Source organism: Leptosomus discolor, chromosome 1 (assembly GCF_034619465.1).
Source record: "Leptosomus discolor isolate bLepDis1 chromosome 1, bLepDis1.hap2, whole genome shotgun sequence".
Classification (NCBI taxonomy): Eukaryota; Metazoa; Chordata; class Aves; order Leptosomiformes; family Leptosomidae; genus Leptosomus; species Leptosomus discolor.
The window spans coordinates 23,962,550-24,033,937 of record NC_141391.1 but is presented as its reverse complement, the minus strand read 5'-3'; the positions used below and the strand labels follow the sequence as shown (position 1 = coordinate 24,033,937).

General features: G+C 45.3%; 1 protein-coding gene across 1 annotated transcript; it reads left to right on the top strand.

The window, feature by feature from the left end:
• The first annotated feature begins 15,078 nt into the window (after positions 1 to 15,078).
• Positions 15,079 to 44,955, top strand: KATNAL1 (katanin catalytic subunit A1 like 1). The gene is made up of 10 exons (XM_086481854.1): positions 15,079 to 15,240; positions 23,786 to 23,946; positions 25,881 to 26,049; positions 32,987 to 33,111; positions 33,613 to 33,718; positions 38,501 to 38,659; positions 39,555 to 39,681; positions 40,632 to 40,766; positions 43,097 to 43,223; positions 44,757 to 44,955. The coding sequence occupies exons 1-10, from the start codon at positions 15,079 to 15,081 to the stop codon at positions 44,953 to 44,955; spliced, it is 1,470 nt and encodes a 489-aa protein (XP_086337980.1).
• Positions 44,956 to 71,388: the final 26,433 nt, after the last annotated feature.

Sequence of the window (71,388 nt, the reverse complement as noted above, 5' to 3'; positions counted from 1 at the left end):
CAACTGATATAACTGTTTGGTTCAAACTATCAAAGCCTAGTATCCTACGGGTTTGTATCCATTTCCATTTAGCCCTCATCACTTCAATAAAACAGCTGCCTACGGGTCACACATGGTGTTGCAACTGTGCACAGAAGTAGGTGCTGCAAGTAGCACTAAGTGCGGAGCTGTCGGTCGTTTTATGCATGCAGGCTGGGCAGCTTGTCGCCAGATGAAATCTTTAACAGCTAAGTTCTGGCTACCTTGTGCTCAGCCGGGGCACCAGCCAAGCCCATCGTGTCTGGCATGCCTCTCACTATGAAAGCTGGAGTTAATGGTTTCTGAACTCAGTTAGCATTAAGACCTCCACCCTTTTGCAAATGTAGATGAAATTGGCCAGTAAGGTTCAAAATTACTGCAGTGGGACAGGGTGCAACTCCAGAAGTGTCACATCTTTAGCCAACCTAAAGATAAGAAAGACTTACACTGCCACACGTTTTTTTGCTTAATTGTGCATCACGGGAGATTTACTCTCAGTTGTCCACCCCAGCAGACAGATTAAGGGAACTTTGCCACTTGATACTGCCTAGTGGTCTGCCACAGGACTAAGATGATGTGAATAAACTTTTCTTTCCCTGTCCCAGTTTTCACTTAACAGTTGCTGACACACAGCTCCCTGGGCCTGACGTTACTTTCTCTGAGGTTTCTGTCCATGTCTTCCTCTCTCTTTTTGACTACTGTGAGCTACTTTCTTATTCCTTCTCCAAAAAATACTGCTCCAACATATGCAAAATGCTTCTGCATGTTAAGTACACACAGAAAAGAAATACAATATTCTAGCTCCTGTTAATCCTTCTCATTTCTGTTCACAGACTCAAAGCAGAACTGTTCTTTTCAACCTACTGCGGGCTTCCTTCAATCCATCTCAAAGATCTGTCTTCTCTTCTACTTGCATTTTCCATTAATCTGGCATTGGCTTCCTCATCATTTTAATCACCGTAGTCATAACTGCCATGACAGCTTTCTTTCTCTATGGCTCTAACAATGCAACAAACACATTAGGTGGGACTCCTCTCACCGACCCTTAGGCATCTACAGTGCAAATCCTTGTATTAATGCTGATCAGCTAAGTCTGCTATAAGCACTGGACAAAATTAAATGTATTTCAGGGCACAGTGCACCTTGGTCAAAGTGGGATTTGTATCCCTGAAGTACCTACCTCTCTCTACCATGAAAAGCCTTAGAGGAAAGCTAACTCAAAGGCAAAGACCTACAAGACAGATGTCTACATTTGACCAGATAAATACAAACATCCATGTCCATTCCCACTCCCACTTTCTGGCCTAACTGAAATCTCATTTGAAAATCAACTGCTTTTCCTTGAACTGTTCCATGTCAACAAATTGCAGAATTTTGAGATGTACCTTCTGTGAAAGATGTTGACTAAATCCTTCTGTATTGCCACTCCATCACAATTTCTCAAGGTTCAGACTCAGGTTCTTTCCTAGGAGAGAAACTGGTGGATGTGTCATGCTGATAAATATCATATCATAAAAATATCCACACAGAAGAACAACTACTATGTGTGTATGAAAATTAACAGTGTGTGTCTACAGGTGCCTTTACTGAGTTGTGCATAACTTCCCTTGGAAGGTTAATGCCCATGAATACGTAACATGCACCTTCTTTTCCCTATTGCTTTTCACCTTCTGTTATTATAGCATTTTTGAATGTAGCCTGTAAGACCTTTGGTAAGGAGTTACGTTTGCATGTAAGCATTAAAGATTATTATGAAGGCACAATGATTCCTGTAGTCTAGTTAAATATAATTGCAAGCGGAAGGGAAGACAAAAGCAAAGGGCAGTTCATAATTCATAGACATCTTGTGTATTTTCAGCCTTCTCCTGCAGAACTTTGTGCGTGGGAGAAGGTTACAAATGAAGTTCTCTGCTACTTTGTGCTAAAAGCCTGTGCCAGCCATCTGAGTTAGACAGTCTATGGAATTTATGTAATGATAACCAAATCAATTCAGAAACCAGTTTTGTTAATCTGACACAGACCCTAAGAGCAGATAGCTTTAAACTTATCTGACAGTGTCTGCAATTACTCTAGCTGAAGAGACACTTTAGAACCAAATCAAATGTTCATGGCAAAAGAGTTACATTAATTTATATCAGCTTCTGATTGAACTGACTAGAATAAATCAGAGAGAGAGGGCACACAATCAGCTCTGCTGGCAGATTTGCAGATCGCTGGAAAGGGGCATAAGTCTCTGGGGTTTGGCTGTGAGTAATGCTTTCCTCCACCAACACAGCTGGAGCCCGCCTAACCACAGCCGCCGACACCCACCAACATCATGTCTTATCCAGAACTGCTAGGTTTATAGCCTCTATCAAAAAATAAAAATATGTAAGCTGTGAGAATATACTCATAGCAGAACAAGTTTCAATGGCTTAGTGTCACACCCCCTCCCAGCAATTTCTTACCTTCTCTTTGATTGAGATTACTGCCTCACAGCAGAGTCAGTGGAATGAAACACATGCACTAGTCCCAGCTGCTTCAACACAAGGTTCAGCAAATTAGCTTGAACTGCTGATAAAGATGACTTTAATGCCGTATTTTGTATTAAAATGGATTAGAAACATTAGTGTTTTCCAATCCAGGGACTGTTGTGGGGGCAGGAACCTTCAGGAAAGAGGCAGAATAGATGGTCAGGGAAGCAGTATTTTTTGCATCACTCCAGCCAGATTTGCTGAAGTTTGTCTGACTGCAGCAATAGGAAAGGCTATGAAATTTCACACTCTCAGCTACCGTTCTTTTGCCTCACTAACAAGTTTATGAGCTTCTGATTGTCTGGTTGGACTAGATGACCTCCTGAGGTCCCTTCCAACCTGAATGATCCCATGATTCTTACATATACCTAGTGTGCAGGGCAAGGAACCTGGAGATGTGGATCTCTTTCCTGCCGTCTCAGTTACTTAGCAGATCTTGGCAAACTGTGTAGACCAATGCTTACCAAACTTTCCCTCTGAGGGGTACAACTCGGTCACACTGGTATGGCTCTGGTATTGAGCAACTGCTTTTCAAAGGGAGGTCGGCAGTCATATGGGTACCCTATGTCACTAGGAAGCAGCCCCACTCAACTCAAGTATTATTAAATAAAGGGATGATGGAAAAAAAAATCACAAACCAAACAAATAGAGATAATGACTAAATAACCAACCTTCTTTGTGTCACAATTTCCTAGCTGGGGGATACAATCCTCACACAAAGCAAGTTAATGTGTTGCCTAATGTGATAAGAAGTATATAGTCTTGTGGGAAGGCTATACTGGGAGCAGGCTGCTTACGATCTGCTCTCCCCAAGAAGCATTGAGCTCTGTAAGGTCTGCACAGCATCTATGCTCTTGGGTATGTGAAAAACCAGCAGGAATTGATGTCATGGGCAGGCAAGTTCGAAGAAATCTGGAAAAAGGGGAAGCCAGAGTTGCAGCTGGTATGAATTCATCACGATTTTGGCTTCAGTTCTAAAATACTCACAAAGGCCTAAGAATCTCCACATGATTCTGAGGGAAGCAAGATCTGTAGATATACGAGTGACACATTCACACATGCTGTATTGTTTGAGAGGCATACTGAGCTTTTAGTTTCAATCCCTGCTCTTTCACTTGTGTCAGTTAACATTTCTGAGAACCTTATTGTGAGATACAACCTCACGCTGCTACCTCAAGGTAACTACAACTGACATTTTCCAGAGAAATCACGTGTCGTTATCAGGAATGATCACAAGATCATCATCAGTGGGGCACTCTCAGAGCTGTCACAAGGCAGCTCCAGCAGTAAGGAGTCACTGTAGTGGTGCAGCTGCACGCAGAAACACAGCTTGGAGCTGCCGGGATCTCAATGGGCTGCTCCTGCCTCCGTGTCTCCTCTGCCTGCTTCTGCCTGCAGCAGCTCTGCGAGGTCAGCTAGTTCAGGAACTTGATCCAGCTGAATACTGGTAATTTTTTGTAGGGGCATAAGTGGCTTTCCCTCAGATCAGATCAGATCCCAGGCTTGCCTTGCCAGATGGCAACATAAGCACTATTGCCATGTAAATAACAAACAGGAAAGCATAGCGGTGATCAGAGAGGAAAGCAGGACTGTCCCTTTTGGTGGCAATGCAGGCATAGGCTGGCTCGCATTAACTGTGAAACGACATCCTTTGAGAGCTTTATAACCACATTGCTCCCCTCACAGGGACCAGGCTGTTCCTATTAACTGCGAGACGCCCGCTTCAGAAATGCTAGGGACCGTTCGCCCTCAGCAGATGACACAAACCGGGTGGCGCCGTCCTGCGAGGCTGCCTGCGATCACCAGGTATCACCGTGTGGCCAAGGAACAGGCAAATCCCCAGATCTGTTCCTTTCCCGTTATATAAAAGCAACGAAACCCGCTAGCAAAGATGGTGTCAAGTCCCCTTCTGCGCGCCCATGCAGGACAACGTTTTGCCTTCCCTAGCCCCTCCCTTGGCTGCAGTTGAGGCAGATGAGGTTTGCATTCCGAGTGTGTTCACCCACTAAAACCTAAATACAGAGGGACCACAGAGGACACAGCCGGCACTCAGCAGCTAGCCGGGGCGTTTTGCTCCTGCCCTTACACCCTCCTCCCTCGCCAGGGACTGCGCCACTTCAGCTCCCGCTCCTACCGCAGCGGGCTGAGAGGGGGAAGCTCTCTGCCTGCCTCCGGCCGGGATGTTTAACACGCAGATCCTCCACGGAGAGCCAAAGCGCAGGCTTGGCGGGGGCGAGCAGCCCCCGCAGCCACCCCCGGCGGTGCAGCGGCATCTTCCTTTGTTTCATGTTCGCGGGGAGAACCCCACCCTTTCCCCCGGCCAGGCCAAGGCCGAGGACGCTGCAGCGAGGCCGCGGAGCGGGCCCGGCACCGCCCGCGGGCCCGGCGGCCTCCCGGCGGGGGCGGGATAGCGGGACGCCGCACCGCCCCCTCCCCGCGCCCCGCCGCCGCCATGGCAACCGCCCGTCGCCGCCGCGCGCACGCACCCCCTCCCCCGCCCGTCGTGTCCCCGTCGTCGATCCCCCCCCGCCCCCCCCCCCCCCCCCCGCCTCTCCTCCCCTCCCCGGTCTGACAGAGCAGAAGGGCTGCGCCCCCCTCCCCGCGCCGCTCCCGTCCGCGGACACGCACCCCGGCTCTCCCAGGTAACGGCAGGGCCCGGCTACAGGGAGGCCCCTCACGGTGCTGCCCGGGGCGGGCGGCGGCTCGGCCCAACGGCCGCCCTCCCGCCGCGGCGCCGCTGCCCGTCCCGCCGCGCTGAGGGAGAGACGGCAGCGGGAAGGGGCGGGGGGGGGGGGGGGGGTAGCAGCGGGAGAGGCTGGCGGAGGGCAGCCCCCCCTCCCCGCGGAGCCTGCTGGGAAGTGTAGTTCGCGCCCCTCTGGCGGGCGCTGGGCGCTGAGGGGAGAGGCGGCGGGCGGGAACTACAGACCCCGGCGCGCTCGGCCGGGCGGAGGTGGGGGGTGTGTGTGGGAGATGGGTGCTACGGCTTTGTCCCTGCAGAGGAGACCGTTGTGAGGATGGGGAACGAGGGCGTTGAGGCGAGTCGTCTCTCCGGAGCCGCCTCTGAGGGGATGGTGGGGCTGGAGCGTTGTGGAGGGGGGTCAAGAGTGTCCCTTTAGCGGGGGGCTGGAAGGAGGGGCGGTATGGAAGAGGAGCACGGTGTCTGAGGCTGCAGTGGGCGCAGGGGCGGGTGCTGGGCATACTGGAGGGTGGGTGGGTGCAGGAGGAGGAGAGAGCTGGAGGAGGGGCGGGATGCGACGCGATGCGAGGGGAGGAGGGCTGTGCCGTCAAGGGAGGGGTATGCGGCAGGCCGGGCCCGGGGAGGCGGGCGGGAGGGGTGTGCTGGCGGGGGGCGGGGGGGCGGCTGCGGAGGGAGAGGCGTGTTGCTGGATGGGTGAATGCAGGGGTGGGGGTGTGTGGGAGAAGCCCGGGCGGGTGGATGGGGTTAGGACGTGCGTTGGGGCGGAGGATGGATTGAATGGCGTGTGGATGCGAGCGGAGGGCTCTGCTGGAGGTTGAGGAAAGAAAGAATACAAGGAGAGGGGCACATGGGAACGTAGGTGGATGGATGAAAGGGGAGAGATCTTCTGGAGAAGGGGTGGCTGAGCGGATGCCAGGGGAGGGCGATGCAGAAGGCAGGGTGGATTGGAGGCTGGGTAAATGGATACGGAGGAGGCAACGGTCAAACACAGGCAGGAGCTAGTTAGTGGCCCTGGAAAGCTTCCCCAGCCAGTTTACTTTATGGTTTGCAGTTTCGTGCATCCTAGCACACTTAGGCTCTGTTGAGCTTGTTGCACGAGGTGATCTTCACGTGGGCAGAGGGAGTGTTACTTTTTAAAATAATTTTTCTTCATTTCTATTGTGCCCACATTTCTGTCATGATGTCGGTATTGGCATTTGTCTCTTTTTCCCTCTCCATTTCCTCTGAGATGACAGTTCTAGTGTTATCCTTCATCTTGTATTTTCCAACAGGCATGGGGGGGGGGAAATACAATTACAGTTTCTGTTCCATATCATATTTAAATAATACAGATTTTCAGGAAGAAAAAAACAAGTCCCTCTACTATACCAATCATAAATATGTATCTTAGAAAGCATCAGTGCATTAGTACTCCATTGTATATGAATATTGAACGTCTAGTCCTAATACAGTTTCAAATGTCACAGAGATGGGTTTCTTTCCAATGGATGCTTGATTTTCATTGCAGTTGAAGGTTTTTGGGCGGTTTCTTTTTTTTTCTTTCCCCCACCCCCGTGTCGGATACATCCTAGGCAGGCTTAGACTTCTTGCAGCTCCTGGTACTTATCAGACTGCAGAAGTGAACGTCATTGCTGCAGCGTGCTTCCAGGGTGCTTTGCTCTTGGAGACTTGGGCCTTTGATCTGTTTTGAGGAATGGATCCTGCGCTGAGCTAACGACAATCTCAAGATAGAAAAGTAAATGGAAGGCAAGGAAACAACAATAGGTCTTTATCTGGTTTTCTGTGTAAATAATTAAAAAAAACCCCAAGCCTATTCTTCTGGGGACAAGCTGAGGAATCTGAAGACTCGATATCTGTAGCACTAACAGCAATATACATATAAATGTATATATTAAGAAGACATACTATTCTTTAGAACAATTTTAAAAAGCAAAATTCTAATTAAAAAAATACACAGTCATAGTCCTAAAGAGCCAATTCTTTGGAATTCAGACGGGAATTCAAAAGGTGGAAAAGTATTCAGGCCTAAATTCTGACCTTATGAGTCAGTGTTATAAACACATGTGTGAGTCCATTAAAGCTGCAGTTATTCATGGAAAGTTTATCTGGGTTGCAGACTGTCTGTGCTAGGAATGTAGCAGCACCAGAACTGAATCTTTGTGGAGCTGACTATGGTCTGGCAGGGCTCGTGAGCTGCAGCGCTGTGGGAACCGGGATGTGCTGTATCCAGGGCCAGGTGCAGGAGCAGTTTAACTGCCTTTCTTGGCGCGCAGCCCGGCCTAATAAACACTGTGAACCCAGTCTGGCTCTGCACAGACCCATCTTGGGAGTCTTTGGTGGCGTGTTTGCTCTACCAGAAGCGCTTACACACGTCGTGTGCAGAGAAGCAAGTGGCTCCACAAAGGGCCTGAGGGATTATTGATGTGGGCAGAGTTCCGCTTTGTTGAGCTCCAGACAGGCCCTGCAGAATCCTTCAGGTGTCTGAGCTCTGCATCCTGTCAGAGGAGGGATCGGTCACCTCAGGGCTTGGTGCCACCTGAACGCTGGCTGGGGTTTGGTGTGATACTGATGCCAGAAGCCCTGGACACTGACTGGAGAGGAGAGAGATGTGTGGAGCCAGCCTGGGCCCAGGAGGGCTAAGATGGAGAAGCAGCTACCAAGCCTCTTGCTGCCTAAACAGCGTGTGTATGAAGTTGTGGTCCCTAGAGTGCTCCACAGTGTTTGTGCTAGCTGGTTTTGTTTCTGTTACCCAGCCTAGCTGATGAACACCTCATAACCCTGAGTACTGGTGGTGTAACCGTATGGATGTGCCTGAAGCTGGTACACGAAGTGCTTTGGAGGACACATTTTGCAGTCAGTTTTAGGAATAGCACAGCTATCTCTGATTCTCCTGTTTCTAGTTCTTCAGAAAATTGTAGTTCAAAGGCTTTGCAAATGGCCGTCTCGTTCTCCAGGGTGCTTTCTGTTCAGTGCAATAGTGTATTATCTCTAATTAAAACACTCACCAACTGTTTAGTGGTTTCTTATGTATTTGTGTTTACTGTTAACTTGTGGTGAATGTCTTTATTTCTTTTGAAGATTTTTTTTTGCACTTGCATTTAAAGGAACATTCAACTCTCTGTTTCAAGTTAGCTCTCAGAAGATTCCACACAAAAAATAGTCTGAGGCCTGTGTGCATGCTTCTTCTCCTTCCCACTTCCATACACGTTTCCCCAGTAACCCCACGTCCGCTGTTTCAAAACAGAGTTTCAGGGCAAAGAAGCCAAAAGCCAGTTAACAGAAAGCAGTTAAGTGAATTGAAAGATCCCTCGGTGCTGGGTTTCCTGGACCACGATATGTGTGTATGTTTTATCTGGGGTGTGTGCTGCTTTGAAGTGACATGTCAAATGGGGAGTGAACACTCCGATGACATTGCCTCCTGCAAACCCCGGTGCTGCTGCTGCAGTTGTAGCCATTCTTGTCACTGCTGATGCACACAGCAAAAGGAAAAAAAAGAAAAGAGCACTGGCATAGCACAATTCTCCTCTTTGATTCAAGAAGCCATTTAAATGTAGTTTAAATCCAAATCTGCTGGAACTGAGCCACGTTCTTATTTATATATACATTTTTAACAGGAGTTGTGATCCTGTGAGGTAATGATTGTTAGCTTCCACACCAGTCCATGAGACCACAGCTGCAAGTTTAAACAAAGCCAAGTTAACAGGGAAAGACAGATTTGGCTGTGGAACTTGGCAAGCCTTTTGTTTGTTTGTATTTTATCTGACAATGATCAGTTAAAATGTTGGTTTTGTCATGCGAACGTAATGCCTGATAATTGTCTGCAGCATCAGCGATTGCTTCTGAACAGGAACAGTTAATTATTAGAAATGAAGATCAGTTCTGCACCCAAGTCCAAAATAAAGGGGATAGTATTTCTAATAAAGCAGGCAAGGGTTATTTAATTGTTTTTGAATAATTGCAGTTTTTAATAACTTTTTCTTAAAAATCAAGTAAAATACATCAAGCACATGAAAAAGAAATACAGTCTGTATTTCAGTCAGAAATAGACTTCTGTAGGCTTCTAGTAGGAACTGCATGCCATGCTGGGAAAAATGCTTTTTTCTTCCTCTGATAATGTTCCAGTTAGTGTTGCAGTTTATGCTTTTCCAGGTGAGGTATTGTCATATTGTTATATGTCTCTATTTTAACAAGTTTAACTTTGAAGAGAAAATGGAAAATGGGATCTTTGTACTATTTTAAGTGAAAACATAATCGAGGGAGAGGAAGCTGTTTGAAACTGGTCAAATCTGGCTTACAAAAACAATATGGCCTTAAACTAAGAAGGGCAGGTTTAGATTAATTGTAAGGAAAAGCTTCCAAGCAGTAAGAAGAATTTGAGGAAGGAACAACTTCAATTCATTGCTTAGACTCTAATAATAGAAATGGGTGCACATGAGAAGTGGATAAATCCAAAAATCAAAACCTCTTAACACTGGAATTCGCTTTGTTGCTTTGCTCTGTGTGGCAATCGACCTGTTCTAGGGTTGTGCTGCAGCAGAGGGCCATCCTGGCTGTATTTTGTAGAAGTGGAAAGTGTATAGTCGTACCTCGGCACTGGGTTTCGGAAGATGGTGCCTAACAGCATGGCTCTTTGTCTTGTGGCATTATTCGGGTCTCTTAGATGGCATTTCAGGTTGCCTGACACCATGCTGCATGGTTGACTTACAGAAAATGAGAAACAGAATTAGTAACGAGTCTTTGTCTGTGTATGTCCAGGCCTTTCCAGATGTTCAGCTGTCCAGTCAGCAATACTGCACAGCTGCTATGACGTGAGACCATATGTCCAGCAATCTTGAGGAGTTGTGGAAAATTTTTTGTCTGCCTGGGTAAAATTTTGGTCAGAGAAAGACACATGTCCAGAAACAAACCAGATATGTAATAGCCCTGTCAGTGAGGAATTAACAACCGATTTGGAGAAAAGTCTGATTAGTAGGCAGTAAATAAGGCTTGATGTGACTATTGAAACCATGAGCGTAAACCAAAAATGAGTAACTGCTCATTTAATGACTGTCATCCATCCTGTGCAAGAGTTGAGTGCTTGTGGAGAAAATGGGAGACAGTTGTATAACAGTGTTAAAACACATAGGCATAAGCAAGATGTCTAAAGATAGCAGAGATGCCTTTTATTTTGGCACTTGCAATATCAAGCAATAGGAAAACCCCTGCTACAGACCCTATCTGTAGGGGAGGGCGTTTATTGCCTCTGGAGGCACTGTGATGCGGTTAAGTGGGAGGCAGGCTGAAGCGGAGGCAGTCCTGCATTCCCACTGGTGTTGCGCACAAGCTTGGAATAGTGTGCTAAACAAGCTGTCCCCCTTCACCCACCATTCGCACAGTCACTGTGTCTGCCTGTGGCTATGTTTGTGTGTGTGTAATGCTTTAATGTTAAAATAGAGATGGTCTTTTTGTAGGCTAATATTGAAAAGATTAGAATTTCTGGGCTAGTATTGAAAAGATCAGATCCATATGCAATCTTGCTTGTCAGGTTACTTTGTCAGGTCAGGTTCCCAAGACACCCTGCACATTGTCTTTTGCCTGATGGACCAGGCGGTTTGCATCTGGCCAGCTAAGCCAAGTGAGTTACTTTGATCAAGACTGCTAAAGCACATCCTGCCCAAAAAGCGAATTTTGTTTATGCTTAGTTTTGGAGTAATCAGCACAACAACAGATAATAGTGTCCTTATAAGGTCTACCCTCATTATAATACTAAAAATCACACCCCTTAGTTAGAAGACCCCTGCCCAAAAGAGACTTCTACCCTCTCAGCCTGCATAATGATTAACTTATGTAATTGTATGCAAATTACTAACCAATCACATAATACTTGGGAGGTGTCAAAGGCATGGAATACTGAAGTAGAGATGTATATAAACTGTAAAGCAAAACAAGGAGGTGTGCTAGGTTTGTGGAATTTCCTAGCACCCTTTTCTGCACGGAACTGAAATAAGTATCTCAGCTCCGTGTGCACGACTGGCTTATTGCACACCAGGTACCGGACCCCGCTTGTGGGACAGCGTTTTGGGTGTTGCTCAATTGTGCATTGCTTTAGTTCTGGGAGAAAAATTCTTTTCTGACCCTAGATAGGGATCAGCTCTGCTTATGCTGCAAGGAATAGAGATTAATATCCCCTGTGACCTTTTAGTTTAGCTGCTGCAGGGTTTTTAACTAGTGGGCTTAAGACCCCATGTGTGGCAGCTATGCCGACGTGAATGTCTGTAATGTCTCTTCTTCTCAATGATCCGTGAACTAAGGAATCTCCAAGGATATCTTGATGTGCCGTGGAGCTGTTATGGTCTAGTGCAGGAAAGAACCACGCAATGATAGAATGAAAAGCTGGTGTCACAAGTAATGTGTAAGTTGTTCTAAATGTACCTGACAACAGTTGTCCCTGGCTGTGTATTTACTTAAAAGATGTGGCGGTGATATGGTAGGAAAACCAAATATATTTAAACAAAACCCCAAACAACAACAACAAACAACAAAAGCGCTATTTATGACTTCTCTGTTTCTGTTTCCTTGGATGTTTGCAATGTTGTACGAACTCTATAACATAATGGAGAACAGATAGTAAAAAATAAGTGTATAACATGAAGAAGCCCCCACCTAGTTCTAGCTACCTCATCCTCCTCCCCACCCCTGCTGCTGAAGGGTGGGATTGTCCAGAAAACAATCCAGGAAGGAATTGCTTCCTAAAAATAGTTTTTCCTTAATTTTGGACGTATTTGTTTTGACTTGCTTTGGCTATTCTGTAGTAACGTTTTCATTGCTGGTGTGCATAAAAGGTTTGTAGTTTGTTTAAACCATTTTTAGCCATTAGTTTTAAATAGCCAGTCTTTTTGCAACAGTATCTCAAAGAACTGCCTGGGGCTAGGGACAGCACTGATATAGGACTGAGGTCTACAGATGCTGTTTCAAACATGCCTTGGGTATATGGGTGGTGTTACATTCACCTTCTCAAGCTATATTACCTGCTTTGGTGTCTAGGGTAGGTGATAAGTAAAAACAGAAGTGCCTGAATCCAAGAGAAAGATCCAGAGCCTTTTGTCAGCCTTGCTCTGGAGGCATTGACTGCTCAGTAGGTACATACGTGTACATCCACCAACCTCCCTGTATGCTCCAAGTTTCAGTGCCTATTGATGTTTAGAAGCAATCCAGCATGACACACTGGGCATCGCGCTCTTGCTTAAGCTTCAGTGTCACCAGCGTGAGGCCAGAAGCCCCCAAAATCTTGGCTGCTGGAGGACATGGGAGACGCTCATTTGGTTTCTCCCTGCCGTTTTAAGACCATGTAAATTTTTCTGCCTCCCGCTCCCCAGCTTCCTGCGCTAACCACTCTTCTGAAGTGAGCACGTGTTTGCGTGGCTGCTGTGCCTTGCCTCCTGCCCATGGGTTGGCCCAGCTTCCCCCCGAGACAAGGAGACTGTCTCCTCCAGTAAGCGGGGTGTTCTGGGATTAAGGGGATCTGGATGCAAGCGTCAGCCCTCTTAAGACAAAAGGGAGTTAAACACATGCCTGCAGGGTAGGAACTAGCTGTAATAAACAGATACAAGAGATTGCTGCAGTAAGTACATGTTCTGTTTAATGGATTTCTAGGAATTGAATGCAGCAGTTCCTTAGAAATGTTTTATTTACTCTCTCTTTTTTTGCTACATGTGGGGAAAAACCTCCAGATGTTTAAGGACCGTTTTCCTTACAGGGACAAGCTGGTTGTGTAGCAGATCCTAACCTGTATTTGAAGACAGGGCAATAGATTCTGTGCCAGGGTTGTTCATTTATAAGTTGACTCATCAGATCTGAATGGGTTGTAACCTATATTCAGTTCCTCTTTTATCCATTTCCAGTGCATGGCAAGTGACATCACTTTTTCCTATCAGTTATCATCTTTTGTATTTTAAAATTAAATGGTCTTAATTGCCACAGAGCTAGAGCTGTCCAGCGATGTATCTTGCCCTTCCTTGGCACCGAGAGAAACCAAAATTGGGGTCGTCACCCTTTCCACCTTAGTTCTGCTCTGCCCAGAAGTTGGTAACAGCCCATGGGAATGATCTGCAAGCTGAAATGTGCGGCACAGCACGAGGACGAGTAAACCCCAGTGCATCTTGCTGCACTCAGTGGAGTGCCAGCTGTGGAGTGGCAACGTGTTCTTGTTGAAGTCTTCAGCCACGTGGAAGCTGTGTGGCTTGTGGGTTTAAGTGAGGGCAGCAGGTTTCCATGACTTAGTTGCAGGGAGCAGGAGTGAAGAGGTGGTGGAGCAGACCTGGTGTGCAGCTGTGGGCAGCAGTAAGGACCATCAGTTTGGCACCGTTGAGAGGCAGAGCGTGTGTTTGCTATAGGCAGCGTTCAGGGAGGGCAGAATGAAGGTCATGTGGATATATGTTTAACTTATTGTCAGAGGTTTGAATTTTGCTAAGCATGAGGGAGTACAAAGGCATAAGAAACATCCTCCTTAATACCATCTTGATCTTGCCTTATCTGTTTTTATAGAACTGTAAAAGGTTGTTTCTTCTTGTTCTGGCTTCTCTCTGCTACCACGTGCTCCCGCTGCACGCACCCTTTGTCACGGGCTGCCTTCAGCTGTGCAGCCTGAACTGCGTGCCACGCCAGGCCCTGCACCCTGTTCTTTCCCTGTCTGTCTGTATTTCTTCTTCCCTGTTTCTTCTCTACCACCTTGGTCTTGCCAAACCCTCGATGCAGCTAATGGATGACCCCCCCCCCCCGAGCTGGCCTCGTCCCCCTTGGTTAATGCAACCCTCTGCATTGCATAGCTATGAATCATAATTTAAAAATTTTTTATTTCCAGAGGTTTCTATCTGGGTGAATGTCAGGGACCCCACCTGTCCTGAGTCAGAGAACAAGGGAAAGGAACTGATGCTCTTTTTGTGTGGTAAGGACCTAGACTTTGGGTCATGTGGGATTTAGATAAAGGGGCAGGCACCGCTTTGACCTTGAGCCTTAAATACAAACCTAGCTGTACAACATAGCTCACTTTTGAATGTGCAGTTTAATATTGCTTTCTTGAATGGTTCCTGGGACAAGCTGGATAATGGGTTTGCCTTAAAGTCGTGCTGCGACTTACTACTTGTATAAAAAAGTTAGTAAAGTCTGTACATCTTAAATTGTTTGGGGGACTGGGGGAAGATTGTACTTTGGGAATCACTGTTTTAAGAAATTTGGATTGCTAACTCTGCCGTGAATCCCAAAGTGACATGTTGGGTTTAATGAAAAAATCCAAGTCAGCATGTGGATGTTGGAGTACGTTGAAAGAATATTGAAAGAGAATGAGGCTCTCAACTTTGTCTATAGTAGAGCTGTCAATTCAACCGCATCGTAATCTCATTAGGGTGAGGGCTCTTGAAAGTGCTAAGTGCAGACTTCCCTGATGCTGGTTGGCACATTTAGGCACGTATGTAATACAACAGTATAAAAAGCAATTTAATGCCTCATGTGATTTGTGATTCATGGGTTGGTGGCTGCTAATATATTGTGGTGATCTACAGATTAAAAGTTTGGCTTGTTAGGTTCAGTGTGGGCAGGGCATTTAATTTTCTTGCATTAATTTAACAGGATTTGGGCCAAAGGCAGCAAAGAAGTTGTGTTTTTTATCGCTGTAAAAGCATTATGATTTGTGATCTCAAACCTTAGCCTAGTAAAGAGATACTTCAGAGCTAGATGGTTGAAAAAGAGGGGGACTGGATGGGAACGGGGGGCTGAAAGACACAGAAGAAACAAGTCTCATAGTCTGAATTATTCTACAGCATGTAAAATTCATTTTTCTGGTGATTATATTCTCTTTTAGATTTCTGAGTGAAGATGAATTTAGCAGAGATTTGTGATAATGCCAAAAAAGGGAGAGAATATGCACTCCTTGGGAATTATGACTCGTCTATGGTATATTACCAGGGTGTCATCCAGCAAATCCAGAGGCATTGCCAGTCGATCAGAGATCCAGCAATTAAGGGCAAATGGCAACAGGTAGGGTGAAATAAGGTTGCCTTTATTATATTACTTGATGTTTGAAAAACACGCTATGCTTCACAAACCTTTTAAGATGTAGAAGACGTGTGTTTCCATTAAGTTTACAACAATTATTTTACAGTATTTTGTTGATATTTATGGGAAAATAATTTTTGTGGCATGTTCAAAAGGGATTCTTTTGTTCTAATTGAATCCATTTTTTGTTGTTTTCACTTCGTGTGTCTGGCTAATCACTGGTCTGTTTGTGTGTGATTGTGTACTTTGGAAAAACTGTTTTGCTGAGGAATTCCTTTTGCTGTTCTATGTTTAGACCATCTAATGTCCAGTAAACTGAGATGTGAGTGAATGGGTTAGCATCACTAGAATGGTTGTCTGATTAGCAGTTAACTATAATGCTACTGTTCGCAAATTTGGATCAGGTTTCTAAAACTCCCAAGTAATACTCTTAGCCTGAGTCTTGCACACGTGCATCTCCCTGCTAAGCAGAGTACTGTTGAAGCCAACTAAGTAATCCGCAGGTGGAATTGTAAGAACCCCCATTTAGCACATTCAGTATTGAAGTCTTCCTTACATTTTGTGGTCCCATTTTTCATTGTACAAAATGTGTTCCATTAAAAAAAAAAATAAAATCAGAGGATAAACATATAACAGTGTATTCCAGAGTAAAGAATTCATGTTGCATAAATATTATGTTTTGAAAGAAGAACATAGCTCCTATAAAAGATAAAATTTTGCAGTAAGTACCTGAAGAGATGACTTCAAGAAGAGTTTTTCTAAGTATTGTATGTTTAAATGATGTCACTTAAAAACAGAAGCAAATTTTTCCTTTTTATTGCAGCAGCTGTTTTGGTTATGGTTTCATGCTTGAAACATCTGACGCTAACATAGAGTATTTTGTGTGCTGACAGCTACAAGACTGTTAGCAATCATTTTGTAATGACAGTGCTATTCATAGGTGTTTGTCATAGAACTGCGGAAGTCTGTCTTCTTATTAAGAGTTTGCCTGCAAAGCATGAGCGTGTACAAGCAGCAGCAGTAGTGCCTAGCTTTCCTGGTGATGTAGCAAGCTCAGTGTTGTACAGGAGACACTCACATTCAAGTATTTGTATTCAAGCTCTTCCCCACCCCAGGGCATGCTGATACAAAGTGTTAACGCCCCATGCGTGTCCTTGTTTTGTGCCAAACTTCTAGCTGATGTCAAGGTAGAGCATGAGGCTTGCCTTGTTCTGCAGCTGCATCACCGTACTGCCTTCACTTCTAGTATTTAGTGTTTCCTCCAATTACATTGATTCTTCCATTAAACTTTTAACAGCTCTTGTGAAGGTTGCTTGAAGTCTTGTGATGTCATGTGTTGTTTGAACTGCTTCAGAGAAGCCTGTGTTTTGGAGACAAGCCTCAAGTGAAAAAGGGCCATTAATAGTTTCCAGGATTATTCCCTGGGGAAGGCAGGTGGCTCCTTAGCAGAGGATCTGAAGTTGGCACCTTCTCAAAAATTATCCCTTTTAGGTAAAAACAGAATGGCCCCTGACAGTGTCCCATAAATGCTTTAGAGAACTGTCCCCAGAAAGATCAGCAGCAGGTGGGGTAGCGTCTGTCACGCTGTGTGCTCATGTTAATTCTGAAACTTCCCAACACAGCGGTGGCAGATGAGCTTTGTCAGAAAATCGCTTTGCCATTAGTGGTGCCAGTCTCGTCTCAGGGACAAACACCAAAAAGTAAGAAGTGTGATTTTTAAAAAAAAGTGCTTCATCCCCAGGCTGTTTGTCTTCTCATTCATTTATGGGACTACCTATGGCACTGAGAACAAAATGATGTAGCCCTGAGAGCAAACAACACAGCCCTGGAACCACTAGCTTTTCCATACCTGCACCTGAATGGCTTGGTGAGACCTATAGAAGTAGACCTGCTTTCTTACTCACTCCTGAGAAATAATTGTTGTGCTTTCTCACTGTGTGCGACAGAGTAAGATGGAGTCAGATGATCTGGGTGTTAGCATGCTTTCCAACTCCAACAGCAGCTACATCCAAACTGTCAGTCACATTCAGTAGCTGTCTGACAGATAGCTTGTTCTGAAAAAAAATCAAACCAAAAGTTGGATCACAAGAAACACTCATTCACAATATTAAAATGATATTTAGATATTCTTTTTAGATCATTGTCATGAAAGAGTTATGCCATACACATTACATAAGTTGAGCAAAACTCAGGTACCAGTAATGTGCAGAAGCAAAATCTTCCCATACCTGTATGCTGCTTGCAAGTGGCACAAGAAGCAAAGCAACCCTTAGGTGATGGTTAAGGGGATGAATGCAATTGATTTTTATCTGAAATTCAGTCTCCTCTGGTGTATGGAACTAGCCTGTTCTTCATGTTCTTCAGTTTCTCCATCCTCTGAGGAATCTGAGGAGGATAATACCACTGGTACCTTTTGGAGGTGGAGTTTAGCAATCTCTAGCAGACACTGAACCAATAGAGCTTTTACTGTTGGAAGCGGTCCACAGTGTGAATGTCCATGTAGATACGTGCTTGAAGGAGATTGTTACTTAAACCGGTTCTCTGAGATGCACTGTCGGCGTGCACATTCACAGTCTTGAACCTCCTGAAGAATTCCTGGGAGACTGATGCTGAGGGGATCTGGCAATGTGAAGCATGCCCTGCCTATCTGTATGTTTGTGTGCACAAACGGGGTGTTTATCCTACCTGTGCTTCTGAGGCAGTGAACTCAGTTTCAGGAGTTTGTGCACACGTTCCCTCATAAAACGGGAATGTTCATATGAGTAACTTCTCAAAGAATAGTTACAGCTGTGGCTCTGGAGCTGACCAACTCATACCTGTTACATGAACCAGTTCTCCCTATCTGGTCACCTCTCTACAGTGGGTGCTCCATCCTGAATAGGTACCTTATGCTAGGTGGGTCAGTTTTGTTGCCGTGTGTACTACATGGGGTTTTTCCCAAACACTTTTGATCTGCCTCTTTTTGCTTAGTTGTTTTCAAATTTCTACAGTTGGTAGAATGATATTCTGTGCAAGTATTTGGTGGCTTGTATTTCATGTTGCACAGTCAGGCAGCTTCAGCTTTGCAACTGGCCACCCTGATTTCAAGGGTTCTTGTGCTTCATGCTGATAGAAGGAGGAGGAATGTGAACGTCTATCATCTGCTCTACTGACTGGCTCAGTTCCACTTGATGCAATGCTGCTTCTGGGGCTTCAAAATGAGCGCTGACTTGGGGAGAGGGATTGTGTTACTGGTCTGGCGCAACCTGCAGAACTTCAAAAGACCAAGAGATGCATCCTGGAGGGTCCACCAAAGCACAAATTAATTGTCATTGGTCATCTGGTAGCTAGCTTGGCTTGGGGCTATCAAGGATGACCTGCTCTTGAGACCCTTACTTGTTTTGCATCCAGAGACTTCCCAGCTTGCTCTTGGGTGGCTGAGTGTAGCTCTATTCTTATCCTCACTCCTAGGCCTCCGAGATCATTTGAAAAAGAAAAAGTTACTACTTTGTTGTGCTTTGAGGTTTGACCGACATGTAGGCATATTCATCCATGTAAATTCAGGCTGGGACTGGAAAGATTCAAAATCAGAAGCAACTCATCTCTTTTTCTACTTAACAACAATAAAGGTAGGTTTACTCTCATGACCGCTACTGTGAACTTTTCTTGTGTTGACATTCCCCCTGTTTATTCTGAGAGAGTTTCTTGGCTGTTGCAGTCTTTTTACTAGACAGCTGGCTTGCAGGAAAGAGTTGCTTCAGTGACAGTTCAGCAGCTGCAGGATGACAGCAGAGCGTGCCCCCAGGAGATAGCACTGGCTTACAACAAGGCCAGCGGCTGTCGAGCAAAACCTGCTGCATGTTATAACCGTGTGCTCTGTGTTGCACAATATCTGAAAGCACAGGAGTCTCAGCCAGAGCTGAGGCAGGAGTTCAACAATTCTCAGAGCGCTTGGAGCAGCCTGCAAGGCACCCTTACTAACCGTGGTCACTGGAGCAGGTGATTAGGTGCACTGTATTCTTGCTTAAAGAATAAAGGATGATTTTTACTTTTTTTTTTTTTTAAAAAAAAAAAATTAAACACATTTCAGTCAATCTGTGTTTTTTGTTGTTTTTGCTTCATGCCTGTTTTATTAACACTTCATAGGTTACTTCATGAGTAATTAAGGAATATTCTACAGGTAACTCATGAAGAACCGTGCTTACAGGAGCTATACTTTGACTCCATGGGATCAGAGTGGGTTACAGGGCATCCGTTTTGTGTATGGTTTAGGGAATTATTATTTTCACTTTTTAAAAATTGAGCTTGTTGAATAACTAACACTAATTGCAGGCAGTAATTTCAGGTTTGGAAAATACTTTTATAGAAACTTGATTGATTTTGTTCTAGGATGATATAGTTAAAAAAACCTCAAACCCATGCATCATTTGTATTTACCAAGGTACAAATACCCATGCTTACTGCTATGGGAAGTTTTGTAGAAGAACAAGCTCTAGCATAGCAAATAAATGCTGGTGATGCCAAAGGTACAACAGTTGCCAGATTGTGAAATACAGAGGAAGTCCCTGGAAAGGTTTTTGGAAGTACCACTAAGAAAGAATGAACTCAGCTCTTGGCCACTCTGTTTTATACCCATATGTTAGGATGTATTTTCTGCTTGGTTATTGTAAATCCTTAGGGCTGGAATGTCAAAACAAAGCTGTGGGGCCACCAGCGTGGCTCTGGGGAGCAAATAGTTTCACATGGTGACTGAACCCAGTTAATGTCCTGCTGTACACAGAAATGCCAGGCTCTTCCCCACCTAGTTCTGCCTCCAGCTGGACCAGCTTCTCTCTTCTGCACCCTGCCATTCTTTGTCCTGGCATTCACCTGATCACAGGGTAGCAAGTTAGTGCAGCTTGCTAACCCAACAAAAGTGTCCTTTATTTCCTTTTTCCCCTCCTAGGCTAATTTTCTGCCATTTTACCAAGCTGGGTTACTGTATTGAAAAGCCAGAATTGAATCTGGAAGAGCAGCAGCAGAGTGTGGTTGGGGATGAAAAGTAAGAACTGAGATCTTCCTATCTGGCAGTGGTGAGCTGCTAACTTGGCCCATGCTGTCTCCTGAAACTGCTTAAACATGAATGACCCAAAAGCTTTCATCAGAGTCTCTACAACCTGAGCTGGAGCCCCCTGAGGGCTCTGGCACCTGAGGGAAGGGTCTGAAGGGCAGTGAGACTGGGTGAGTCCAGACCAGTTATTTTCCTGTTTGCAGTCGTCTGAGGTTGCTTCAGAGTAGCACTGATCACTCAAAGACGCTGCTCAGTCATCTCTGTAACTACAGCACAGCCCTTCTTGGCTCATGTCTGGATTATTTGTTTCTCAGCTGCAAGAAACTCTTTCTGCACCTGTTTCATCTGGCTTGGGTTCTTTAAGGCCTCTAGGAATTTAGCAGCTCATTTTCCTTTGTGGTCCTGTTGTTATAGTACACTGATGGATTTTTGTTGGTTGGTTTGCCAGGTACTGACTAAGTGGTAAGGGTGTGTATTTCAGAGCTTGGTCTGCTCAGGTCTGGATGAGAGATGGCCAGCAGTTGTTAGTCTGTTTTCAGCTTCCAAGGCATCAAAGGCTCACTTTCTCTCAATTTTCAAGTATTCTCAATCCTTGTTGGCCCAGAGAACTGAATGACAGCACGCCAGCCCACAGTGCTAGCAAGTTGTTTTCCACCAACTTTTCCGTATGTGTTGGAAGGCTGATAGGAGGAATCCTGCCTGTATTCCTGGAGCACTGGAGTAGGAAGGGGCTGTCTCTCGTGGAGCAGTGCCGTGGAGGATATATGCTGTATCATCCTTTTGCCCCTCACAGCAGCTGTTTAGCTGGATTTGGTTTTGGACAGGAGGGATGCATGTTAGACAGTTTGAAGGAACCAAGTTAGTAATCAATCCCTTTTGTAACTCAAATGGAAGTCCTTGCACTGGGGGATGTGTCTGCTGATTGTGTGAGGAGAAAGCAAAGAGAGAAAAGCAGGGCAGGGGGGACCACGTCAAGCATTGACTGTCTTTACCAGAGCAATCCTGCCTGAGCTGGATGTCCTGTGTCTTTGGAAAGATACAGCTACCCCATCTGGAACGAGCAAGAAGGCTGCTTTGCCCTGTGAGGTGATCAAGTTCTTCGCATACCTAAGGCTCCTTTTGTACAGATGTGCTTAGAACTCCTGGTGAAGTAAAAATGCAGTGTTGCAAGAACTGTGCAGGGCCTTGTGAATTTGCCTCAGTCCTTGCTGGTATCTTGCTGACAACAGTCATATATATTATTCTTCTTAAACAAGGTTTAAGGTTTAAACCAGAGAAGAATTTCTCTCTGCTGCTGAAATCTCCTATTTTGTCCTTGTGGTGGGAAAATTCCTGGAAAGTATTACCGAGCAGAGCAATACATTGCTGTGGGATGTACCTGGTAGTATTTTAGGAGGTGATGTATGTTTATTACCAAGTGATGACCATTTAATCATTCAGTTCTTTATACACCGTACTCAGCAAATAGTTATGTCAGATAGCGCTTTCTGTCTTGAAGGTGCCCCACCAAAAGTAGGGGGCTACTTCTGCTGTTTTGGACATGTAGAGCAGCATGGGTGAGGAAGGACACTGCTGTGAGAGGGGAAATGGGAGTGGGAGAGAAATGGGATAAGCAGGTGAAAATCAGGCTGGGAGAGGTGTGCTTCTGAACGTGTGCTGACGAGACAGCAGGTGCACCCTGCACGTACCCATTGTGGTTCCTTTCGAAGCACACACGGAGATGGGAAGATCTTGGGCTAGTGGCCACATCTTTTCACCAGTAAGCAATTAGGAAGAACAATCATAAGATGTGATGCTGTTTAGTAGTAGTTCCGTGATCTGCTGTTGCTATATTTATAACCTCAGCAGACAGGCTGGATGTGCTGACTTCTATTCTCCTGATCTTCTTGATTACCCAGAATCTGCTCAGGATGTGCACAGCAAAGAGAGTCTGGATTTCAGGCAACATCACTGACATCTGTTGATATTGTCCTCAGTTGCCTTCCTCTGTTTGCCACAAAGTGAAGCCTGGTTGCAGCATTTCCAGGCAATATTTTTCCAAGCTCTTTTTCGTGTGGACACGTGACATGAGCACAGCTGGGTGCCTAGTGTCTTTCCTTGGCTTTCTTGTAAGCTGACTTCAGATCCTGGCTTTTGATTCAGCCTTGCAGTATATGCTAGTTATAGCCTCCCTCAGTAGTGTGCCTGGTGGCAGCCTGCAAATATCCTCACCGTAGTCTTTCTTCACAAGAGGTTTTGGAGCCTATGTGCCTTTCCAGTGGATGGAGAGGTTCAGGATGCCTCTGTAGCTCCAGCTGCGAGCCCTTAACAGGCAAGATTCACAGTGGCCTGGAGTAATCTTCGCTGCAGAGCGCCAATACCGATTTCCAGGCATGCACAGCAATGCATGAATTAGTTTTAGCTGTGCACCAACACTTCAGTGAAGAGGTGACATCTGGGTGTCATGACCCTTGAGCAGCTAAAAACCAAAGTAAGCACGGAGGCTGATCCCACAGGATGAAAAGCATCATTGAGTGATAGGTGGAAGACACTAAGATTGCGGTACAAGTGCACTCAGGTGAATCCTAGCACATCTTAAACTGATGCACTGAAAGTTTATGCTTCTGAGCAAGAATGTACAATGCAGTTTTTCACTGCTGGTGTGGGCTAAGAACTGGTGACCTTAGCATACAAAACTTCAGCTTGTGACAAGCCCTATCACGTAAAACTTAGCAAATTTCTACACAGATTTTATTTTTCCTAGGCTTCATGGAAGAAGATTGAAATGAACAAATATTGAGTAAATAATCTTGACATTATTGCAGTAGTTCTAATTCCCTGGCTAGTGGCAATAGACACTTCATGTATAAAATTCAGCTGCATAATTCTGCAACCTGATTTCTTTCTGAGACGTAATTTTCTTTCATTTTCATTTTACGTACTTTACTTATCATTTGAACTTATGCTATGGGATGTTAAAGTTCCCATTTTCTGTTCTAATCTTTGCAATCCACCAAAGAATTGGCTTGTGCTTTGACTGTATGATGATGTTGTGCCCCCCGCAAAGTTAGTTTTGTGATACTATATTTCAATAATTTAGCCAGTTTTATAACTAGGACCTTGGAGACTGTAATTAGAGAAGTTCTTTTATGCCAGAATAGTAGCAAATAGGTTAAAGGTCTGCCAGCAGCACCCTTACTAGTATAAAAGTGTATGTGTGCATAAATGGGCATGCATAAATTTAAGCATCAGCGCATGTTACGGAAGAGTGGTCCCTGCATTAGCAATCATGTCTGGTCATGACATTGAGAGGCAGGAAGATGAACTCAACAGAGATTCAATTGTTTATGCTGTTGTTAAAGATCTATTGTCAGCCTGATAGGTCTAGGGTTTGTGAATGGAAAGGCTTGGGAGTCCCTGCTTGTGAGGGCAGCGTATGTTTTGAGGTACTTTCTATGGTTTAAAAAAAATGGAAGTTTGAATTGTAACAATTTTAAAATAATGTATGTCTTTCTCAAGGTCCGACAAGAATTAGTTGAAGAATACGAACAAGTTAAGAGCATTGTCAACACTTTAGAGAGTTTTAAAACAGACAGACCTGCAGATATCCCTGTATCCTGTCAAGATGAGCCTTTTAGAGATCCCCCTGTTTGGCCCCCTCCTGTTCCAGCTGAACACAGGTAATGAGAGGCTCAAGCAGACTGGGTGGAATAAAGCTGGGTTGCCATAATTTTATGTTCTTTTTTGAATGCATTTGTAATGTGAAAATCACATTTCATTTACCCTGTAGTCATTTGTAATGAATAAATATAATTCACTGGGAATAAAAGTAATTAAACTGCAGTCAGATTTGTAGCTGAGGTTCTAAAGAAAGTCACTCCTTTATTCTGCTAGGAGTGACTAGCTAAGTGCCTGGAACTAGAGTCTGCGGGAGAGGTAAGTGGGCTTTTGGTGACAGTTGCCTTTCTCATGTGCAGGGACAAAACTTTTCCATTTCGGTTCATTTAAGCAGTTGAATTCATTGATGGCTGAGGAGTTGGCAAGCAGCTGGAACTGAAGGATCTTGAAGGACATAGCGGTTAGAAATCACTCCCTAGCTACAGATAATATGACCTGTGTTTAATCCATTGGTTAGTTTTATTGCTAAACATGTTCCGTTAGACACTGTGTTTCTGTTCTGTAACCGCCTTTAAGGTAACTTCAGTCAGCCGACCGTTTTCTCAAAATATATGCTTGAGCATTTTCTGAAATCCCTATTTTCACCCTAACATAGCTTGATACAGGTTGTTGGGAACAACAAATCCAGTTTAAGACCAACAATAACATTTATCATGCCAACATTTTTCTAACATTATAATAGCAAAGAATTTTAACATATGCGTACTCACATAAGCAAAGGAACTAAGTAAAACAAGAGATCTTCATTAACAGAAAGAATTGCCAAGTTTATTTGTAAATTTATGTGCTTTGTGATTATCAAACCAATATATCTTCATTTTTCAAAACCCCCTAAGAATGTAAGTGTAAAATAATATTAATGCTGATTACTTTTGTGAGTGGTAGAAATTATTATCAGAATTTTTGTGGTAATGTTACATGAAGCGCAAGATGTATTTATTCTTGTATCTTTCTTGGAGGTAAAGGCGCAATAGTTCATCTGCTTTTTTAAGCTGAAATTTAAATCTTGTGCAAATAACTAAGGAAAATTAGCCACTCTTCTGGGCTGATCACTTTGATGAAAATAGATACAAAGCAAAATGTAGCAGTTGTATCCAGCAGTGCATTTAAGTATGTAATCTTTTTAAGCTGCGTTCCAGGAAGGTGTTTTACGAGTTAGCAGATTTTGAGTAACTCAGAACAAGAATCAGTAGAAGATTTAATAGGGGGCACTAGTTAAAGGTGGGTGGCATTCTTGGCCATTTATTTTAGTTCTATATTTCAAGTCCACTCCCTAGAGTAAAATGACTGTGACACCTCATCTTAAAACCGAATTCTTTCTCCTCTTGCCACTGCTGAGTTCTCTTTGACATTGTGGGTGATGCACACAAGTATAGGTGATTGCAGTTTGGCTCTGTTTACTTTTGCTTTCTAGGCAATTGTTACGTTTTGACATTTTCACACAGGGGAATGAAGTCAGAGGTGGGAGGATTGTTTTAAAATTCTCCCTCCTTTGTTTTGGGGCCTGTCAAAGCTATTAGGCAGCTTTTTTTTTTTTTTTTTTTTTTTTTACTTGTGGCTATGAATGTAGCCTAATACAATCTACTGGTTTGGAGTCAGAGGAAACTACAATTTGAAGACTTTTACTAAATTGTTTCCTCTTTTGTTATATGCATGTTGTTTTGTCGTAAGATTGTTTAGGAGTACTGATCTAATAGTATTGTTAATTTTTTTTCCCACTGTTGAAAGTTTTTTTTCCTTCTGTACTTTTTCTTACTTTGGGTGTCAGAAAGAACCAGAAATATGTTGCTGGATTTGCAGGTATAGGGAGATAAGGCTCAGGGGCTTGTCAGCTTTAGTGATAATGCACTAAGGCAATATTAGAATCCTTCCTTCTTAATGCTGCTCTTTTTTTTGCTGTTTTTAGCATGTTTTTGTTGTGGTTACTTATTGTTAGGGCTCCACCTCAGATAAAACGTCCCAACCGAGAAGTAAAACCTCTGAGGAAAGAATCACCAGGACTGCAGCCCCGTGGGCCTGCGGGCAGAGCACATGCGGTATCCAAGGGCGAGAAGTCTGCAGGCAGCCGCGAAAGGGAATCTAGAGCTCGAGGAAGAGATGACAAGGTAAGAAGTGGGAAAGAACCTGGTGGGGAGGAGTTACGATACTGCAGCAGGTGGTGAAGGGAAGCATTCTTAATTTTTTAATACAGATAATAATAAAAGCCACAATAATCCTGTGCAAGAAAACTTGGTACTTTCCTTTTGCCTCATGAATAGAGCATGTATCATGGGGATATTTAGTAATAATGACACCAAATTAAGGAAAGTTCTGTCATGTTTGCTCTGTCCTGATTTTAGAAGATTTTTTGATAGGGAGGAAGCATGGTGGCCTGTTGCTGGGGGTTTCTCATCATCTCAGACCATGGGTTTGACTAGTCTGTTGGTGTCAATCAGGCGTAAAGTCCCTTCTCCTCCACCTTTTTTTTTTTTTAAAAAAAAAAAGGAATCCAGTTCAGGTCTTTTGTAAAGATTTCCATGTAAAAAGTGCGAGAGTGAGACCGGTGCCTTTCTCTAGACTTTAAGCATTATGAATGGAGTTCCACAGTACCATTGCCTCTGCCATACCATAGTAAAATTTGGGTGTGCCTAGAAGTCCAGGACAGTTCTGGAAATGCATTGTTGCTAGGTAAATCTGTGCCAAATTATTTGAAGTTATATATTTGAAAGTGATGTGAGGGAGACGTAATAAAAGCAAACTCTTAGCGACTTTCATTTTCTTTGGTTTATGAAAAGGGTTTTGTCTTTATTATAGTGTTTAGGAAGATGATTCTTGGAAAGGCTTTGTTTTAAAAATAAAACAAATTGATTAAGTTGGAGATTCTTTCCTCTGAAGAAAGAATTCCTTCCATGAAAAAGAAGCAGCATTGAAGTGAAAGAAAAGGAGAAACGGTAATTCACTATCAAGTAGTGATGTCAAAGGCTGGACTGTTTTGAGGCTGAGAAAAATATGTCCAAATTGCTGTTTCTGAGGCACTTGCATTTTTACATTTAACTGTGGAGTCAGTGCCAGGAACCCAAGGAATCTGTGGTATAAATGATAGAAGTTGAGAATGTACTGAAGCAGCTTTACTTCCTGACAGAGCTATGAGAAGCCCTTTCCTATGGGGGCACACAGTATTGCACAGACTTTGATAGATGGATAAGAAAACCTTGAGGCCAGTTTTCTTCCAAATGAGTTCAGTTAGTCCCTTCGTGGCCTTTCTATCACAGGTTGCTTCTTCTCAGTGCAGAAAGAACTCAAATATATGCTTTTTCCATCATGAATTGCTTTTCTGATACACAGGAAAAGTAATCCCAGCCCTTATTACCATCAGGAGGTAGGGCCAGACACATTTTCAGCAGTGCCGTTGAAAACGACTGCACAGATCAAGTTTAATCATTTCAGATATCTCTCTACCCTAGATCATCAAGATTTAAAATAACAACTGTGCGTCCTGCAAGCTATAAAAAGCTTATGAAGTGAAATTATTTACAGTTCTGCCAGCTATACGGGGAACTGAAGTCGTGGTGTGTGACAGGTTCACCAGCTACGCCTGTGTAAGGCAGGCTTCAAAGTCTGAGCTCTAATGAGAGTGAACTCTGCTCTCGAAGCTTTCCGGTGATGAGCATTATAAGGCTTTACTATAAGGAGCCCACAACAGCATGACTTGTACAATACTTGTCTCTGGGAATAATGCGATTAGCAACACTACTGCTGTCAGATGGAGGAAGAGTCATGAAGGTGTTCCATTTAATACAGTACATTTTAAACACGACTCTTACCCGAATAAATTGGTCACTAGGTGGCAGAAGGAAAATATGTCTGCTCTTCAAAAAATACGAACACATGTGCTCTTGTTTTCACCTTTGTCTGGTTACTTGGTGGTTATTTTACTTTCTTTGTCTGGGGTATTTGTGCAAAAATCACACCAGGTTACAAATTCTCACGTTTTGTATGATGATTTTGGTATGGGATCCATGACTTTGTTTTGAAGAAAATTTTGAATAAAGAGGAAGTAGACAGGTGTGGGAAGTGAGAGAAGTTAATGCAACTTTCTGTATTTTACACACAGGCATAAAAATAGGTTTAACTTCCTTTGCAGTTTTATCCTTTCTTAGTTTGCAAGTGTTTATGTTCTTCAGTTTCCGAACTAAAACTACAAGGAGCCGACCTCTATAGCCTAGTATGTTGAATCAAAGAGGTTCAGAAACTCTTCATGTTCAGTTAGAAATAATAGGGCAAAACTGAAGCTTCAAACTAGGTAACCAGGTATTTCTTTTTTCATAATAAATGTTTCGTGTCTGTAGTTCTTGGGTTTGGGTGGCTGGCTAGGACTGCTTAGAACATGTCATGAACTTGGATGCCATATCCATTTCCTAAGATGTTTGTTGCAGTGTAGGAGGTTGTACACTGTCCTGGCTATAATATCACAGTGCAATATGCATATTTATTTGTGATATTTTTCCAGATAAATATAGCTATAGTATGTATGTTTTAGAAATGTTTCATCTCACTGTATACGTGATGCCTTCTTTCACCATTTCTCCTCCCCAGACCATCTAATCTTTTCATTCTGACTGTTAACCATCTTGGGATAAGAAGTTTTGACTGACTATGCCTGTAAAATGACCTTATGTAGTGCTACATAAAATAATTTTGAACTGCAACCCACTGGATGGTGTTTATCCACTGAACCCTTATATTTCCGTGTTACTTTTTCTGAAATACTGCTTTCAAGTGCCTCTTCCTTCTTAGTTCCACTGGATATTATTAGACTTGTTCTCAAGGTACCTTCTGCTGGATCATTGCCAAGGGTTTTCACTTCAGTAGTTCAGCTTAAAGAGGCGGCATAAATGCTACCTGTATGGCTTTTAGAAATTGCATAATACCATATCTAAGCACTAGAACACTCTTTTAGGAGTACTCTTTAGATTATTTTAGATTGCCAGTGGACGAGGACAGTAGATATTGCAAAGGATATGAAATAGCCAAGGGCTGTGCTGCCATTTCAGTGAAGTGAATATTAAAATGTGAAAATATTAAAATGAGGTGGTCATATTTAGGTGGAGGCATAGACCTCCATGCATTGGGAGTGGAAGGCTGCGTGATCTCCATCCGAGAACGCTGAAAGAACCTGTAGGTGAAATTGCAGGGTTGGGAGCAGAGATTTCTAGTAAAACTTACTGGGTCTGCTATTGTCTCATGTGAATGGTGAGTTGTGTTGACGTGCCTGTATTTAGAAGGGGAAAGGAAAAGCGATCTGGGCAACTGAAGTTGTTAATTTTACCTAAACAGTGCAAAGTTTTACAATAAATTTAGAATGGACAAAAAGTGAAGCCTTGAGACTAACTAGAAAGTGGAATAAAGTGAAATACGATTTCTTAAGCAGAGGTGTTGCCTCTGCCAGCACTTTAAGACATTAACTAGAACTCTAAAGAGAGAAATAAACTAATCTACCTGGATACCACATGGGAAGCAATTGGTCAATCTAATGAGTGTATGGTGTAGAAGAATTGTAAGGTGGGGAAGAATTAGGCAGCAAGGAGAGTGTTAAGAAGTGGTACTGAAAGAAGAAGTATCGATCACTGGTATAGTTATGGATTTCCTCAAGACTAGAGACTGACTCTTGTTTTATATTGAAGTTAATGACCTTGGCACAAAAAAAAGAGGCATGCGCTAATTAAATTTGCTGATGACACCAAGTTGGAAAACACCATCACCAAAAGAGGAGGATGAGGCTGTTGTACAGGAGGAATTGGATGACTCTGTGCTGGAGTCATGGAAACGGGATAATGTTCAGTGGTGCAGAGCAACAGGCTGTGTACATGGAGAGAAGAATTTCTGCTAGAAGCTGGGAGCTCAGCAGCAGAGGAGAAGAAAGACTCTGACATATCAGCAGAAATCGGATCGGGCTGGGCTTCATTTGGCACGTCACCTTTTCCTGGTGGTGATGGGAAAGGCTGCCTGCCGGAGTGAGGCATAGCCAGGAGCCATCTTTGGCTTTGGCAGGAAGGGACGGCGAGTGCATCTGGCTCAATGTTTGGGTGTAGTGGGAAGAGTCTGCAGGAAAGCAAGATATCTTCAGGATCCAGTTCTGGCCATTGCAGCCACCAGGGTTATCCTACGTGATCAAACTGTTTGAGGTTGAGTGTAAGGCAGCAGTATGATATAGTTGTGGAAATTAATGTAGATTAAATCTAGGCCCATTTTACTGAGGTGTTACCAGCAGAGAGAAGAGATACCTAGACCAGTATTAGGAGGCCCTGGTGAGACAGCAGCTGGAGTATATTGTGTGCATTTCAACAGCGGTGCTCAAGAAGGGTGTGTTCATATTAGAAGAAAGGATTAAAAAAAGGGGTTGCCAAAGTGAACCGGTAATTGTGTTCAGCTTGTTGTGTTGTGTTCAGCTCCTCTCCAAGAGGAGACTTACTTAGTTTGGTGGTGGACATGTCAACAAGACAACTGCTGAAACTAGCACACAAAATTAGTACAAGAGTAGAAACAGGTTTTGGAAATGAGGTTTTTGTTCCAGTGGAGTGGTACACATCTGATACACCTTCCTGACGGAAAGCCCAGCAAATTTTTTAAATGTGCTGAAGTCAGAACTTGGTCGGCTGAGAAGGTTACGTGATGAGATTGCCAAGTGTGATAACAGTCCTGTATACCTCTGTCAGTTGGCATACCTGCCATTGCAGAACCTTTATTTAAAGATATTTCGGGATAGTAATACCACAATAAGTGATGAGGATCTGACTGGAAAAATTATGCTTACTCCTGCTGCCTGGATTCAGGTGACATTTTTAAAAATTACTTTCCCTAGTCTCTGCTCACCTGCTGACTGAGGATTGCATGTTGGACCAATGTGGGACCAACATTAATAATCTTTTTACATGTGAAAACTGTAAACACTTTAAAACTTGGTTTAATTCCACAACTGCAAAAAACCAAAACATTCAGTGTCACTAAAATGACAGCCAAGGTGATGCTGAAAGCACAGCTCCCAGTTGACTGCCCTTCTCTCTCTCTGTTGGCCACAGGGAGCAGGAAAAATAACTGTCCCAGGACAAGCAAGCAGCATGGGCCCAGGCAGCGGGGGTGCGGGGCTGGGCCCCCCTGCAGCCGGCTGCTGCCGCCCTCCTTGCCGCTGGGCCGTTCTTTCCCTGTTTATTTCTATATTTTTCTGGCTCTTTGAGCTGCAACACTGCCGGGCCTGGTGTCGCTGCAGTGCCTCATTTGCGGGTTCAGCGCCTTTCTGGCACGGCAAAGGGGCTGCGCGTTGGTCTGCCAGCCAGGATCGGGGATGGGGGCTTGGGCTGCTGCCTCGGCCCCCTCCACAGTGCTGCAGCGATCCGCCCTGCCTTTACTGCTTTTTAAAGCCTGCCTTAGCGCTGTTTCACCCAGAAAAAAACCAAAACAGACGATTTGTATTGAGATGTGCAGAAAAATTCTTCCACTAGGCAAACCAGCCCATTGCAGAGGGATAGAAGTGTGTAACAAAGGCAGGCAGCAAGTACCTTTGATTTCATTGTCTTTTTTTTTTCCTTCTTTCTTTTTTTTATAGTTACATTTGGATTCCATTTGCTCTTTCCTGAATCTTCCAAGCTCTACAGGGCTTTTTTTCCCCGTTTCCTTTGTACGCCAGACCATTACATTTTTGACACCAGCTTTTAGTCTAAACACAACTTTCAGCTTCATTTCCATTGCAAAAAACTGATCAGGGAGTACTAAACAACACAGAGTTCACTTGGAAGCAAGAAATAAAAATTTCTCTCTCACAGGCCTCATGGGCAAATGGCAATTGGGAGGCGTGTAATCGCTACCTTTTTCTTTTTCCACTGCGAGGTTATTTGTGTGTCTCCAGCTGCCTCTCAGCCCGCCTTTGCCTAGGCTGCTTTTGTCCAGCCAGCTGGGATTCTTTAACTTGCTGCTGATAATGTTTAGAAGCTGATTTAAGAGTCCTAAAGTAGCTCCCTACTCAGCCTCCATGGTTAAAACAGCGCAGCTGCTTTTCAGGCACTGCCACAAGCTGCCGTTGAGCTGGGAGGGGAAGCGGTTTCCTTCTAAAGTGGGAGAGGAGGAGCGTGAGCCATGATGCTTCAAAGGGAAAATGTGACTTCACCCCCATAAGTTTAACAGCACTGTTGGAAGTATTAACCAGAAACTCTGGGCTGTTTGGGGCAGAGGTAGTGTGTCGTTTGGTCACTGAATGAGCATTGGCATGCTGCAGAAATTGTTGTAGTTCAAAGAAGCCTGAGTGTATTGGGAGCTTCTTTAGGGCTTTTGGTGCAGCCCTTAAATGAGTATGACCTTTAAAAAACATTTTAACTGTTTATGGAGCTGGCCGGTGAATGAGAGGAGGGAAACAGGTGGATTGCAGTTGAGGAAAGGAGAAATTGCTGGGCGGAAAAGCCTTTGTTAAACAAGGGGAGAGAATCTTGGTTTTCCTCCATCAAAGATGGGCATAACAGCTTTTGGGTTCCTCTTCAGTGATGGTGGGGTGCCAGTTGTTTAGCTCTGATAGGTAGTGTGGCAGGTGTGGCATCTTCAAAATATGCTTTGGATGCTGTGGTCTTCAGCCGTGAGTTAATGTAGCATTACGTTGTGACGCAACCTGCTTTGTGGGGCTGTTTCTGCATTTGTGCCTTCAGCTGACCGGGAAGTGTGTCAGTTGTCTAAAGAGTGCTTTAGCACTGTTAAGAGGGTCTGGTTTGCTGCTTTAAAACCAACCAACCAACCCACCCACCGTGATATGTAATGAACTCTGATGGGGTTTTATCACTGCGAGCTGCATCTTTGAAAGAAGCATGGTGCTGTTCTGGTGGAAGCAACCACAGGTGTTTGGGGACCCTTTTTGTAAGGTGTGAACATCTTGGTTTTGCTGGCCATGGTGGTGCTGAGATAGCTGTGTTCAAGCTTGATACCTTCTTGTGGCTTCTACAGTGGTGAACCAGACAATTTTGCTGTATATTGCTAGTAAAGGATATGTTGAAAGAATAATGTTCTTATGACTTTCACTTCTAGGGAAAGAAAATACTTCAGGAAGCTGGTGATGGGGAAATTCCAAAATTTGATGGAGTGGGTTATGACAAAGACTTGGTTGAAGCTCTTGAAAGAGACATTGTATCAAGGAATCCAAGCATTCATTGGTATGGATTTTCTCAATTCAGGTGTTTTTGCTAGTGTGGAGAAGGAGAGAAATTATCCTTCTTCTAACTCTTAAAACAGGGAGCCATTATAATCTTCTCAGATAGGCAAAACAAGGTCTTTGGTTTTAACAGTTTATTAATTTGATTACAGTTAAGCTTTTGTTGCCAACTGGTGCTATATGCGGTACATCCATTACAGACACTGCTGAAATGAAAGTACACTCCAGAGAACTTTAAAGGTACCGCTTTGGTGTTCATGTTGTCTAAAACAATTTTTAATTAAGCAGCTCTGGGTAACTTGAGTTGAAAATAATTTTTTCCCTACCTTCCAAAAGTGGATTCAGTTTTAGGTCACAGGATTATAAGAGTGCTCTCATGAGGCATATACTGGCATGCTAAAAGAAATGGTACTAAGTGAAAAGCTTTTCTATTTTTCTTGTATAAAAATAGAAGAAGGATTGTTGTACAGGAATCTTACACAAGTTTCTTCATCTTGCACAGGGATGACATAGCAGATTTGGAAGAAGCCAAGAAATTATTAAGAGAAGCTGTTGTTCTTCCAATGTGGATGCCTGATTATTTCACAGGGATCAGAAGACCTTGGAAGGTGAGAATTTATTTGTTGTTTTAGTAAATTGCAAGCTGTAGTTATGTGTGTCTGCTGCTGTAATGTGGGTGGATGTCTGTAGCAGAAGGCTAAAAAGACAAATGAGAAAGATCAGGAATTTGTTAATGAAATCCTCTTGTAAAATGCACTAAAGGAACAGCTGTAAGTATATGCAGGCTTTACAGTAAATAATAATTCTTTTGTATTTCCCCAGTCATAGCTTGTTGACGTTATAATGCTTTCTGTATGTCAGCCAGTACATGTGAGCAAGCATATAGGGTATATTGACAGAAGCAGAAATGCTTAATAGACAGCTCTGCTTAGATTATGGTGGCCTCTCTTCAACACCTCACAGAGGAAAGCCGTACTTGGACTGTTTTATTCTGCATGTGCCAACTGTCTCTCACTCAGACTGTGAACTGCAGGCTGGATGGTGGAAGGAGGCAAGGAGAGAGGGGGCTAATCTGAGTGATGATTTAGCTTTGCAGTTACGCTTACAGGTGGGCATAGTTGCTGCTAGAGTGGGAGAAATTTGAAGTGGGAGAATGAGCTTCAAGTAGAGCAACAGGAAGGGTATAGGACTGAGCTGGCCTGGCTGATGGACCAGAGGTGAGCCCAATCTGAGCCTTGCATAGAGCTAAAAAGGAAGAGGGGGGAGGGCGTTGCTGAGCATTTCCGTAACCAGAAAAGAAAATTATCTTGCTTTTGTTGTGGGATGGATTGACACTTGTTTTGGGAATAACTAGTCACAACACAAGGGCTTTCTGGTTACTCAGAATGATTACTGGGGAAAAGAGACTGTTGCAAATTGTCTGTTATTCTGAGGCTGCAAAGCAATGGCACGTGTAGGGAATGCTGCGTACGTGAGTAGTTTCTGTGGTTCAGTACGCTGGTTCAGTAGCATATGTCAGGTCTTGTGTTACTAACACTTGCCCTGTCTTTTCCTGCTTGGTCCTTGTGCTCCTCTGGCTTATGCTTAGGTCTGACCCTCAAAGCTGTCCTCCTCCAGCCTGAGCCAGTCCTAGATCCCTGTTATTCTGTTTATTTATGAAACAAAGCCCTGGGGGAACTAAGGAGTGTAAGGCTTGTCATTCTTGGGGCTTGTGTTTACAGCCAGTAAAGAGGGGAAGCTGGAAAGAGTGGGAACTGATAGCAGGAGCTGAGACATTGCTGCTTGAAGGCTGTTCATGGAGGCTTTAGTGAGTTGCAGGGAGGCAGCCCAAACCTAGCCCCAGGCTATATGGCCTTTGGGGTTTAGACTGCTTGTGGTCAGTACCAGTGGCCTTGAGGTTAACCTTAAGGTTAACTGAGTTATCAGCTTAGACAAAGCCTAGATATCGTGGCTTACAAGTGTAGGGTGAGATTTTAGTGTCTTTTGAACAGCTGAATCTGTCTTTTCCTCTTGGCACAGAGGAAGTTGATCAATACCTTGTTATAGACTATGGGGCCCTTTCTGTCCAGCCTTCAAAAACTTTTAAGGGAGTGAAGAGCTGCTGTGCTTTTTTTTTTTCACCTATTAACATGCCCAGAGGATGTAGTGGCCATCTGTCTTTAAGGCAGGTACCTCAGCAGACTGCAGGGAACATGAAGAGTGCCACTGGCCTTATCTCCAAGTGCTGTGGCAGTGGATAAAGAGACAACAGCCTAGTCTTTAAGAGTTACAGTCTCTATCTCTTAGCATGAGATTATATTTTCCTACTGAGCAGTGTTGCCTCTGAAAACTAGGTGGCTGTAGACATGGAAAAAAAAATCTAAGATTATTTCCTCTATTCAGTCTGAAATGCAAATTGATTTCTGACGAGTCCATGAAGAGTCTTCATTGTTAACCTTTTCCCTAGTGACTTGTGAAGCTGTAACTCTCCTGAATTTATTTTTCATGCAGAACAGCATGTATTTTCCCTACTGTTGACCTCTGACTGCGCTACAAGGATGAGAAGTTTTGAAGGGAAGACTGTTCCTTGCAGTAATCAGTGTAGCAGCAGGCATTTGTTGAGCCTAGGCATTCAGGACAATATTTCAGGGAAAAGGCAGCCAAATCTGTTTTTGGATGTTCAGACTCTCCTGAGAATAATTCCCAAGACAGCCCTCACAGTTTGTGCCTGCATTCAGAGGACAGTGTCTTGTATGAAGGAGCCAGCTGGCTTCTCTGATTCAACACAGGTGCTGTGTAGTTGCAGCCATGGGTTTCTGAGTGTCCCTGGGCTTGCTCTCTCTTTTTCTCCAAACAGTTTTCTGCCAAGAAGGCCCAGTTGCTCGCTGTGCTTCCCACTGCTCTGCTAGTGATTGTTACAACAACAAGAAGTAACCCTGCAGTGATTTCATCAAAACACTTACTCCCTGTGGTGCATTTCAGCTTCTTATTGGAATACTTTGGATTAACAGAGCCTTAGAGGAAGAATAAAGAAGTCTTTGTGTTTGTCAAGGGTTTTAACTAGTGAGTAAGTGGCAGCCTCCTAGTTTGCCGAGAGAAAGAGCAACCTGATCCTATGTATTTCTTGTATTTCTGTTTGCAGCCATGAACAGCTTCTTTTGCTGAGAACTCAAGTCCTTTTTTTTTTTTTTTTTTTTAACTGATATTTCTATTGTCTTTATCCCCAGAGAGCTTGGTTTTCCCCTGGCTTTACACCTGGTGTGGCTGCTTTGCACCTGTGTTATGCACCTGTGTTATGCCACCAGTATCACGTGCAAGGTAACGCTCACTGTAATAGCTACAGAAGAGGTGCAAAGCGATGGGCTTTAATTTCGGCAGTGAGTGGCAGGTGTAACTGAAGCCAGAATTTGACTTTCATAATAATGGATGACCAAAGCAATATCCAAAAAAATTATGTTAGTCCCTTGTATCACCAGGTTCTGCAGTAAACACAATTTATCAAACACAGGTGTTAAGTGTGATGTGAATTGAGGTGCATCTAGTTTTAAAATATTAAATAAACACATTTGAAACTCGGAGTGAACAGTAAGTCATCTGTGACCTGCATATCACAGGCTGATTAGTTTTTACCCAGTCACTCCAGGGTTGTACTTGCAATATTATTATAATATCAGTATGATTATGCAGCGACTCAAATCACTGTGTATGTCTGAATGTTCATGGGGAGAAAAAGAGTCCATTTACTTTTTATGCTTGCTGCTCTGGAGCGGGGGAAACCTTGGGCAGCCTGAGGAGTGACATTGGACTGTTAGCTGTATGGATGGTGTGTGAACATTTCTAACTTAATTTACCGATGAATGTATCTTGAGCTTGCATTAGCTGAGTGTTAAACGGCAATAAAGGTATTAAGAGTTAATGGAAAATGGAGTACAGAGAGGCTATTGCTTTTGAATAGTACGTTTTTGAATAATTGCATTCCCGGTTGATTTGTTTTTATAGATCTCTTCCATGTCATTCTTTGTGGTTTTTGAAGTAAATTTTTCTAAGGAACAGATGAAATCTAATTTACTATGTTGCTTGCATTTAACAGATATTTTATTGCTGTGGCATTTTATGTAAGTTATTAATTGCAAAGCACATTATGATGTGCAATTCTAATTCTAGCTAATTTGATTACCCTTGCAACACAGTACAACTTTACTTTAGGAAACTCTTGTTAGCATGTAATAAGATCTTGCAGCCGGGAGGGCAAAAAAACCCCAAGCTACTACATTTTCATAGCGCCGTGCTTAAAATTACAGTGCTCTGTTCTAGTGCTATGGAGGCGTGGAACAGCATGTTGTCCCTCTCCAGCACTGCTGCTGAAAGGATTGGAAAGACTATCCATAAAGATAACTGTATTTAGAAGTATTACCAAGAGTGGTTAACCGTCTCAGTGCTACAATCTTAACGTGGGTCCTTAGAGCACTGTGTGAGTAGTTAAAAAACTGCTTGCGTAATGATGGGTAGATGTACTGAGCTGCAGAGATGTCTGCTGCTTACTCTCTCTTTCAAATAGACCACAGATGGAAGGACAGTCTGATGATGTGGATGCCAGCCTGGGACTTAACAATTGTAGTTCGGTTTTCTGCTTTAAAGCTTTCTGAATAATCACTGAGATTTCGTATTAGGCTTTTGTGGGACTTAGCGGTAGTCCACATGAGCCACAGTTGCTTATCTCTAAAGTAGAAATAGCAGTGCTCTTCTGCCATCCAGCAGTGTGGTGAGGATGGTGTTTCCTCCAGGAACTGCTAAGATGCAGTTGTATGGCTGTAGAAGTACTGAGATGGAGAGATTAAACAGTACGACAAAGTTGTATCCAGTGAATGCCCTCGTGTAAATTTAAATGTAAAGATCAACCAGATTCATACATACATATCGTCAGGATTTTTTGGCAAAATGTTTTTCTACAGAAAAATGCTCTGCTGAGGGAACACAACTTTCTGCAAGAGTATTTTGGTTTCTGTGAAGCTTTCTTCATGAAGGGGCCTTTGTTCCAAAAAGAAGAGTTCACTGTCTTCATCTGCCTGTGCATCCCTTCCTGAGCTGGGAAAGGCCTAAGTTCAAGCAAGTCCAGGCTCTGTCTGATTCAGAGCAAGGCTGTAAATCTGTTTTCCGCTTCCCAGGTGATAGGTGCAGCAACAGTTCCTGGCTTTTGTGTTTCAAACTCCAGTGGAGTGTTAAGAAAAAAATCACAGAACACTTCCACGCTGTTCTCAAAAGCAGGATTCTTGTCTTTTGTTTTCCACTGGTGATGATTGTGTTATTAAACTGTTTAAATACAGATTTTGGATCATACTGAGATGTAGTGTAGAGTACCAATTGCAAAGTTTCTTTAATTGTTGTTCATTACCTTTGTTTTCACCTTTCAGGGTGTCCTCATGGTTGGTCCTCCTGGCACTGGCAAAACGATGCTAGCGAAAGCTGTTGCTACAGAATGTGGAACAACATTCTTCAATGTGTCTTCCTCTACCCTGACGTCTAAATACAGGGGCGAGTCTGAGAAGCTGGTCCGCCTCTTGTTTGAAATGGTATGTCCTCGATGATGTGATCTGGGGATCGCTAAGGTGAGAAAGGACATCTCTCTTGGTTTCCTGCCCTTCCAGTAGCGTGTTGGAAGCATGGATTTCATTGAATTGACAGTTTCAACACAGTTGACAGTTTTCTAACAACTAGTTAGAAAAACATAATCTCTGTGTTTCCATCCTTTTCGGGCATGTTGCTGAGGACTAAGAAGGAAATAGTTCATCACCCATGTTTAGGATAGCATTTTCCAGACTAAACGTAGAGTTGTGACCTTGACAGAAATTCAGTTCTGACTCAGTTATGGCATAACAAGCCCGTAGAAAGTAGATTTGAAATTGGAAGGGATTTAGGACTGTTATTCTAGAAGCAATGCATGGTTTTGTTCTGTTTCTGTTCCAAATGATGGACACAAGCCTCTCAGTGAAGTTGTGGGTGCGGTCCATCATGTGGGGTATGTGAAGGACATGCCCATGAGGACCTATACTGAAGAGTCATTCAACTCTTTGGGTTCCTCATTGCACTTGTACAATACTCTCAGTTAAAACCTGTCTCTGTTGAGATAGACTGAGCTCCCTTCTGTTCCCTACGCTTACCCCTCACCAGCACAAAAACCTGGTCATGAAAACTGCCTGTCTTCTGACTGCACTCCTTTTCCCCTTTGCAAGACCGATTGCTGAGGAAAACCAACCAACACTGAAAGACCCCTGACTCAGAGTACAGTTTAAAGTGTATAAACTTCAGCATATGCCAGACAGTTTGTAGATCAAGATCTTGAATTGTTTTCTTGTGACAGGCAGAGAAAATACATATGTAGTATGTCTAGTGGGACTAGGTTGTGGTCTGATGAGGGCCTGTGCTTGCTGCTGCCATCTTAATAGTGGTGTTTTCGTTTGAATAAAGGCGAGGTTTTACGCTCCCACAACAATCTTCATTGATGAAATAGATTCCATGTGCAGCCGCAGAGGCACATCCGACGAACATGAGGCGAGTCGCAGAGTCAAGTCAGAGCTGCTTGTGCAAATGGACGGTAACAAGTATTTAGATCTGAGTTTGGGGCTGGGATGCTGTTTCTTTACAGGTGGGAATGTAAGAACTTGAGCAATATGGAAAATCTGGCTTTATGGATGGGGGAAAAATAAGGCAGAACTTGAGAGTAGTATATTTGTGAGCGTTCAAAGGCAGATAACTGAAAAGGGTGTTTTGCTTTGTTTTTTCTAAAATGGCCGTTTTGATGGTAAATTGAAAACTCATATTTAAGACACTCAGACTCTAGCAGAAGCCGATAATGGAGAGTTGTGCACCTGGATGCAGGGCTTTAATTTTGATGCAATTTAAACAAATTTCTCCCCTTTGCTAAAGTCTCCAGCTCGGGGACCCTATTGTGAGATCTGATTTTGCTGTATTCTGTGGTGGCAGAATCATGCCCTTTTAGTACTTGTTCTGTGCAGGTGCACGTAACAAGGATGAACACCTGAGGAATGTTGTATGGTGTAGTGTTTGATAACCGCCTCTGCAGTGCAGCTTTTGTTTAACTGCTATCTATAATGTCCTTACATGTGCAGGTTCATTGTGGTAAACTCAGGGTAGGCAACTTTGTGCCCCGAAGCGATAGTTTCTTTGCAGTCCTTATTTGGGAGGCCAAGGAGTGATTCCTTTGTCTTCTGTGGCCAGATTTGACAGAGGTAGCTCTTTCAGTAGGACTAGTAGGGCTACACTCACATATAACTGTGTTGTTAACACTGTCAAAGAAAGCCCTCCCCTAACTCAGCAAAACAGTGAACTGTCCCCCTCTCTGTGACAATGATGGTCTTGTCACACCTAAGCTACAGGAAGTTTGGCAAGGGGCACTAGGACTATATAGAGCTGTTGCTTAGCTTTGTCCAGGCTTTTGCAATGTTTGTCTGTGCAATGTTTCCTAGCGAGCATCTCAATTAATAAGAGCTGTGGAATGAAATTTCTCTAAACTTGTGCTTGCAGGGGTAGGTGGTGCTCTGGAAAATGATGACCCTTCCAAGATGGTTATGGTATTAGCTGCTACAAATTTTCCCTGGGATATCGATGAAGCTCTCCGACGGAGACTGGAGAAGAGGATTTATATACCTTTGCCCACAGGTATGTGCGCTGTGAGCATTTTCCTTTAAAATCGCCTTTGCAAGACAAGCTTAGGATTGCTTCAGGAATGTTGGGGTTGGGAGGGATCTTGGTGGTTTTGTGATGAGCAGTGAAATTCAGGGTTAACCATTTGGCTGGGTTGCTTTATTTTTAAAGAGTGAGAGAAAGAAAAAAAAAAACACTACTTGCTCCGGGGCTTGAAAACAAAGAGCTGCAGCATTTCATTGCAAGCCCATTGATGGGTTCTTACATTTTGAAAGAGAGTTAGTTTTAATGAGCCTGGAATTATTTTAAATGTTTAACAGTCAATCCTTGAGTGATCATCAAAGGCAGCCTTTGGACGTGTTCAGAAATATTGCAAATGCACTCCGTGCCCTTGCAGACAAATGCAAAGAAGTGGATCCATGAATTTTCACTTACAGGCTTAGTTCATTGTAAATCACGGCTTGCTCGCCTTTATGACCGTGCTTCGAGTCACTCGGAATGCAGCAGGCTGATTGCTTTCCTGCCCTAAGACGTCTCTGCTTGTATTGTCTTTCCTAGCTGTCATTCACCTGTCCTATTAATTTTGAGATTCCTATCACTTGAAGTTTGCATAGCTTTGTTTCTTCTTGGTACAGTGGATGCCTCACCTCCCTGCATGAGCACTCAGGATAACAAGATGCGTGTTTGTGGTGACAGCAGTTGTGATTGAGTTTAGCAGGTATAAGGAAACTTAATAGTTCTACAGCTTGTCTTTGCAGCTTACAGGCGGTAACAGCTCCTAACAGGATGCCTGTCTTTATGACCAATTAGTTTAAAATCCTGTGTGCTCTTGTTCTTGTTTCTAATTAAACCAGATTGATTTTTGACACAGTGTATTACACCCTGGACAACATACGAGATTTGCTTGAGTTTTATTTCCAATCTTCCAGTGTTCTGTTGCATCTGTTCTGTAAATAAGAATGTTGATCTGTTCTGGGCCAGTCTAAATGATGCATTTATAAATGTGCTGTGTGGTTTGATGTGGTCAGGCATTTTAACTGAAAAAGTGATATGGTATGTTATATGTACACGTGTATGTTGTGGAATTTGATGCAAGTATATATTCTACCGTGTTTCATTTTCAAAATACTACAAGGATTTGCTTAGCCTCATAGCAAAGACTAGAAGAAAATTCTCTGATACAGGACACTCTTTGCAGGTATGCTGTATGTACATTGTGCTCTGTAAATGATAAATCTGCATTTAATAGCGAGTGTGTGGTTGATAACTCTGTGTTCTTGACAGTTCTTTAAAGCACACAAAACCAGCAGCTTTAGACAAGCTTTCTAATTTCTTTCTATTTCCCCTCCCCCCAAAATTAAAAAAAAAAAAATTATTAGGGACATCAATAAATTAAAGATAAATGTGGACATTTCCTAAAGACTTCTAGCCTTTCCTACTGCTACTTCTTCTGTTGTGGTTGTCCTCTTTTCTAGGTCATAAAAATTGGTCACAGTGGAAATAAAGATGCCGAGCTGGTGTATTTTTCTGTACAGTAAAAGCCAGGAAAGCTTCATCCTCTTCTTTACCACCCTTGGGCAGAGTAACACTGAGGCTCAAGCTGTCAAATGTGAATTCCCTCTTAGAAGCCTAGGCTGCTTAACATATGTACCCAAATGCACGTATGCACATGCCCTCTACGAGATCAATGGTTTATTGGCTGCATCAGTGCTCATTTACACAGCTAGTTATCACTGTGCACACTGCATCTAGGTCTGAAAGTGGGATACCAGGACATTCGTGTTGTAAATATGTTAATGTATGTTTACTGTATTAATGTGTCTGTTTTCTATCAGGCTTCAGCAGCTTTCTTGGGTCCCAGCTGAGTAAAGTGCTTAAACATATGCTTAAAGTTCAGCCTATTGTTAAGGGGTTTGTGCTGTCTGAAGCTCTGTTAATAGAATCCTCATTGTAGTTCTAATGAAACTGTGTGAATAATATGCAATCAAACACTTGAACAGCGAGTGAATCCAAAGGGATGTGAGAAGAAGCAGACATTTGTAGGATTGTGCTTTTGTGCCCTTGGGTAGTATGTGACCAAATGCTTTGTCACCTGAGACATAACAGACATTTTTAATGACGTATGACTTTGGGAAATGTCTCTAGAGCATGCTGTTTTAATATACTACTTTTAACCATATACTTTTCTGTATTTGTGAACTTTGCTATGGTTTTGTTCTGTCTCTTTCCTTTTCTTACATTAAACCTTTTTGGTTGTACTTTTCACTGAAAAATCTTAAATTGTGTTTATATCCTTTTTTAATGTTGCTCTTGCAAGTCTTCAAACAAGTATTTTTATGTTGTAGCAAAAGGCAGAGCAGAACTACTTAAGATTAATCTTCGGGAAGTAGAACTGGATCCTGATATCAGCCTTGAAGAAATTGCTGAGAAGATTGACGGCTATTCTGGGGCTGACATCACTAATGTTTGCAGGTATCTCATTCCCCTTAATTTGCAAATAAAACTGCATGGAAAGTCGTCGTTTGCATTATGTGCTAAAAGACAATACCCACGACAGCTGAAGGCATGCTAACAGGAACTATGTTCGAGGCCCAAATCTATTCAGTGGAGCCATGTGATAACATCGTGTGGGGCGGTCTGAAGACCATGGAGTCTTTCTGTGAGATGTGGTTAAGTTGACTTGGATCTGAAGAGAAAAAAAATTCTTTGAGCAAATTTCATGTTACCATTGGCTGCATTTACTGCATTTGTCTGTGTTTGTTAATGTAGTACAAAACAGGTTTGGATTTTTTTTTAACTTATTTTTTTTAAATCCCATGAGTTTAAGAGCTAGAATTCTGTGATGCAAAGAAACCTTTCACAGAATACTTCTCTGGGGCTTCTATATTCTGTATGTTTGGACAGCCCCCAGTGCAGCACCGTCTTGGTTTCTACCTGAATCTTCTAGGTGTAAGGGTGATACAGAATGTTTATAGCATTAGTATTGAATTTATTTCCATCCTGTTCCCATAATTTTGTTTCATTTCTTGACAAATGAGTCTCTTCTGGTGGAGGATAGGTATTTGAAAAAACCTATTGGAAGGAAGTCTGTGTCCCTTACAACATAAGGATCCTTGCCAAGAGAAACCGGTCCTTTAGGAACATGGTTTGGGACTTTCTTTTCTTCCCCTGCGGCTTTCTGAAATTATGAAATGACTCCACAGTTTTGAAAACTTGGTGTGTGTCACACAGTGCAATAGTTAAATTACCTGTTCTCCCTGAGGCCTGTGTTATCGCTTGCTGGGAAAAACCTGGGGAAAGAAAAAATGTAATTCCAGACTGCATGTGGGCCCTGGTGTGAGAAATGAGCAGTGCTGTCCGTGCCAGTGGGCCACTCTGGCAGCATCTAAGCTGGCGAGGAGTCACGGAGCGGGCAGAGCGTGAGGAACCACAGGCACGGATGGCCTCAGCCCTGCAGGGCCATGTGAGGCTAGTGTCTGATGCCTCCTGCTCTGCCCTTTACAGGTTCAGGTGCTGTGTGCGAGCAGGCAACAGAGCTGGGCTGCACTCCGAACGCTTGCTGACTGCCGTTTTGGGCTACATGGTGGGGAGGAGGTTGAGGTCTTAAAAGGATGGGGGTGCAAAATCCAGACTACTTTAAAAACAAAAAAAGAAGTCTTTGAGTGCAGTTCCTCTCCCACCCTGCCCTTTCCTGCACTGAAGTTGTAAAATTTCGTCTGTATGAATCATTGTAAAAGGTTTTTGGTTTTATAGTTTTAATTATCTCTGCACATTTACCATATGCTTAAATGGGTTTTGGTGCCAATGCATTCTTTACGTTGAATTAATGTAGTGGTCGGGAAACATAGAAGCTAAGAAAGATGTGAACTGCATCTTCTATGGTAAACAAATGCTCTCTTAAGTGTTCCTGACAGTAGTTTCTACTAAGAGAATATAATCAAAATTCATAGGCTTACAGCACATGCTGCTAGCAATTAGCTCCCAAACATTGTCCTGTATTTCCAGGGATGCCTCTTTAATGGCAATGAGACGACGTATTAACGGCTTAACTCCAGAAGAGATTCGTGCACTTTCTAAAGAGGAGCTTCAGATGCCGGTTACCAAGGGGGACTTTGAGCTGGCTCTGAAGAAAATCTCCAAATCTGTTTCTGCTGCAGACCTGGAAAAGTATGAAAAATGGATGGCGGAGTTTGGATCTGCTTAATCTCAGTGACAGCTCTCCTTTGCTAGAGTTTTATGGGTTTTGTTGTTTTCACTTGCAAAATGAGTTAGAAGTCTTTTTAAAGGTTTAATAAAAGGTCTGCCTCTGCCCCCATCCCGCCCCCTTCTGGTGACAAGATCTTTTAAACTCCGTTTATCTTTAAAGGGAATGAACACAATAATGAGCTGATATTGTAAAAGATATTTTATCTCTGAAATAGTAAAATGGGACAGACAGGAAGGGAAAACTATACTTGTGAGGATAATCTTTTTATTTTTCCAATGAAGAGCAGCGTTACTTAACCTCCTCATAGTCATCTTTCATGGCTGGAATCAATAAATCAGCTGAAGGATGTGACTCCCGAGGAGCTAACAAGGGCTCACTGTACCCCCTGCTCTTAAGTGCTACATTTCTGTTGAGCTGCTGACTCTGCCTCCGTTGAATGTGGCATCGAAGTTACTATTCTTTCTCTCTCTGCTTGGATATTCAAAGCAAATCCTATGGATTAATTGGCATTATACAGAGGAAATGAGGATCAGTTTTCCATCAAGACACGGCTTGACTCTCCTCTCGTGTACACCCATTTGGGATTGATGCCACTTCAGACTGGATTGATGTTACCTGTGATGACTTCTGTTGGAAATCAGAGGAAAACAAAAGGGCCTTGATTGCTCTCGGTCTGGTTTATGCTTGATCTCGGAACATAGTTTGTACCAGTTTGACCAGTAGACACTTTTGAAGTTTGACCAGTAGGCACTTTGACTTAAGTTACCTCTTGCACTTTTATGCTTATATATCATCCTCTACTTTGTCTGTGCTGTCTAGATATTGTTATTATTTAAGTACCAAGAATTTAATGCAGTAAAGACACAAATATCAAGGCTGTCTTTAAAACACAAGGCTGTGCTTAAAACATGTGGCTGTGGACTTCCACTTCTTCCTCCATGAGACATGAACTGTTTCCTAGCTTTACTAGGCAATGAGATTTGCACCTGTTTATGTTGTAGAACTGTTCGGGCTTAATATTTTTTTTTTTTAATGACAATTTCTTTAAAATGTGTAAATGTTATTGATTTAGGGGAAAATAATCTGTACAATCTCATTTATGTTCTTAACTGTTTCTTCCCTTCCCATGTACAAGTGCAGTGATGAGAAGGGTTGGGCTATAAACTCTAGCATGAGAAATGCTCTCTCATGTGTAACTGTCATGCTGACTATATGAGCTTTCCACAGACTCGGGCTGTGAGTCTGACATACAAAGGTTTCCCATGGTAGGAATGAGGAGGAGAGGTCAAATTTACAAAATAATATGCAAGCTCTCGAGTTTTTGGTGATTCTGTGAGCTAGGCTCATCGTATCTTGGTGGATGTGAGTTGCTGTGTGCTTCAGTAGGTATTCTGCCCTTTAGCTCTCTGCTGAGGCTCCCAGTGGCATAGCCAGATGTGGCAAACTGGAGTAAGAAACAGGTAACACCTCCTCTTGAATGGGAGTATATCCTTACTTGCTCTTTTTTGCTAGTTCTTGGAAGTTCCCAGTACTGTCAGTAATTCAGAACACAGCTCTTTTGGGCCATGACATGCGGACCACTAAGGCAAATGCTGTTCAAGTGTGTTTACTGTTCAATAGCAAGGACTGTCGGGATACGTGCATGACAGCTCTGCAGCATCTGTGATTACGTGAGCGACTTTTGAAGCCGTTTTACCGTTGCTGCTTTGTCTGTCAGTATGCCTTCTTCTTTCTTTGTGTGTGAAGACCATGTCTTGAGTTGATCCTGTCATCATAAAGGGTGGCCCCAGTTTGCATGGAGAAACACCACGAAGATTCTGCTAGTCTTGCATTTGACATGAAACTCAGTCAGGGCTTTAGAACCGTGTTTCCATGTGGCACTCCAGAAAAATATCTTCTGAGGCCCCCAGACTGGTTGAGTCACAGCTGCTGTTCATGTCTTTCCAAGGACAGAGCATCTCTGCTGCCTAGCGTTAGGCCCTGTGACACTCCCAGGCGGGGAGGATAGCACAAAAAGAACACCAGTTTTTACCCTCTTCGCCCACAGGGAGTATACATGCGCCTTTCCTGACCAGTTTGCACTAACTGCGCAGTAGAGCCCTTGGGATTCACAATACCTGTGGCTGTCAGACTAAAGGGAACCGTTCTCTCTGCGTTGGAAGTTGAGTAAGCAGAAACAGTGTTGACTATAATTTTTGGATAACTACCTACCAGGGCTGGTCTGTTCCTCCCAGGGAATAACTGGACGTTTATAGAGAGAAAGCTTTGAAAACATTGCTGCACTCTGTCATTTCTTCCTTACGAAAGCTGTAGGCTGCAGCTGTTACTCTTTTTCTGTTTGTATGTTTTATTGCAGTAGAAATTAGTAAAGCTACGCCAATGTTTTGTGGCCAATGCCAGATTAGCACTTCGGGGTCTCGCACTAGAGAGGCCATTGCTGCCTAACGAGCTTAGTCTACACAAGCGAGATCTAGAAGAACGTAGACATGAATGCCAATAACTTACCCTGTTCAGCTGCCCAAGGGCAGTGCTGGGATTTAGGAGCTGCTGCTTAGAAAGGTCTGAGTACTGATTTCCTCAGTTTCATATTGCAAACAGCACTGCCCTTCCTGCTGATGAAAGCACAGCGTTTAGCAAAAATGTCGTTCCTTAGCTCTTTGGTGAACCTTAAGCCGTTAAACCTCCCACTTGGATATTAAGCTAAATTCACTGTACCGGGCATTCCTTCTAGTAGGAATTATTCAGGTACTGCAGTCTTTTTCTCTAAAGGTCTTGATTTCTACCCCAAATATGTTTTCCCTGTACAGGTCCATTCAGCCCTTACTGCTGTAGAACAGAACCATGGAAGTTTCCAGGCTGTAGATGTTTATATGTGCCCAAGCATTACGTCCGTGATTTGGGTCCCACTAGATCAGGCACCCTGGAAGGCAGAGACCGTCCCTTCCCTGCTGAGACTTTTCAGGGTAGGGATCTGACCCTGTACGCTGACCCTTAACGTCTTTACCAAGTCCCGCTGGTGCACTCACCCCGGTGGGCTTGGAGACTGGGTGATCGACTCAAGAGGGGAGCCAGCGATGGTGCAGCACGGAGCGGCCAGGGGGAGGAGGCCAACAGTGGCAGCAACTCAAGGCCCTAAAGGTGAGCTTAGGGTTCAGTACAAGTCCACTTTGTGTCCCAGTGGTGGAAAGCCTTGTGCAGGGATGTTGGATTCCTCAGAGAACACAGCCTGCTGCGACAATTCGTTCAGTCTGTGTCTGTACACGTGTGGAGATACATGCGCGCACGTGTGTATGTGTATATATACGCACACAATGTGTGGTGCTTCAGTAGTTTGTACCTAAATGACATAAAAAACATGTTTTAAAGCTGTGTTTACGTGTCTTTTTCTAAACATCTGTGAAGGCCCTCTTGGGTGGCACTGTTAATTTTTGTACAATAAGCAATCTGGTTGTATGAAGTAATAAATGTACATGTAGAGTCTGTTTGTCTCGCTCGGGTTGGGCTCTGAGCGCTTTGCTGCTAACTGTTTCCAAAGGCTGCCATACAATGCAGATCTTTTCAGCATGTCACAGTGGTGTAGGACTCACCAAAGTCCTGGACAGAGAGCAGTTAAAGCAGACTCTGTTTTTTTTGGATAACGCTGTCAGCAGTGCTTTCCCTCTTAAATTGGCCTTTCGTTGCCACAGGCTATAAAATGGAGAATGCTCCAATGCCCAGCACATGGAAGGAGGGTGGGGGAGAGGAGAGGAGAGCAGAGGCCCCAGCAGATGTTCAGTGTTAGCACCTGATTCAGACCTCACAGAACCAGGCAGGCTGTTTCATTATTTGCCCCGGGGCTGGAAGTATAATCAGGCTCCAGAGAAGCCATATCATCAGCTGTCTGTGACCAGAAGACTTTCAAGAGGAAAACTTCTGTTAGGAAAGAAATTTCAGACTTGGAAAGAGACCCCAAGTCTCCTGGGACTGAGTTGATTATTTGAATTTTCTCACTAAGTTCCTTATGAAAGAATGTGTAGTTTCCAGTGTTTCATAATGCCTCAAACATGAAAGAGTGAGCAAGGGAAATTGCTGATCAAGGGATTTCAGGAGAGGTCAAATCTTTGTATAGAAAGTTCAGCTCACCCCAGTTTAAAAGAGACTGTGAAATAGCAAAGGTGCACTGACTTGTTCTGATCATGGTAAAGATGAAAAAGCTTGTGGGCTGTAAAGAAGTCCTCCGTCAAGGGAGCAAAGACTTAGCTCTATAATCCGGGCACGAGGAGGTGGAAGCAGCAGAGCAAATAGTGAAAAATTGTCTGGTTTTGGAATAAGCCACCCTGAGTCAGATTGTGGACTCAGATTTTTTTCACATGTGTAGTGACAGGTACGTACATGATGAACACGCAGGTGACACTGTGCTGCCAGGGAGCAAGCAGGGAGCCTGGGAGTGCCCGAGCAACACGCTGGTGTATATCGGGTGTCAGCACCATGGCGGCAGCCAAGGCCTACTCCGTGCAAGCCGCCCACCGAACAACGCTGTAGGTGCAGGCTGCGGCCGAGCCAGGCAGGAGTAACCTCAGCCCTCTGATGGAGAAAAGCAGACTGTGTAAAGCCGCCTGTGTTGATGGTAGCAAAGGCAGAGAGATGCTTCAGCTCTGAGAGTGTGGCACACGGTCTTTTTCCCTGCTCACATTAAGTGTTTCGTGAGAGGGCTGTGTGAAAGCTGGGCTGTGGCTGTGGATGCCTCAATCGCCTGTGTGTCAGAGCCTGACTTCCACACGAAGCTATGCTGACAGGGCTGCAGCAGCAGGGATGTTCCCACCTCCCGTAGCACAGGGACATTTGACCCTCTCTGCTTTCTAAGCCAGGCTGGTTTTGTGTGCTGGTTATGCCCCACGTACCGCATACACGGTTGTTCAGTACCTGTGATAGATGAGCTGCTTTTGTGCAGCACAGAGCTGTCTTCTGATCAGCTAAAGTGCCATGCTCCTCCTGCATGTCTGCACCTAGATGTCTTGGAAAGATCCAGGCTCTTTTCCTCTTCTTTAGGAGGCCTCAACTATCATTAAAAGCGTATAGGATGAGGAGCCGTGGCTAACCTGATTGCCCAATGCAAGAACACTGAACAGCCGAGGACGTGCCACAAGGCAAGTTCTGGCTTTGTTAGGAAAATGCTAAGTGTGGGGATGGGCTGGGGCAGAGTTAGGGTCAGACCATGTCCAAGCTCTTTTCTGGCTTTTGTGTATTTGTGACTTCTTTGTTGTAATAGGAACGTTTTTCTCAGAGTTAGGGGGAAGTTTTTGGTTCAGTGTCTGAGTTAGGGTTTTGGGGATCCGATGATCTGTTTGGTACATGAAGCTGCTGAGCCCATTCCCAGCATGCTTACTTTTGGAGGAAATCCTCATGCATCCTGCTTGGCTGTCTGGCTGTACAGTAAGCAGTGTAGCTTTGTGCAGTTGCTTAAATATAATATTTAGGATATTAATTTGGCAAAGAGAGAAATTCTTACTGCTAGTTTACAACTTTGTTGCTTCTATTCATGAGCAGTCCCTTGCCTAAATTGTTCAACTGATGTAAAAGAAACTATCTTGGAAGTAAGAGTTTTCTGAACTTGACTTTGGAAAGCAAGAAAGGTAGAAAAATACTTGCCTAGGGGAAGGTACCGGAGTACCCAAGACGTTGAGAGCTGAAATGTCTTCTTTTTGTGGCTTTCCTTTTTGTCTAGCAGTTATGCTGCTGGGTTGCACTTTCTGGTTCCAATTTGGTTTGAAATAATTACCATTGTTTATCCATCTCTCAGACAGCCTTTGCAGATGAATTGGTTCCACAGAGCCCTCTTTTGCTTAGCCGTTGGTGTTCTTGCACAGCGTGTTGTGTGACATCTAATTGAACAGGCTGATGGCATGAGACCTTCCTTGTGAAGTAAAGGTCACCCAAATGGTGAAGGTGAGAGGAACTGCACTGAATACCAATTTGACTGGCAGTAACAGAAACCATAGCAACTCTGCACAGGGTTTATAAATATAACCAAGAAGAAAAAAGGGAATCGTGTTAAGGAGCTGCTGACAACACTGCAGTACGCACGTTGATAAAAACAGTGGTCTCCGCATCTTTGCCAGTGAGGGGAACGTCTGGAAGAGGGTGGAAGTGACGGGGTGGACACAGGAAGCCAACTGCAGGTGCCGCCGGGAGGTTTCATCGCCCAGCCTTGCTGCTTAAAAACATGCCAGTCTCCACAGCTGGTTTGTTACGGCCACTACAAAAACTGCCTTTTAGGTAATTAAATTTGACTTTCTAATAGCCTGCTTCCGTCTTGAAATGTCTTCAAACTTTGGGATGTGCTGGGGCCCGGAATGTTTTTGGAGGGCTAGAAGAATAAGGAGACGTTAATAGCGATGTGTTTCTGTAGGGTCCTGGGGCTTTGTTGTGCTGGGTACTGTTTGGGTGCACAAGAAGAGATGCTGCAAATGTTTCTGGGCAGTTGAGGTGGTAGAAAGATGAGGAGCGAGCTGGAAGTGAAATCACTCACCCAAAGTCCTGGGATCAGCGGAGGAGACAAAACTGTCCCTCTGACTCTCAGTTCCTGATCCTAAAGCATACAATAGTGTTTTTTAAGTTGCTTTTGATTTTTTTCAACTGAATCTGAAGATCCCTGTGTTGTGAATTAAACACAGTAAGTTTGTTCTCTTAAATACCTTCTGCAGGCCCTTAACAAGTAGTCTGTGGTGCTCCTGGGGGCTGCAGATCATAGTTTGAAAAGCACTGGCCCGTGTCATCCTAAGCTTCCCTGAATTTCTTATGGAAGGGAGTCTATAATGGATGCTGTTGATTTTATTTTCCTCTTGTTAGTTAGTGCAGAAAGATGAAGCTCAGTGAATGTGAGGTGCTTCTGGGGAGTTTATTTACAGTGTGGGGTTTTTTCTGTGTAGATGAGCATTTCATCAGCATATGGCACAGCCATTTAAAATAAATATTTGGCTTTCCTTAATTTATGCTTGTGTAGAAAGGTCCCTGAGTATGCATATCTATCCCTCTGTTGTATCTAATTAGACATTTCTACCATGGTGCTGGGGGACCGGGCACCTTCCCGTTCACTGAGGAGCTGAGATTCACGCGCTCCTCCCCTGCGTGATGGATCCACATGGCCCAGCTCGAGGGGAGCAGGGCAGGCGGCTGGCCCCTCCGCTGGTGGGGCTGCCAGCAGCACACCGGCGGCACTGCCGGCTCAGCCTCCCTTCTCTGGATCCTGGGAATTTAGATTTATTTAAACTGGGAACCTGCCCAGCTTAAGCAAATGCTTGGCGCCCTGTCCTTGCTCACCTCCTTCACCAGCCAAGGCAGCTGTGGTTTTGCAAGACACAACCCCAAGCGAAGCGTGTGAGAGCAAACAGCTTCGGCTGGGGAGATGCCTGAGGAGGAGGTCAGGCAGTGGTGGGGTCGGACGATGTGCTGGGCTGCGTCCCTGCATGCCCACCTGGTCCAGGCAAGGGAAATCAATGGTGAGGAGAGGGAAAAGCACTCCCCCAGGTATGCGATACGGGCATGGATGGGAGAAGAGCGGGAAACTTATTTTAGAACAAAGGAATGAATGAAAAACTAGTCAGTTTTAAGATGGAGTGGAGCCTGATGCAGCCAGTGACCCAGGAGGCCTTTTCCAGCTCTGTGGCATATCCAGATGTTTTCTGTTCTCACAGATGATTTGAAAACTTTCTACTAGTTTCCAATCTAAATAAGTTCACACTTGATTTGTATCCATCTGATCTTGTGCTAACGTCATCTTCTAACAAAGGGTTCTTACTCCCTGATATTTATCCTACAGCCCTGAATGTATTTATAGAATCATCATATAAAGCAACACCTCGTGCTGTGTTAGACTGTACAAGCTCCTTTGGCCTCTTTTAGAAGACAGATCCTCTTCCTCTCCACCTGAGCCTGTTTGGGTTTTTAACAGAGATCACCAGAAGTGTACACGGTGTGTCCATAAGCTGCGCACAGCAAGTTACCCAGTAAGGTGAGGAAAAACAGAAATTGCCATCATGATATGTTCCTGTAATCACGTAAATAAACCCAAGTATTTGGTTGTGTAACCTACAGGAGGGCAGAAGGCTTAGGTATATAGGTATATAAGGCACAGCAACTAGGGCTCATTAGGTAACTGAGGTGATGGTAGGCAGTGGGATACACAAGGAAGGGAGGGAAGGTGCAGGAGCTCTCTGGGCAATGGTGAGAGAAAAGATTTGGGTATTCTGTTCACAGGGGATGCAGCTAGGAGCACCCATGTGGTTTGAGACCACAGCATTTCTGGGAGTGTTTGGATGCTGCCCAGACAAAGGGGAAGAAGAGATTTGGGACCAGCTAAATTCCAGGGGTAGGATGGCCACAAGTAACCAGGGATGAGTGTGAATGTGGAGTGACAGGATGGACCGCATCTACCTTCTGACAGTCTCTGCCTTTCTCCTGCGTATGCACAGAGCCCAGCCAGGCCTGGGTTATCCTGGCACTTGCACTCAGGTCCCCACTGCCACGAGTACCCAGTCACTCTGTGCAGGACCCTGCTGGTACATGGTTCTCTCTTCTTCCTCTCAAGCTGTCCAGAAGCAAAACCAAACTGCAGCCTCCCAAAGGAAGCTGTTGAGTGTTTGGCATCAGAAACCCTATTATGCAAAAAATGAACCCACTTAGATTGATTCTGTTCAGCAGATTCCCTTCATATCTGGTAGTGGTTGTTACAGCCAAGGTGGGGATAAAACTATTGTGCTTCTGCTTCTTGGTGATGGGGACCGTTCTGTGGTTTTTTGGTCATGTTGCTCTCCTGGGACTGTGTGTGGGTGTGCCGGCAGCCTGCAGTGGCTGCATGTAGACATCCATAGCTTTGCTGCAGAGGGTTTGGGGACCCTGGAAGCCTGAAGGCTTCATCTCCCATTAGAGACCCAGCAACTCTGCTTCTCAAAGACTTCTTCCAAGTAGAGGTATTTTATGCCTTGTTTCAGTTCTCAGACCTTCTGCTAGGAGTTAACCTGCAGGCTGCCTGGCCAATATTTTCCTCTAATGGTGCAGAGCAGTTTTAAGAAGAAAAAAATCTCTGTCACACTTAAGAAAACAATGCCTGGCCAGATTTGGTAAAGGACATGAACAGACTTGTATCTGAACACACCTGACAGAGCCCACCCACAGCTTCTCAAAGGAGAGTCGCACTTGCTTGAGATGGTGTTGATTATGATCAGGGAAGGACTGTGGAACAGGATGAGGAAGAGGTTGGTGGTAGGAGTTCCTGCTGCTGGAGCAAGTCCTGGTATGATGATGCAACTGCCCAAGTTAGGATCCATGGCTGATTTAGGGGATCAAGTTTGGAGCTCCTCTTGCCCAACCGCAGATGTCACCCAGACTCCCTGTAGAGGGGGTGGAGAGAAATTGGCAAGCTTAGGATGAGAGTTCTTTGGGACATCTAAGATGCCTTCTCCGGGATCAGTTGAGCAGCACCTCCAGAGTGCCATTTATTATACAGGGAGTCAAGGAGAAGCAGTTTATATGCTGAATTTTGGGTGGGAGGAACCTCTCTGTGTTGGTCTCTATCTCTTCAGTGCCCCCTGCCCTCAATGTCCCACCAGCATTGCAGCCCGGTGGTTACCTACCTTCAGATGTCCCGTGGTCCCTCAGTGTCTTGGGTGCAGGCACAAAGCACATGCACCTTTGACCACCCTGGTATCTCAGTCAATCCCAAGCTCTGTCTCAATGCAGCTTTCTTTTGCAGACAGTTAAACCCGCTCCTTGCTTCCTGGAAGGCTCCTGGGTTTAGTTTTTCCCGAACCAAGGTTAGCCCAGCCTGGCCAAGTGGGACCAGCACACTCAAAGTAGTGAGACAGAGTTGGTAGCATGGAAACGTCGAGGCTGTGCACCTCCATCCACCATGAGCAGGGGGAGATAGGACAGGACAGAGATATTTTTCCCAGGAAGCTGTAAATATTGATACTAATTAGGCAGGATCTGCCAGGATCAGCAGAGGGGATTCTTCCTTTAGCAGGAGAGAGGAAGGCATGAGAAATTTGGGAGTTGTCAGGAGCCTAAAGAAGGCTGAACATCCAGAGCTCAGACTGTTGTACAGATGCTTTCTCTCATAATTCTGCAGCATCTTTCCCTTAGACAACAGCATCCCACAGATGCCAAAGCAGAGTCATCTTTCCCTCGGGCCGCTCCTGCCCAACAGTTGCCAGTGGATCTGCTGTGCGGGTACACTGGGCAGTGGGAAGGGTGGGGTACAGCCTGGCTTTCACCATGCCTCTCCGTGATTCCTAAACGTGTAACGTGGGCTGGCCAGGTCAGCAAGCGGCTTTCTGACAACACCCTGCAGTGCAGTGACCAGGCTAGGACAGGGGTAAGAGATGGACACTGCCCGTGTCTGCTCCTCCTTTAACAAAACTTGCTAACAAATCTGAGCCTCAGGAGGGGAGGACAAGAGAGAAGGGGGTGTTGGAAAGACCCAAGACTTTGCACCGTGCTTTATTTTATAAATCTGTCCTGTGTGGCTTCTTCTGCTTGCCTGTGGGGCTGGGAAACATTTTTTCCCTCTTTGATATATAGATTTTGGCTCCTTTCTCTCAAGCTATGGCTGCACTTGTGCTCCCATCAGCATAAAAATCACTTGAGTTCTTATGTCTTCCCGTTCACCCTGGCAAAGGGGATGAAGATTCAGGAGAGGAGGTGCCAAGTGGTGCACTTGAGGTGATGCATGAAACCAGCCAGGTCTCCCCATCCTTCAGGGTGGGGTCAAGCTCATTTCCAGCTAGATCTGCCCTGCACAAGGCTGAGGGCGCTCCTGGGGAAGGTGACTGAAAATACTGTTACTTACACCAAATGCACTGAAAGGGAGATGATGAGTGTGCTCTGTCTGTGATCTATGCTCTGAGACAACAGATTCATAATTTATATGGCTTTGGTGGTTAAATCGTGGTTTCTCGTAGCTGGTGAGTTTTGCTAACACGTGGTGAAACCAAATCCCTAGATTTGGGTTGCAGAAGGACTCAGATGCCCTCACTTTCTCCTCCTTGGATAGATGGTTGTGCTTTGCAGCTGGGATAAGCTAATTCACCCCAGAAACCCCCCTGCTGCTGCAGAGAATTGGTTGTCCCCTCGTCTCTCAGTGCAGCACGCTAGATTTTTGTCTCTTACAAGAAGTTTGAAGCTGATTGAGAAGAGTGCTCAAAACGTGTTTATTGCCACGCTGCCCACTCCCACCCATCTTCTCCTGGCAATGCAAACCCCTCTCTGAAGGAGATGTCGTATTTTCCCTTTCCTGTGCCAATGATCCTCTGGTCCTGCCCAGTGAATACCCGTAAAGCATGTGTACAGCCTCCACCAAAGTCCAGTGGCTCAGCAGGCTGTGTGGGTGCCCCTGTTCTGGGCTAGAGCGAGGTGTCTGTGGGGTAAGAAGCTGTGATCTCTTCGGAGCTAACGCTGAAGGGAAGTGTCCTGCAGCAAACCCACTGGGATCCCCCCCCCCCCCCGCAATGCACGAAGACTTTCAGGACACTTTGAGGAGAAAGGGGAACACAAAGGAAACGCTGCTGCTGCCAGACAACAGGCAGCTGGAGGGATGAGGCGGATGAAAAAATGTCACTTGCTGGGGATCAAAAATCTTTCAGACTCTCCTCCCGGACTACATGCTTCTTGCCGGGCTGCCTGCTTCCACCCATCTGCCCTGCAGTGGGAGAAGGCACAAACCCAACAATTGCTCTCTTCTCAATGGAGGGGGACAGAGGGTGCCATTACAGGGGTGCTGCTAAGAAAATTGATCTTCCTGTGGGCTCAGCATCTTCTCAGAGACCCGTGGCAGATGAGTGGCCTGGTTGTGTGAGGTGCTGGACAGGCACGCAGAGAATGACCACACTAGCCTGAACAAGAAACCCGGGACACCAGTGAAACAAGCAAAGATGGGCAAAGGAAGAGGCAAGGGCAGGGACTGCAGATCGATCATGGACATGGTCAGGGTGTACTGGCGGCTTGCTGCTGTCCCCTATGCTTGTTAGCAAAGATATGGATGGTGTCCTCCAAGAGGAGATCAAACAGAGCCTTTGCTGAAGGAAGCTGCCCAGACCACTGCCATGGGACATCTTGGCAGGTAGCTCCCAGAGCCAACTGGGGCACTGTGGGGTGCAGGCAGCTGGACAGGGCTCTGCCTGCTATTTACATAGACGAGACTGGGACCATTTTCTCCCAAACAGAGGTGGCAACCTACCTCCTGGCTTGGCTTTCTGAAGGATTTCTGCTTCCACCAGGGTTTTGCAGCTGCTGTTGCTACATGACACAAAGCTGAATCACTTGCATCTCGGGGAAGCTCTGTTCTTCATGTTCAGTTTTGAAAGAAATTAATTTTTTCTTTAAGAATGAGTTTAGCATGCTACGAAACAAATGTTTCAGTATCTCCTCCAGTCTCTCAGGACTCGTTATGAATTTACATTTAAGCCTTGTTTTTTATTTAAGCCTCAGAATTTTCTGTGTAATTTTCCTGTACAAAGAGGAATATTCAGCTATTGAGTGTGCAGAACCCACTTGCTCAGCCAGCATAAATCCCTCGAACGGGGTTTTATATGCTGTGTATGTGGAGCTTAAAACCCTTTTGATTTAGGGCTCCTTGGGATGTGGTACTTGCACCAGATTGGTAAATATTGACGTTTCTTAAGCCACGCAGAGGCTGCAGAGCACAAGAGCTCAGCTGGGAGGGATTCAAAGTGCTGCTGAACTCTGAATTCTTGAAGACCACTTGACTCCTAGAGCCAACAGAAACCTCCTGAATGTGGCCATCTGCAGATATATGACCTTAAGAGAGCAAGAAATCGTCGGGGAAAGAAAGGGTTCAAACTGCTTTCAAGATTCATAAGCACGTGAGGAAGTTTTAAGAGCTAGAATAGCTTAATAGTTGCTTTACTGCCCAGCAGCTTTCTGTTTGTGCGTCTAGCGGCTGTAGCTGGGGGCTGGATGCAGTTCCTGGCCTCAGGGCTGGGTTCAGGGCACGAAGCTCTTGCTCAGAGCAGCTTTAGCTTTAAAGCAACTGCAAAAGTTTGTGTGCAAAGTGCTGACTGCAAACATCCACCAGGAGAAAAAACAAGAGGAATGTGTACGCGCCAGGCTCGTTTAGAAACCGCCGATGATTTACAAAGTGAGCTTAATTGGAAGTTTCTCTTTGCGGCTTTTGGATGTGTTATTTTTCTGATGCAGACGTGTAGGAGCCGTTTAAAAAGTCCATGTTTACTAATGAGGGGTTGCATAATTTGGGATATATTTATTAACTGTACGTGTGCAGGATGGGGAAATGACTTGAGCAGCAGCAGCAGTGCAGGGAAGGGTCTGGGTGTCTCAGGGCATTACCAGCCAGGCGTGAGGGACTGGCATCCCGCTCTCCTGATGGAAGAAAGGGCCTCTTGTCCTCGTCCCCTGGGCGTCTGTCCCCAGTACTGGCGGTGCCATTAAGCAAACACATGGGATCTGAGGGCCTCCAAAGAAAGGCAGAAAGAAGCAGAAGAGCTGGAGAGATATATGGTCTATGGAGGAAAGTGCTCAGAATGAGGCTTGCTATATTTTAAAGAAAAAAATCATTAAGAGGGTTTAACCCTATTTTTTTAAAGATCTATTTTAAAAGAGTCATTAAAAATCTAAAAAGGAAAATATACTAAAAATCTGTGAAGAGGGAGAGGGTATACTATTCTTGGTGTCCACTGTGGGTAGGATAGAGGGAAACAGGCTCAAGTTAACATATGGGATATTTGGAAGTGTTGTGGAGACCCCATCCCAGTGAGGTGTGTCTGAACTACAGCCTGTCCCCCACAAACGGCACTGGAGGAGCCATTCTGCCTGTGAGCAGGGGAGTGGACTGAGTGATCCTCCAGACCTAGTCCTGATGAGTTCTGCCACAATTTGGGCTTTGCAACCTTCATCCTCTTCTCCTGCATACTGAAGACGTGAGTTTATAAGCTGCTTCATGGAGCTGCTGCTGGCACCCACCGACAGAAGCAGTGGGAAATGTTCAGTTTCAGGAGCCTGACGACATTTTTCTCACCAGGCTGGATGAACATCTCTGTGTACGACCATGCTGGCCAGAGCATTCCTGTGTGGAGATACTGGGGCCAGCTGGGGTGCTGGCATTCACCACCTGGTTCCACGGTCCTGAAGGTGTTCACGTGGGAGCAGCCTGATACCTCTGTGTGTCTGAGAGCCCCAGTTCTCTCTCCCTGTATCGCTCCCCAGCTTTGAAGCGACGATTAGCTTACTAACAGTTTATTAATGTTAGGGGACTGAATTGCCTCCCCAAGGATTTTGTCCAAGAACATGATGGGCAACTGGAGAAAAAGGGCATATGAAATGAAATGTGGAATTTTGTTTCCGTGATGCTGAATTCTGTCACCTCCCAGGCTGTATTCAGGCAAACACATCTCAATTTTCATCCCTCGGGAATCCCTGCCTGACATGCAGAATTAGCATCCAAATTTGTCTTGAACACCTCAAGAAATGCAGCACCCATCACTCACTTTGCAATTTTCTTCTGAGGGTTAACATCCTTATGGTTAAAAAGTACTCCTCATTTCTAATTCAGCTCAGCATGTTCGCCAGTGCCCATCACTGTCCATCTGTGTGCCATTCTCAGGCTAAATTTTTAGTACCCACTTAGCATCCTGTATTTTCTCTCCACACATGTACTTATACACATCATCAAATCACTTCTCAGTTTTCTTTCTGACAAGTTACAGAGGCTGACCTCTAGAAGTCTCTCCCTGTAAGTGGTTTTCTTCAGCTCTCAAACCATTTTTTATGGCTCTCTTCTTTGCCCGCTCCAATTTTTTGATGTCCTCTTTAAAATATGGCACCTCAGCAGGATGCAGTATTCTAGTGTCAATCTGACCAAGGACATACACAGAGATAAAATCACCTTCTATTCCACTTCACAGTCCTGTTGCTTATACACAGAAGGACCAAATTAGCTCTTTCTGCTACAGCAGACAGAAAAATAGGTCCCACATTTAAGAACCAGAAGGCTAGATAGTGGTATTAAAAAGAGAAAAATGGAGCCAACATGAAAGCAGAATTACAAACTGAGGCAGCATTAATAGCACAGTGTGATACTAGCCTGAACACATTAGTTGAAATAAAATGCTGAGAAAACAGTTTATTCCACTTCAGAGCCTTACTGCAAGCCTAGGCTGCTGTGATGGCTCCTGTGTGGTGGGCAGGCTGTGCACCGGGGGCCTGCCGATGTGCCGGGGCAGATGGGGAGTTGCAGCAAGGAGGGTGAGTTACTCCCGCATTGCACGGCTGCACTTGGGAGACCCTTGGTAAATCGTGCCACCAGGCTCGGTGGAGGCATGAGGCAACCTCTGATCCTTCCCGGGGTCAGCCCACAGCTGAGTGCTGATAGATCAGCCCTGCAAACTGTGTGGTGCCATCAGGGCTCTGCATACACGAAGGCACTCCCAGCCCTTCATGCTCTCTGTCTTTGACATGCGACACTTTTCACAGGCAGTAAATTCCCAAATTCCCGTGCCTGGTGTCACCTGCTGAACGCAGAGTCACTGTGTCATTTGCAGATACATTTTCAGTACACGTCCTCAGCGTAAGCCTCATCTTCCTGTATTAGAGACAGTGACCTGACCCCAATTGCTCTAAAATTTCTGAGAGATTCCCCGAGGCAGCTCAAGGGTAGCATGCCCTGTGCCCAGCGGCCAAGTGTCCTGGTCTTTGAAGACTTTCTGTGAGATAGTTCCTTAGTCTCCTTCTTCCTCATTTCTGTATCTGTAAAATAGGCTTAACAGTTTTGGGTGCTGCTAAGATGCTCAGTTCCCACCCTAAGTTTTCTTGCCTAAGTGCTTATTGTTTGTGCTATTGCACTGCTTCTGCTCTCACAGCAAGGGTGACAAGGTGTCTTCTTCCTCCCTACTAACCTGCTGGTGCAACACTGGGTTTTGACCCCTGGTGCTTGGGCACTCTGGGAACCTGGATGCCGAGGGCACTCTAAGGCCTGTGCTTGCTGCGTGTGCTTCCCGTTGGACCCACGTGGAAGGATGTCCTTCCCTCAGGGGAGGAATGAAAGCCAGGGAGAGGAGCACTGGTATAGAGAGACAAGTGTTGGGGGACTGATGAACTGGAGAGAGCCTGGTGGAGGGTCACCAAGATGGCTGGAGCACATGAGGTACCAGGAGATGGTGAGAGAGCTGAGTTTATTCAGTTGGAGGAGAAGGCAGAGGGGAGATCTCATTTTTGCCTACAACTACCCTGTGGGAGGTCATAGGGAATACAGACAGACCTTTCTGGCAGATGCATGGTGAAAGGATGAGAGACAGCGCAAGAAATTCTGTTTAGATATAGGGCATCAGGTTGGCACCATGAGAGTGGTCAGACACTGGCACAGGTTGCCCAGAGAGGTGGCAGTGTCTCTGTCCTTAAAAGTGTTCAAACTCATCGCAGTGCTGATCAGCTTGATGTAACTGGACATACCTAGAGCTGGGCTGGTACCTGATGACTTCCAGAGGTCCCTTCCAACCTCAGTTATTCTGTCGTTCTCTGACACATTTGAAGTAACCTGTAGGGCAATGGCAGCAAGGTGACAACAGCCATAATCTCTTGAAATCCAGGCTAGGAAAATGGCTTATTGGAATAGGAATAGGATAAAATCCCATTCTCCTTCAGCACCACTTTTATTAAAGAAAGCAGTGTCATCTCAGCCCAACAAGCAGTATTTCACCTTGGACAAGGTCAATGCACAAAGGAGCTGAAGGGTGAGCTGTGCTGTTGATGGCTCTTTGTCCAGAGATGCCCCAGGTGCCCTACAAACGCTGCTGGGAGCTCTTGTAGAGGCCACAGCTGCACCAAGGCCCTGTTGTCAGACCTAGACACTGGAGCTCCATCTTTGTGACCTCTTGGCCTGTGATCCTAATTAATGCTCAGGTTACTGGCAGTGGTGAAGAGAAGACTAGTGGGCATCATTAGGCAAGACTGTGATGTGAGAGGGTGTATGAGGTGAGAGTCATCTCACCTAACTTCAGGTCTCCGAGACAGGGCATCCAGCCCAGCTGGCTGACTGGGCTCCCCTGTTGTCAATGGAAGGAGATGTACTTCCCTGGGATGATTCAGCTTATCCTGAGGTGTGTGTCTAAGGTTAGAGAGTTGATAGTGTGTATGATAGTATTTGGAGTTTACTGTCTTTGTTTGCTACAGAGTGGGACTTTAATAATGAGATTAGAGGGGCATCCATCTTAGACTTGGCCAGTGGAAACAACCCATTTTGGTGTTTGATTACAGGTGTATCTTAAGAAGCCACATGGCTCCACATCACTGGGAAGGGACCAAGTCCCTGTGAGTGCCAGGCTCAGCACCAAGCCAATGTCTTGCCTTCATAGGATCAGGAATCAGAGTTCTAGATGGCTAAAGCTAGGGAGGAAAGGCCCATTCATGATGCAATGTGCTGCTATCCTGAACTTTTGCTCTATCAGAATTGTTTTTTTCATACTGGGGAGTTGAAGTGTTGTGGTCACTGCTGAAAAAAGTGGTTGCCTTTGGTGGAAAAGCCACACCTCATCTTAATTTGCACTGGCCAGGCTACCAAAGGCATCCATGTTCCTCATTCTGTCCCATTCCTACTTCCATTCCCCGATTCCAGACACCTGCCCAATGCTCTCGCATCTCTCCAAAATGGTGTTTATCATTTCATTTGCTGACCCTATCTCCTGTGCTAATAGAGGCCCCTTCTCCCACTCCAAGCACAGCTACCACAGTGTGTACTCCAGAGGCAGCCTTGCAAGACTTCAGAAAGGCTTTCTCTGCTATTCAAAGAGAGAAGAGTATATCACTACTTGGTTCTCAACGACAACCCTTGTTTTGGTCAAGAAAACAGCTAGCCTGGCCTATCAGTGCAGTGAGACTGAGAAGAAAGCCAAGAACATTGGGCTACATCTAAAAAAGATGTGCTCTGTCAACACAAACCTGACAGATATGTTTTATATCTGTGGAAGTCTCAAAACGCTTTGGAGGATACCTACAAGCGTACAGACAAACCACCGTGCAGGAGTAGGCTGTTTCCAGGGAAGGCTCTGTTTCCCTCAGTCCTCCTAGGAAAGCAGCAATGCTGGTGACCCTGACACCCAACACGCTTTAATTCATTGTAAAATGGCATTGATGGAAAAGCAAAGTTGAGCTTGTCCACAGGGTACATGGAAGTATATGTTACATACAAAAATTGTTCCACCATTGTACAGCTCTTCCTCGGTTGTAATTTTACAATGACGGACTTTCAGCCCTGCTTAATGTCATGAAGAATGACAGCATTTCATCTCTTTTTCAGTTTCTCACATCTGTGTAAAAAGGCAGTCTTTTGTTTTTGGGTCATAGGGATGGAGCCAGTGTCCTCTGCCCATGAGACTGCTTGAAGGAGGACAGATGATAGTTCATTTAGTTCAGTTACTAGGCTGTCTTCACCAAGATTTCTTATTCTCACCCATGCTCCCCCTGAATTGCTACTCAATAGCACTCCAGCCCTAGGGCTTCTGCTCCATGCCGATCTCCTAACTGAGATGCAAGACTGGAGCTGCATGTATCATGCTCCAGACAGCAGACTGCCAGCCAGCTCCGTCAGCAGCATGTCCGTGGGTCTGGCAGGTCCTGAAGCCACAGGTCACATGGGGACCATTGATTGTCAGAGCCCAGGCACCGCTCTGGAGGCGGTGTCTCAAAAGCGGAGCCTAACGAAAAACCTCTCTTCTTGCTGCCATAGAAACTGAACAGACTTAACAACAACTTGTTACTTCTCTCATCTCCAACAGCTCAGCATCTGAAGTGACTTGACCTGTGGAGATACTTGTATTAAGTATCACCTGATAGCTGGAGAAATGGGATTGAAGGAAAAAAGGAAGAGGAAATTCCTGAAGCTCTTGTGAAAGCCGCTGGGCAAAAGGGAGGCTGCTGAGAAGCGAAAACATTTCCCTGGGATGAGAAGCAAGGGAACAGAGAGGCCAAGAAAAGATTGTTGGCCAAGAGGAGTTCACTATGGACGTGAAAGAAACCCAGGAAGGTGGCCCTGAGCTTTGCTGTGACCCAGCAAGCTGCAGGACCGGCAGAGCTGCAAGGCTTCATGAGTACATTACTCCTGGACAGCATTTTCCATCCAGCACTCAATTTCTTTCTGATAGCCACCCCAGTGTGAAGCTGCATTCCCTGGGGAGCAGTGGTTGTTGCCGTAGTCCCATCTCACAAAGAGCCTTTGGGAACCGAGGGCACTTGGTCCCCCTCACTCCAGCCAGCCCCACCATTCCCAACACCTGCAAGAAGATCAGGCCAGCCACGATGAGGGAGGATTTTGCAGAGAGTCGGCAGCTCTGTGAGCTGAAATGACCTCTGTCATTCAGCTCAATCCCTGCTGCTTATGCTTTCAGGAAAAAATAAATATCTACATATTAATTTTGGTTTTTAATTATTTTATCCTATTAGCAAAGCACCCAATACAATGAAAGCCTGCCTGCTGATACTTTTAAAGCTCAGAGACCTACAAAGGATACGCAGAGCTCTCAGACTGGCCAGGGACTAGAGCAAGTTTTATAAAATTCACAGAGACGCAGGCAGCAGGAACAGGCTCTGGCAGGCTCCTCACTCCGCAGGCAGGGAGAGCAGGCATGCTGCAATTTAATTCTTGAAGATACAACCACTGTGCAGAATAACCCAATGTGACATTAAGATACAGCCCTATCAATGCCCTTCAGATGCTTTTTGCTGCTGCTGGCATCTCCCTGAGAGCATCCACCACTCTGGGTATCACAGGTGGTAGTTTTAGAGCGTTTTTACAAATATGTCCCCCGTTTTAACTAGCTTTGATCAACCTATGTAAAGTGTTAAGACAAGCAGATTGTGAAAAACTAACAGTATGGAGTAAAAACACCCCTTGAAACCTAGAAAACCATGGCAACGCCAGAGTTTTACCATGCAGCACAAGCCAATCAGAAGTAAGTGTCAGATGAGGCTTGTGTCCGAAGCATTTTGTTCTGCCGCACAGGGCACCCCAGCTAATACCCCGCGGTGGTGGTCGTTTAGGGGTTAACATCTTGGGGCTTGTTGAGTGTGTCCTGAAAATGCATGAACTTGTGCATGCTTTGTGCCATGCTCTCATGGTTGTGGTGCAAAGCTGCTGTTGTGGTGGTTTCATGATCCAACTGCCCAGTGAAAAGCGGGAGGAGTTATGGATTCAGGGGAAAGGAGGGGAAGTGAAGTCTCCAAGGCCAGAAGGAATGACAACACTTCAATGCCCTTACTGTCAACCACCCTGGCAAATATGACATTTCCTTCACTTTAGAGAAACCAGGTGAAATTTCTAGCATCAAAACTTTTCTAGCCAAACTCTGCTGGTATTGGCCTTGCTAGCTTCAAGGGCACGCAGCATGAGCGAGGAGCATCCCTCCTGGTTATCAGCGCTCCCCATATGGCAGGTCACAGGTGTTTGGGTTCTATCAGCAAGGAATCCTGTGCATGGACACAGAGCCACCGCCAACTTCCCAAACAAGTCTTACTGGGCATGGTGATGGTTCCTTGCGGTGGTGGTGGTATCTGCAACTTCCTGGCAGAAGCTCCTGCAATCCAGCAGCTTAGGCTGCTGCGGTTGGTGGCTGCTGAGCAGACAGCAGAGCTGCACGTGTCTGGCAGCAATGGTCACACACCTGCGACAGAGGAGACACCTTGCCTGCAGACCCCATCGGACGTCTTACACTCACTGCTGGCCATACCAGGCTGCAGTCCTCTCCATATCTGCTTCTTCAACCTAAATTCAGGCCCACACAGAAGAAAGTGGAATCAAAAAATAGTGTTTTGGCGGCAGCTGCTCCAGCACAATGTCTTTTCTCATGTTATCTGCTTGCCTTTTCCTGTCTCAGTGCTGCACGGTGGTGGCCAACAAGAAGCAGGACACGTCCTGGTTTACCAGTGACATGCCACACACCTACAAGCCACCGTTCCCTACCAGTGAGGTAGGGGTAATCGCACCCCTTTCTTCCAGCCTTTGTGGTGGATGCTTTGAGGAGCAGGGATCAGCAGGGGTGGCTTGGGACCACGGGTACCCCTGAGCCAAATCAGTGCCCAACTGCCCCTGTGTTACAGGATGTGCAACCCAGTCATCATGTCACCACGCTGGGAATACCGCAGCAGCACTGGCAGGGAGCGGCGTGCCCACAGCCAGTGCTGCGGTCTGGGAAGGAAGTGGTGGTGGTGGTGGTGGTGGCAGTGTCAGGAGAAGATGGGAGAAAGTCTAAAGGCACTTAGGGTCAGCACTGCGCAGCACAGGCGGTTGCCTCAGCATGCTGCTGGAGGTCCCAGGGCTCAGCAGGGACCGTGCGCCGGCAGGAGGCTGCCCACCGGCACAGTGTGAGTGGGTGCCTGTCACACCGAGGATGGCTCAGAGAAGGCCAGAGACACAGCTTCCATAGTGCTGGCATGAGCCTAATGTTTGTGGACTGTGGGTGCTGCTGTACTTTTGGCTGGAAGAACTCTCACAGTGAGATGGCTGGCAGTGCTGGAGTAACCTCCAGCATTCACTACAGCTCTTGCAGGATGCTGCAACAGCTTAACTTCCCCTGGGAGAGATTATAAAACAATAAGTTGTTTTTTTATATGTTTAATGTGGTAATAAATTAGATGAGGAGCTCAGCATTTAATTGTGAAGCTCAAAAAGCCAGATATTATCCACAAACCCTGACATCTTCCCAATGACATTTTGCAACCCCATGGCACAGGCTGGTCAGAGCCGATCTTTTCCCCTGAAACCTCTTTCTCATAACCAGGGACGATGCTCTGGTGCCTCTGGCAAAGCCTTCAGGAATAAACCTTCCCACCGTGCCCCACTGGCACCAGACCCTGTTTCCCTCTTCCCACTCCACTGTGGCTTTTTGCAGCAGTCACTGCTCAGGGCTCAGACTCAGGGAGGCTGTCAGAGGCTGGGATACACAACCTCTCTGGCTGGCAGCATCCCTGAGCACTGCCACAGCTCAGTGCACGATGAGAGCCTCCAGAGCGGTCCGGAGGCTGCAGCTGGGCTCGGTACGGGCAGGGCCTCCCCGTTCGTCCCTTTCAGTTTTCCAGTCGGCCCCAGCTGTGGGTTCACCTGAGTGAGCCTGGCCAGGTGGGAATGGGCCGGATACAGAGGCCGTTGCCTGATGAAGCAACACTATTTATTTGGCTGAAGAAGTCGCCCCACTGGCTCGGCTGGGTGCCGCCTGCCAACACAGCAGCATTGCTGCGTGCCAGTCCTGTCTTTTTGCCAAAGGCCAAAGACCGTAAACCAGAGCGGGGCTGGTTTGGGTGGGACAGCCCAGGCAGGTGAGAATTATGCACGTATACGGGGTGCCTTCGACAGAGACACTTATTTACTGTGGGTGTCACCTTTCCTGCTTGCAGGTGTCACCCTTCCTCCTTGCAAGCACGTGGTCAGAAGCAGTGAACCCCACAAGTGCCTCAGCACATAGTCATCATCCTTGCTCCTCTCCCTCCCTGTCACACCAATTTGGGCAGCATCCCTGCTGCAGCAGGGGCTGGGAGCCTCAGCTGTGGTACCCTGACTGAGTATCACAGCTCCTGGACCTGCTCTGGGAGTTTTTGGGGGTTGTTTTTTTAATATATTTTTGGGGATTTTGGTTGGTTGGTTTGGTTTGGTTTGGTTTGGTTTTTTCCCTCCTCCATCTTAATGTGCATTTTAATCTCATGTTGAACTTGTTGCACCCATCCACAGAGAGGGCTGGGCATACCTGTAACAGAAAAACCTGCTCCCAAGCAACTCCCACGCAGACTCTCTATTCTGAAGCAAAAGGATTTAATTCTGAAAAAATAAGTTTTGGACTAAAATAGTTTTAACTCTACCTATTCAGCCAGCCACTCTGAAACAGTTTCTCTGGCAGTAGTTATTTCAGTCTGGTTTTCCATGAAGATACTGGATGCGTGTGCAGTGTAATGAATAATGATGCTGGCAGCACAAAATGGTCTCCTCCAGAAAGTTCATTTTTGCATGACAAATTATTCACATACATGGGGTCTCCCAAGACAGTGTCTCCCAAGAGAGTGTCTCCCAAGCATTAGATGCTTGGGAGACCCTTTATTCTGGCTGGACTCGGCTAGGAGCGTAACTGTAAGTGGTTTTATTGTTGCTGGACAGTGTTTTTGTCTTGGATCAAACATTAGGGGTTTGGGGCGTGTTTTCAGCATAGCAATAGCACTTCATAAAGAGGAAACAGATGACAGTTCTTTTCCTGTGTTAGCTTTGGCATGGGTTGGTCTTCCTCACAAAATAACCTCTTAAATTAAGCTAACAAGGCTTCAAGCTAGACAGGCCATCATGGAGCGGAGTGGAGAAGGAAGAAGGTGTGACCCATTGGCTATACTCAGCGATGGAGAGGGGTGTACCAAACAACTACACAAACACACCACATTTACATCCAAAATAATCAAGTCCGAGTTGTCCCTGCTGAGATATGCCCCCCCGCCCCCGCCATGGTGTTTGCCCTGAAGCTCTGGCACTGGCATGATTGTGTAGGAAAGGTTGTGGATGCCCCACTTGGATCAGAGACCCTACAGGGACCTGAAAGTAACTGGGGAACTCCCCGAAAGGGGACAGGAGGTGACCTGTGGGCAAATGCCACCCAAACACCTCTCTGGCAGTGTTCAAGGCCAGGTTGGATGAGGCTTTGAGCAACCTGGTCTGGTGGAAGGTGTCCCTGTCCATAGCAGGGGGGTTGGAACCAGATGATCTTTAAAGTCCCTTGCAACCCAAACCACTCTATGATTCTATGAAACACACATCTCTGCTTCTCTGGCCAGGGAGCTGATATCATCCCACCGAGGGGAAGTGCTGGGGCACAGAGCCAAAACCCACAGCTGGCTGCTCGTTGGATACTTGATGGGTTGTGGCTGCCATCTGGGGAATGGTCCAGGTGAAGAACTGCCGCCCTGACACAGATGGAGGTGCAATATGACATGCTGGACCTCACACATGCTTGTTTTGGGGGTCTTCAGGATATAGGACATGGCAGTTGTATCTGCATCAGTGACCGGAAGGTGCCCTGTGCTTTTCTCTTGCTCTGCTGCAGCTAGATTGGGATGGCCCAAGCCTGTGTGATTGAGCTGTCTGTTCCCCTAAACAGGGTGGCTGTACCCAAGCTACCTACTGGGAAAGGGCCTTGTCCCACGCTAGCTCCCAGAGCATCCCCAGGAAGGGTTTGGAAGAATCATGGCCAGTATGGATGAGCCATGGTGGGCTACTGATTCCTAGCCCCAGGGAATGCTGCCTACCGTGCTCGCGATGCTAACAGGTATGTAGCTAACAAGTGTCCAGCTGACAGGATATTTGGAGGAATATTCCAAATTTCTGTGCAGTGTAGGTGCATTTTTACTTGGTTTTGTGAAAACCATGATGAGTACTAACGTGTGTTTGCAGAAGAGGTGCAAAGGGGAGAGCTGCTTGCTGGATTTACTCTGGCACCACTGGGAGGGGCCACTGGAAGGAGCAGAGCTCTGGCCATGTGCTAGATAAGAAGCTCTGCTTTGCCTTAAACAAGGCAGAATCAGACCCCAGCAGACTGTCATCATTACTTGATGGGGAACCATCCATCTGAGCAAACTGCCCATTGTCCTGTGAAGCACATCAGCCTGCCAGTCACCTTGAAGGCAGCCGAGACAGCCCATGCCATCAAGCGAACGGTACCGCCCTGGGACTTCCATTCCACATGCAAATATTTTCTTGGAAAGCACTACTGACTGCTGCCTCCCCAGCGGCATGCTGGTTCGAAGGGCAGCAGGAGATGGGCACTGGCAGAGGCTGAGGCTTCAAGCTCGTTAATTAATTTGTGGCAAATTAATTAGGGAAAAGAAGGAGACTGCAAGGGGCAAGCAACAGTGCCAACAATCTTTACCCATCACTCTGCCCTGTCTCCCTGGCAGATCATTCTCTGGGCGCCTGGGAAGGGCTGAGCTTGGGCTGCCCCGTTCAAGGTGTCCCCACAGCATCGGCCTGCGCCTCCTGCTTATTTAAAAGCAAACCAGACAGGCAGCAGAAATACTCAGGCAAAAACCTGCAGCGTGCATAAAAAAGCTCAGGAGCTGCTATGTTCCACACACCACCAGTTGCACAGCCAAGTAAATAGCCCTGGGGTGCTGGTGACTCAAATGCTGCTTTTTCGCGGCTGAAAAATGATTCTACTTATTGAACATTCGTTTTACACTTGAGAGCTAAAAACTTCCTTTTCCCTCCTTCTGTTGGAGACGCACACACCTCTGGTGTGTTACGGAGAGCGAGCTGCTTCTCAGGGGGAGAGGAGTTTAATGACTCGTGGTGATTTGCTCTTTGCTCAGCCTGTGGGCTGTGACGTCCATGAAGAAGCAGTTTGGTTCTTCAGGAGCAGAACTCCTCTAAAACCACAAAGGTCTCTGACTCGGGGCCTTATGGCAATTGCATGAACAGAAAAGCTCAAGGACAGTGAAAAAAAAAAGTGTGTCAGACAGCAGCAGCAGGCAGGTGCTCAGGCAAGGCAGTCCGTGGGTGTGCAGTGGCCAGTGTAGCATCAGTGGGGACTTTGGTTTGGGTTTGAGGATGTGTAAGGAGCCTCTGAGAGGCTCCAGAGCTCCTCCGACCTCAGGGATGGGATTATAATGTTGCAGCCAACCTCCACAATCCCCTGGGACTTGTTTAGTAAGTGCCTGGTGATAGGTTTTGGTCCTTCTCCAAAAATATGCTGCTGTTTAGGATATCTGGTTGCCCCAGTTGCCCCATGGCAGTCACCCCAGGCGGGCAGCACCTGCCTTGCAGCATCCATGAGCAGATCTCTGGGCTCAGGCTCACCAACAGGGGGGGTGACCTGGGTTGAGTGTGTCCCCTTGGGTAAACGTGAGCTGCACAAGCCTCTATTAATGGACTCGGGGCTGCGACTGTGGGAAATGGAGACAGGCACAGCAGCCCCTTAGGGATGGGGCATGTCTTCTCACCAGCCAAGGGGAAAGGACGTCTTCAGTGGGTCCATCAGCCAAGGAGGGCTCCCGCTTCCCTTTCTGTTTTTCTTTCTGAGTGACTACAATGTGAGCAATACCACATGTGACACAGCCTGACAGCACTGCCCAGGAGAAGCCAGCCCGTGTTACTGTCCCCAGAGATCCTTGTCTCAGAACAGGAGGTGATGGGCACAAACAGAAATGAGAGGCTCCATCTGAACATCAGGAAACACTTTTGCACTGTGAGGGTGACGGAGAACTGGCATAGATTGTCCTGAGAGGTTGTAGAGTCTCCATCCTTGGGGATACTCACAAGCTGTCTGGACACGGTCCTGGGCGAACTGGCTGTAGGTGGCCCTGCTTGAGCAAGGGCGTTGGACCAGATGACCTCCAGAGGTCCCTTCCCACCTCAACCCCTTTGTGACTTTGAGATAGGCTGCCTTGAGTTTAGCAGAGATGGGTGTC

Coding starts and splice junctions, on each gene's coding strand:
- KATNAL1 (XM_086481854.1), top strand. CDS start 15,079: ATGAATTTAGCAGAGATTTGTGATAATGCCAAAAAAGGGAGAGAATAT. Junction 33,112..33,612: donor AGGAATCCAAGCATTCATTG/GTATGGATTTTC, acceptor CATCTTGCACAG/GGATGACATAGCAGATTTGG. Junction 38,660..39,554: donor TCCGCCTCTTGTTTGAAATG/GTATGTCCTCGA, acceptor GTTTGAATAAAG/GCGAGGTTTTACGCTCCCAC.